We start from the raw sequence: 72,089 nt of genomic DNA, 5'->3' as shown, positions 1-72,089 counted from the left end.
TCTGTCGTGACGCCGGTGCGTGGCGCGCCCCTGTGACGTCATCGCGACTCCCCGCCGGGTGCAGCGTGCAGGAGCATCATGTGGGATAATTGGTAAGCTGTTTATATGTTGTCTTTTATTGTTATTATTGTTGTCCTGACGAAAGAGGTATATTAAAACCTCAGAAACGTTGACATAACACTGCTGTGTTGACTGTTGATTTCCTTGAAGAGTCTCCGTGAGTGCCGGCCATCGCTCCGTTGTGAGCACCCCTCTGTATATATATATATATATATATATATATATATATCAGGGCCGTAACTAGGGGGGGCTGGGGGGTCACGCGCACCGGGCGCTGGAGGTGAGGGGCGCTGTGAGGTCCGGTGACAGGTGTGTGGACGCTGTAGCGGCATGTTACTTTGACTCCGTCCATCTCCTACTAGCGCGGCTGCAGGAAGCGCTGATGACTTCGAAAAGACTTGCCGGACGCTGATTGGCTGAATTCAGCCAATCAGACGGACGAAGTCAAAGTAAGATGCGGCTACCTGCAAGGCGGTGGGCCTGCCCAGGGCTCCCACTCTGTGAGCAATCATCCAGGATGGCCCCAGCCAGCTTCAGAGAACTCTTCATACAGCAGCAACAGTCCGCACACATCCAACCGGTACCACTACTCCCCCAGCCCGCCCATGGCCAATGGAGGCAGCAGGGATGGTGGCTACAACAACGGCATCAACGTAAATGGCAGAGATCAATATACACCCCTGGCCAGGTCTCCTAACGGATCCTATGCCAGTCCCTACACATCCTATATGGCACCGCCTCTGGCCTCGGCCTGGTCTGCAGGGCCCTTTGACAACTCCATGCTCCACAGCCTTCAGAGCAGACCTTCACCCATCCCAGTAAGAGGACATCCTGGAGGTAAGGACACCAGCTGTTATGTGCAGGTCACATCAGTCTATTCTGATGACTAACATTGGATTTTATATATTTGTATTACTTTAATGCTTTATAAGAGCCTTTTTCTCACTTATATAGTGACGTGTGTTCCACATAGCAATCATTGTACACAGCGAGTGCTTGGTGTCACTCTCAGGATGCTGGACATGGTTCCTATGCTAGGAGTCAAAGGCTGTTACTGTGTTTTCTATAGTAATCATTAACCACAGCTACCTTACATAACGTGTACCTACCTGCTGAGCAAATTGTCACTGCATGACGTCCTAACACAAGTTATGTTACACTGAATGCAATGTAGGGGGAGAGAGAGACCTGTGGTTATATCGATGACGCTATATATTTAATTTATTACGAGAGATCATGCTGATAATTACTGACTCTAGGATATTTCTAGCATGTATTTGTATTCATATGAGATATCTGGTAGGCCACAGATAATTGCTGGACCAATATCACATAGCACTTATAATAGGCGCAGCTGGTTTTGATGGCTGTGTAATAGATTATGTGCAGGGAACTGTTAAATCATCATCATCGTCGTCATCATCATAATAACCATCATTATTATTATTATTGTACTTGTATTGGGCCTTTGCCACGCCCCCAAATTAGGCCACGCCCCCCCGAAAATTTCGGCGCGCCTCTGGCGCGCAGCAGCATCCCTAGGGGGGGGGGGGCACCAAAAGACTGCCTTGCCCCGGGCGCCGGAAACCCTAGTTTCGGCCCTGTATATATAAAATATATATATAATATACGGTTTGAGGGGCACCAAAATGATATGGCCGGGATGATGCGCAGCCTGAGCCCTCCCCTACTCGCTAGTTACCTTCTTCCTGGCTGACCTCCAGTCTCCCTCCATTGCGTCTGCAAGTTCAAGGAGTCACTTCCTTCACCTGCTCTCACTGACACCGACAGCAGCAGCCACTAATCGTTTTAAACCTCAGTGCTCCGCTGAGCCTGCTGACGGCGCAGCTGCCAGTCATATATTTTGACAGGTGCTGGCTGCGGCTCCCGGCAGCAGTGTGAGATACTATATTTGGCGGGCGAGACTGTGAGCGCCTCTCAGGGCCGGCACCTACCTGCTTTGCAGGCTGTGCTGAGCGGGTAGCGCCGGCCCTGCATATATACATCTGCCACATAAGTCCAGCTATGCTGCCCTGTGCTGCAAAATAAGTCCAGTAGTGGTTTTCTGTGCTGCCATATAAGCCCAGTGGTGCTGCTGTATACGTTTTTCATATAAGTCTAGTGATGGTGTCCTGTGTTGCCATATAAGTCCAGCGGTGCTGCTCTGTGCTGCCATATAAGTTTACCGTATAAGTAAAGTGGTGCTGCCATATAAGTCCAGTAGTGCTGCCCTGTGCTGCCATATAAGTCTGCTGTATAAGCCCATTGGGTGGTGTTCCTCTGCCCTATCAGTCTAGGGGTGCTTCTGCCTGTCTGCTATGCTGTGTAAAAAACTACCTAGCTGGTGAAGAGAGACTGGAGTACTATCCAGACACATGTGGGAAAAGGGGAGACCGTTAACTGAAGATGCAGTCCATAATCCTGGAGCAAGACTAGGCATAAACACAGGCTATGGTCTCAGTCTTTCCTTGCCACTTCTTGTCATTGGCAACTAGTTATGTCACTGTTCTCTTTCACTTGTCTCTTCTCATAATGGGGCAGATGTATTATAGTAGCACATAGCGCACCGCTATAATACTTCCTGCTTCGCCTCACCGATGAGATGAAGCAGGAAGGGACATTGACAAGATGTACTAATATCTTGTCTACCAAAGCAAGGGAGCGCTAACTCCCCCCTCCTATGATTTCGTTCCTGGAGACAGTACATCTTTAGAAAAGGCTACAGCCTCCTTCCTCCATTAAAATCAGATCCTTAAAGTCTTCAAGAGTGACCATCTGGACCAGTTTTCATTCCATCATCGGATCCAACCATTCAATTGCCATCGCAGCTACCAGCCAGGTATATTATACCATAAAGATCTGCACCAAGTTTGTTTTCAAGTGGCATCGGATCCTTCACTGGGTAATCACGGGACTTTCCATTCTATCTCCAATCAGGAGACATCAATTAAACTCTCTGTTAACTATAAACTTGGTCATTTGGTCATGTGGATACAATTTTAACCATCTCCATGGAACACCCAGCTGGAACTCAGGGGTAGATTTATTATAGCGGTGCTAAACACGCCTCTATAACACTTCCTGCTTCGCCTCATTAGCGAGGCGAAGCAGGAGGGGAGACTGACAAGATGTATTAATCTCTTATATGCCGAAGCGGCGGAGCGCTAACTCCCCCCTCCGGCGATGTCCATCTCCTTCCCCCCGGCCGGCTCACTGCGCATGCACGAGATCTCGCTACTCACGCAAGATCACCAGCGCAGCTCAGAGCCAGCAGCATGGACAGCGCTGTCCCTGCTGTGGCATAGGGCATAGCTGCAGGCGGCGGACCGGTCAGCGATGCTGTGGGTTCATAAATTAGGCAGGAGGCAGGTGCGCAGTACAAAATATCGTCCCTGCACTATGCCTCCTGCCCCACACCGCCGCACGTTAGACACCCGCTCAGCGGGTGTCATAGATCAGGGGAAGAGCTATCCCTTGCCATAATGCACGGGGATAGCGCATATTCCCCTGATGAACGGCGGCCATGAAAAAATTCTGATACTTTAATGTGCCGTGATTCAAAAAAGATTGGGAACCCCTGTTTTATACAGTATATTCATTCAGTTGTGAGAATGCACCTTTTATTGTTGTTTGTTTATTTTATTCATTAAATATATATATTTAATATTCCAGTGGTATTGTTTATTCATTCAGTTAAACCCAAGCGCTGTATTATCTTTCTTTCTCTTGCTATAATTTTGGGAGCCTTACACCCTCCCTACACAGCAGCTGTAGCTACAACCAAGGTTCCTATTTTCTTTTGTTACCTTGATAACCTGCCTTTAAGTCCCCTGAAATAGTGACACCTAGATCCCTCTCTTCCTCAGTAGTTTCCATTATAGTGCCATTTATCCTATATTTAAGGCCCATACACACTTAAAGATTTTCATTTCAAAAGACTATGCCAAAATCTTTGATAGATATATCTTTCACCAAAGTAGTGCGTACACACTGAGCTATTGTCCCCAAAGAGCAAGAGATTTTCAGAAGGGCGAAAGACTTTGCTGAAAATCTTTCATTATAAATGGGCTGGGTTTGAATTCCAAGGGTTCCGACGTGGCAGCCCTCACCGCATCACCCGCCAGCCTCCCCCCCGTGGAGCCATGCAGCGCCGGCCGCATCACCCGCAGCCCCTTCCCTCCCTCGGAGCGATACCCCGTGGAGCAACGCGGCACCCGCATCACACCCCCTTCCCCAGTGGAGCGAGTAGTGCCGGAGCGCCCCCCCGCCTGGGGCGCTACCTGGCCATAATATATATATATATATATATATATTTATTTATTATAATATATATAATATATATTTATTATAATATATATATATATATATTATAATATAATATATATATATATATATTATATATTATAATATATATATATATTATAATATATATATATATATATATATTATAATATATATATATATATATATAATATATATATATATTATATATTATAATATATATATATATATTATATATTATAATATATATATATATATATATATATATAAATATATTATATATTATAATATATATATATATATATTATATATTTATAATATATATATATATATATATATATATATATATATATATATATATATATATATATATATATATACAGAACAGGAACAGAGTGCGCTTGAAGGTGAAAGTACACAACTTTTTTTTACACAATAAAAAATTTTTTTTAATAACAGCCAACAACACGGCTCATAGAAAATACAGTGATAATATAATCATATATAAGAATCAATTTGACAGAATCTGTGATAATTCAGTACAACGGCAGGCCCAACGCGTTTCGTCAACCACGTGACTTCATCAGGGGCATTAGACGACTTGATTATCAAAGCTGCAGTTGCTCTTCTTGCAGTGTCTCAAATTGACTGAGCACAAACAATTTAAGTGGATAATGATATTACACCAACTGACAGAGCTCTTGTCAGTTCTCTATGGTACACTTCTCAAAAAATCCCACTCTATTACAGATGTCAGCAATACAATTCATCCAAGAATCCAATAAACTTGGGTAACTGGAAGCTTGTTACACTGTATCCAAACAGCCAAGTGCTTGGCTGTTTGGATACAGTGTAACAAGCTTCCAGTTACCCAGGTTTATTGGATTCTTGGATGAATTGTATTGCTGACATCTGTAATAGAGTGGGATTTTTTGAGAAGTGTACCATAGAGAACTGACAAGAGCTCTGTCAGTTGGTGTAATATCATTATCCACTTAAATTGTATGTGCTCAGTCAATTTGAGACACTGCAAGAAGAGCAACTGCAGCTTTGATAATCAAGTCGTCTAATGCCCCTGATGAAGTCACGTGGTTGACGAAACGCGTTGGGCCTGCCGTTGTACTGAATTATCACATATTCTGTCAAATTGATTCTTATATATGATTATATTATCACTGTATTTTCTATGAGCCGTGTTGTTGGCTGTTATTAAAAAAAAAAATTTATTGTGTAAAAAAAAGTTGTGTACTTTCACCTTCAAGCGCACTCTGTTCCTGTTCTGTATTTCTATCTGTTTTGGGTCTCAGCTAACGGGGGACTCTCAGAGTTGCTGCTATTCTTTATTTGGGCGCGGACTTTTGGGTACCTTTGTTCTTTATATATATATATATATATATATATATATATATTATAATATATATATATATATATATATTATAATATATATATATATATATATAATATATATATATATATTATAATAATATATATACTATATATAATAATATATATATTATATATAATATTTGCTGCCTTTAAATAAATACATTGGTGGCAGTGGGCAGAAATATATAAACATTGGTGGTCAGTGTGTTTAGCTGGGCAGACAGCACTTCTGTGCTGTCTGCTCCGTGTTGTGCAGGGCGGGGGGCGGGGCCAGCCGGGTGTTTAACCTGGCCGGGGAGCAGCAGCAGCAGCGCCAGCCGGCCAGAGGGAGAGCTGACAGGCGTGAGTATGACAGGCGAGGGGGCGGGGGGGCGGGGATGCAGAGGGGCGGTCCGCCGGGCTGAAAGTGGTTAATCTTTCAGCCCGGCAGGCGTACACACATGGCGATGATGGATGAAAAACCATCCATCATCGCCTCATCTGCTGGTAAAACCAGCAGATGAACCACTTTCCTAGCGATGATGCGGGAGCGCGCATCATCGCTAGTCGGCAATCTCCGGGCATACACACTGGGCGATTTTGAGCCGAAAATCGCTCAAAACGGCTGTTTTGAGCGATTTTCAGCTGAAAATCGTCAAGTGTGTATGGGCCTTAAGTCTTTGGATTTTTGAGACCCAAGTGCATGATTTTGCATTTTTTGGCATTAAACTGTAGTTGCCATTCTCTTGACAATTCCTCTAATCTACCTACATGCATAACCCTCCGAGGCACTTATGTATTATATAGCTTCCTTTCTGGACTTGTAACTGCTATGCTATTACTGGTGCCTGTCCTTATGTTTCCCCCCTATATCCCTATAGATTGTAAGCTTGCAGCAGGGCTCTCCTACCTCCAAGTCTGTCTGTTGTTACCCAGTTTGTCTTATCACTGTCTACTATTGTAAAGCGCAACGGAATCTGCTGCGCTATATAAGAAACTGTAAATAAATAAATAAATAAATCTACCTAGATCATCAATCATTTGTTTTACCCCTCCTGGTGTGTCTACCCTGTTGCACTCCTTTGTGTCATCTGCAAAAAGGCACATTTTACCCTCAATTCCATTTGCAATATCACCAATAAAGATATTAAAAAGCTCTCAGCCAATCAGAGAACGGCTAGTCATTTGACAGGTATTTTAAAAATCGAATACCCGCGCCACTGCACGTCCCATCCCGCAGCACTGCTGAATGATATATTGACCGTCCGGCCAGGTCAGCACTCTCCGGCGCCACCATGCTAAGCGCTCAGCGATCCGCTGCTCGCCCCTTTGCTCCCCCGGTTAGTCTGCATGCATATGCCTGTCAGGTGGGCAGGCATATGCATACAGGGAGGTCGGACATGATTTTATGTGCTGGCCATCTGACCTCCATGATCCGGTCCGATGTGCACGGGAACCGCGCATCGGATCGGATCAGATATCACACACCTGCGATTTTGGGGCGATTTCACCCAGTTATCGGCCCAAAATGCCGACCCCTCAGAGAAGTCACAGTAGTGGATGGAGGCTTTTTGATGGATAAATCTCCACCTGGCATCTAAATATTCACCTTTTAGTATTACAGAATCCCATTAGTCATGTATAGATGTACATGTAAATTGCTCTCTATTGACCAATGCTGTCATTAAAGCTATATAGATGCGGGATGCGGTCATTCATCAGACTGCATTTAGGTCTACAGTCATTAGGTCGACCCCACTAGGTCGACTGGCAGGAAGGTCGACCTGACTTAAGGTCGACATGACTTAAGGTCGAATTTGCATAAAGGTCGACATGAGGAAGGTCGACTGGTCATAAGGTCGACATGGGTTTTTCACTGTTTTTTGAGCCGACATGTGCCGACAGGCGGTATTTCATGCCCTACCATCCACTAGGGCGTGGTGGGAGAATAAAATAGTGTGCCGAGCGCAGCGAGGCACCGTGCCCGAAGCATTGCGAGCGAAGCGAGCGATGCGAGGGTCCGATTCTCATTGCCAACTGTGTCCATGTCGACTGTGTCGACATTCGGATCAAAAAACAGTGAAAAACCCATGTCGACCTTATGACCAGTCGACCTTCCTCATGTCGACCTTTATGCAAATTCGACCTTAAGTCATGTCGACCTTGGCCCATGTCGACCTTAAGTCAGGTCGACCTTCCTGCCAGTCGACCTAGTGGGGTCGACCTAATGACTGTAGACCTAAGTGCAGTCTGACGAATGATCCCATTCCATAGATATGGACATATGCCAATTTTGCAAAGTCTCATGATAAGTAACACAGTTCAGGGTTTGAAGTTAATTCAGTTTAGCAGATGGGTGTGGATCATTTGGTCTACAACAACTAGGTTGACAAGCATTGGGTCGACACCACTAGGTCGACATGCAGCAAAGTCGACATGGGTTAATGTCGACATTTGGACAAGGTCGACATGGGTCTAGGTCGACATGATCATTAGGTCGACATGGGCTAGGTTGACAGTCAAAAGGTTGACATGGGGGTTTTCACTATTTTTTTTACCCAAATGTCGACACAGTCAACATGGACACAGTTTGAAGTGCACTGCATCACCTCACATTGCTCGATATGCTTCGGGCACACTATTTTATTCTCCCACCATGCCCTAGTGGATGGTAGGGCATGAAATGTTGGCACATGTCAGCTAAAAAAAAAAGCAAAAAACCCCATGTCGACCTTTTGTCTGTCGACCTAATGTCATGTTGACTTTAACCCATGTTGACCTTGTTGCATGTCGACCTAGTGGTGTCAACCCAATGCTTGTGTACCTAGTTGTTGTAGACCTTATGACCGTATCCCTAGCAGACTGAGGGGCCCATTTATGAAGGATTGCATTTACAATGCGATCTGAGTGGAATATTACCGCCCAGGATCGCATTGTAAAATGTGATCCGATCGGCAGGATGTATGACTGGCCAGGCGCAGGGACAGGGCTCCGAAAAGAGCCCATCCCTGCGTAGTCCAGAGCCGGAACCCGGGGGGTCTGCGCATGCGCGGTTAAGGCTGACCCCCCCGCCGACCACACTGTGGCCGGGGCAGTGCGATGACATAGGCTACAATGGGCTATCGCCATATCAAAATGGCGATAGCCAAGGGGTTTGAAGCAGGGCTGCCCAATGTTCATAAATCAGGCAGCTTTGCATCCCCCATAGAAACCTATGGGGGATGCGTCCAGCAGCGGTGCTGGAGGAATCGCAGCAGGGATCAGAGATTGCTGCTGCTGTCCCCCTTTGATACATTGGGGTGATACTTAATATTTGGAGCTAACCCCCAAAAACTGGTGTTTTCTGGGATTTAGCCGCAAATATTACTTGATAAATGCTCCCCTAACTCTTGCTGAAAAATTTGAGGTGAAAAAACATGGATGCCAATTCCTTTACTTGAAATTTACCAGCATTCTGAGTCACATGAAAGAATATACAACAAATTTCAATCCTGAGATCTTGACTGTGAAGTACACAATGCCCTATTTTGTTTTCTAGGTCTGCTATTTGGACATGAAAAGACTCAATGAAAAAACACACAGCATCAGATAAGCATGTAAATAATTCATTGGACCAAGCGATACTTGGTTCAGTAAATATACGGGCATGTATTAGTAATGCGCACAAAGGAACGATAGAGTGCCACAATAATAAAGTGCGTAAGAACAAATCAGAACTTTCCAAGATAATAAATTGTGCTAAATTATGCGGAATAAAAAGAGTTGGCATTAAGGGGGCAGATAAAGGGAAGGAATCTGAAAATGCTGTAACATTTCTGGCACTGGCGAACTACACAAGTGAAATTAATTCATTATTCAAAGACCATTTAGCAAGCTCTACCACCTGCAAATGGACATCAATGTCTATCTAGAATGATTTGTTACAATGCCTACTAAATGTGTACAGGGAATATATTTTGGAGGAAATTATGGAGAATTTATTTATTTATTGGTGTGATGGCTGATGAGACAACAGATATAACCGATATTTTCCAACTTGTGCTTGTTCTTCGTTACTGTGACAAAAATGGAAATCCTCTTTAAAGGTTAAACACAAGTTAATAGGACAGAACTACGATGGAGCAGCAGTGATAAGTGGTGCAATGAATGGAGTGCAGAGAAAAAGTGAGAGAAATATACAATAATGAAAACTTTGTACACTGTTTTGCACATCAACTAAATTTAACAATGGAGAGAGCAAATTGTCAAAACAAAAGCTCTAGAATATTTTTTGCAAATCTGTCTGCTATTCTGGCTTTTCTTTCTAGATCACCTCATAGAGCATCAGTTATTGACTCTTGTGTAGCAAAGAGAATACAAAGTACTGGTCCAACAAGATGGAATTTCAAATCACGGACAGTAAATGTAGTGCCTGCTAAGAAAGACACCTCTATGAAAGGTTTCAGAGACAATCAATGAAGCATCTGCACTATCTCACAATCTATTTGATGCAGAATTGCAATGTTGATATTCTGGGGGAAATTTACTAACAAAAATACGAATTTTTTTTGGGCGTATACGTATTTTTGGCATTTACTATGCCAAAAATAAGAATTTTCGTATTCATATTGATGGGACATTCGTATTTGTATTTACAAATACGAATGAATACACCATCGATAGAATACGCCAGGAATCACTATTCAAAAGAATGGTGGTTCCTGTATTACTAAGTGGCAGTATTGAAAATAATTGGCGTAAAACGGCCGTATATATACGGCAGGAAAATACACTTTATTTTCCTGTCGTATTTGGCAGAAACCTGCACGGATCAGTCAGATTCGTGCAGGCTTCAGTGTAAAAAAATAGAGAAATAAATAAATAAATAAACAGCGTGGGGTCCCCACCCCCGTAAAAAAAATCAGGAAACCCGACAAATAGGGGTTCCCAGATTTTTTTAAACCAGCCCCAGGCTCCAGGTACAGGGCTGGTTCCCAAAATATGGGGGACAAAATGACTAGGGGTCCCCCGTAATTTAAGAACCAGCCCCAGGTTAAACCAGCCAGCAGGGAATTGTCACAGCCAGGGGACACTTATAATATAAGGTCCCGCGGCCAAAACATTTATCCCTACTGACCAGTCAGCCTAGCCAGGGGCACTGGGGGAGTGGGGACCCCCCTCCAGGACTTACCTGTCCAGGCTGAAGCATGGTGCTGTCCCCGGTGACCCTGTGCGGTGGTAACCGGGCTGATCTTTGTGTAAAAAATAGATAAAACTATTGTTTAATACTGTGGAACTATGAGTCCCAGCAAGCCTCCCCCGCAAGCTGGGACTTGGAGAACCACAAGTCCCAGCATGCGGGGCATTAAAGTGCCCGCTGGCACTTGTAGTTACACAGTAATAAAAATAGTCAAAAAAAAACCACACTGACACACAATAAAAATAAAACTTTAATACATCCAAAGCCCATACATACTGATACTTACCTATCTTGAGCCCATAGGTAGGTCCCTGGGTCTTGGTCCGGTGTCCTGGTCCATGTCGGCATTCGGCCCCATGTCGGCGGCGTCTGTGTCGGCGTCCGGGTCCAAAGAAATCCATGGGGGACCTGTGGATGGAAATCCAACTCACCCAGGTCCTCCTGCGAAGATCAGTCCTCTTGATCCAAGGAAGTCCTGGTCTTCTGGCACATGCCGGCGATTCCAGCAGCTCCCCGCATCGCAGGTGAGGCGCAGAGATCTTTCATCTTCCGCGCCTCTGCTCTGAATGATTCTATTGGCCGTCTAGCGGCCAATCAGGAGCCGAGAAAGTCGGAGAGAGAGTCGTATTTGACTGCTTTGTAAATTCCTCTCCAGAACACGACTTTGCATACGGCTGAAACAGCCGTATGCAGTCGTAGTCATTCGTATCAAGAATATGAATACAATTTTTTGTATTCGTATTCTTAGTAAATTTCCCCCTCTATATAACGAAATGCAAAAGCGAAGAACAGATTTAGAGAGGGTCGAAGACATGTCCTAGGTTTTGTAAATGCAGTGAATGGCATTGGAGCTGAAATTGGTGAAAGCACTGAAGAAGCTAAAACTGATCAACTGAATAAACGATGGTATTTGCAAGACAGCCAAACAAGAACCACTGCAGCAAAAGAAATTTGTGATGTCATCATCACTCAAGCTAACAAACGTTTCCAATCCACAAAGCATCGACAAGTATCAGTGCTTCTATGTGCAGAAAAGTTAGACAAATTTTTCCACAGAAAGAACTACAAGAATGTGTTGAAGTCTTCCCCATCTTTGACAAAGAAAAAAGAGCTGTCTGTACTACAGTATATATAAAGGAAAAGTTCAGAGGTCTTGACGGTGCAGTTTCATTACTGCAGTTTCTGCTAATAAACAATCTACAGTCTAAGGCAGGGGTCCTCAAACTATTTTGCTCTGGGACCCCATCAGACAATAAAATTAATGACAGGACCCCAGCAAGTTACTGCAGAAGGTCATCACATGACATGTGTAGTCAGCAGACAGCACATACATGGCAGCATTGTGGAGGCGCAAATGATGTGAGTCTAAGATAACAGACAATTCAACAGATCTATTAGACTCCTTGCAAAGTGATCACATGCGATTTTAGAGGTTGTGCGATGCCATTACATTACCTATACATTGATATCATTGTATGACATAAAATGATGTTTTACGCACCCCCCACTCCAACGTTTTCATACCACCACTATCCACGTTTGTGTGGAGTTGATTTTATATAGTGTGGCAAGCGCAGCGAGCCCCGCGAGGGGACGCGATAACTTTACATGTATTCCGCGTCCCCTCGCTGCGCTCGCCACACTATATAAAATCTACTCCATGCCGACGTGGATAGTGGGGGGTATGAAAAAGTCGTAGGACGCGTACCGCTGTGCTTGCCACGCTTCGGGGTAATGTGGATAGTGGAGGGGTGTATAAAACCTAATTTTATGACATAAAATGATATTATTGTATACCTAATATTAAATGAAAAAAATCACATCACATCGCACAGCACTAAAATGTCCCATGCGATGCGATGCAATTTCCCTACGCAGAATACCCACTAAGCAAATAGCTTAGTGGGCACCGTTCTAGGAAACAAGTACCCTAATTCTAAACCACAGGTTCTCAAACTTGGTCCTCAGGACCCCACACAGTGCATGTATTGCAGGTCTCCTGGCAAAAAAGGAGTGGTATAACCTCAAACTTGGAGGAGATACAATAAACCCCACGCCAAAAAATCTCCCTCTCTTCTCCCCCCCCCCCCCCTTTTTCTTGGATAACGGGAATATGCTGAACTAAACGCCAATATAATTAGGCATCAGTAGTAATCAGCATACATCCCCATTTGTAATACATCAGAGTAGGTAACCGGGCATAAGCCAAATATAGGCATAAGTGCATAGACACGATAAGACCCAGGGGAGACCTACAGTAACATTGTTAAAAAATATCAAATTAAGTGCAGCAGACCACGGGCTCTGACATTTTTTAACACTTTACTCCTTTACACTTTCTTATTTCATCTCTTTGTATGAGCACCATGTTTAAATGTGTATGATTTTAACCCCATATTTCACCTAGATAACCAAATCCTCTTTTGTTCCCAAGAATATAAAGGAATAAAAATAAAGAGGAAATCTTTTTAAAAATAAATTTATTAAAAGTTAAATTTTATATTGTATCCATCATTACAATACAGTATAAATTATCAAAATATATAGTGTGCACTCAAACAGCATAACTCTTTTCCAGCACGAACTCTTCTTGTGCTACCACAGTTTTCTCCTGGCAAAATCACAAGTATAATAATTAGCTCCACCTGTGGATCTTTTCAAATGTGTCAGTGAGTAATGAGTGCACCTGCCAGGTGACCTGGAAGACGTGAACTATGTGGGGTCCTGAGGACCGAGTTTGAGAACCCCTGCACTAAACAAACTAAAAGTGTATTCATCAGAGAAAATGACTTAACCCCAGTCCTTGGCAGTCCCTTTTGTAGAATATCAGTCTGTCCCTGAAGTTTTTCCTCTAGAAATGGCTTCTTTGCTGCCCTTCTTGACACCAAGCTATACTCCAAAAGTCTTCATCTCAATGTGCAAGAATATGCACTTGTATCTGCCTGCTGCCATTCCTGAGCAAGCTTTGCACTGTTGGTGCCCTGATCCTGTAGGTAAAATCAACTTTACGAGATGGTCTTGGCACTTGGTGGATGTTCTAGGGCACCCTGAACCATATTGAACCTCGACCTAGTGCTTGGTGGCTTTTTCACATGTTGACCTATTAACCTAGCCACTGTAGACTCTTTGATCCACACCCATTTTAAACCAGTCACTGTTTACCCAGAAGATGGACCAGCCTCCTTTGCAATGTACTTGTTGGAAATTTCTGTCTCTGTTATACCCCTTTCCAACTGCCAAATCAATCCGGGCTATTGCTGTGTTAACCCAGGTTGATCTGCAGTCTGAAAGCGCCACAGCCATGTTTCCTGGGTCAAGAAAACCGAGCATTTCAACCATGGTCACAACTAGAGTTGAACACTACTGTGACCCGGATTGCTGCGTACTGTGAATGCACCCTGGACGAGAGACCTGGGTCCCATTCACACTATAAAGGAGGCAGCACTTGGAGACAGCATCTGACAGACCGTAAATGCCGGGTTGCTCCCAGGAGGGATTGTGTCCCGATCCCAGGCATTTGCCGTCTGAAAGGGGTATTATTGTATTTGTACTTTAATTTTTCTTGTGCTTCCCGTACACTAGTGCAAGTTGGACACTTTTTATCTGATTCTGATGGATCGGGATGAGAAATCAGGAAAAAAAGTGGCCAAATCGCATGTGTTTTCCATTAGATTTGATGTGCAGGGAATGAGATTGTATGCAATGTATCTCGTGCAAAAGGGCTACAGGCTCTATAATGCTTGCAATCCTGGGACGGCTCAAAGGGGAAACGGCTGCAACTTCCCACACATCATTTTATATGAGGCTGAAGTTATCTTCTTATTGGGCTAACTTTTTATTCGAGCTCCAGCTTCTTATTAAATTTTGCAAGGGTTAATGAGTCTCAGGCCCCACATTTGACACCTGAAATCAACAGAGGGGTGTCATTTACAGATTAACCAATTGTATTTTGTCTGACCCAATGCTGGTTTGGGTATGAAAAGTGCAGGCAATGTGGGCACATACACATATTTAACCATTTTGAATAAGTAGCTGTAGTTTTGTAAAGGGTTAACGAGTCTTTGGTGACAAATTTGTCATCTGAAATCAACAGAGGGATGTCACTTACATATGACCTAATTGTATTTTGTTTGGCCATGAAAAAAGTGGGCATAATAATTTACCATTTTGAATAAGTTGCTGTAGCTTTGCAAGGGTTAATGAGTCTTAAGCCATACATTTGACACCTGAAATCAACAGAGGGGTGTCACTAACATATGAACCACTTGTATTTTATCTTGCCCAATGCTGGTTAGGGCATGAAATATGCTGGCAAAGTGGGCACATGCACCATATTTAGCCATTTTGAATAAGTCGCTGCAGTTTTGCAAGGTTTAGCGAGTCTAAGTGCACAAATTTGACATTTGAGTGTAATCTGCATTTATTTAGTCTCCTTTGGTAATAATCCTTTTGCATTAAAAAGATTTACAGGCCTTCAGAATCTTGACTAAAATGTAATGCTTCCGAGATCCATATTTAATGAAATTGTGGGAGAAATTTAATAGGATGAGAGATTCAGAAAGTGAGAGATTTGGTAAGAAATCTAAAAAAAAATTGTTTAAAGCGGCAATCATTTACATTGCAAAACCAGTTTGATTATGCAGTGTAATTGATTGCCGCTTTAAAAAAAAAAAAAAAAGGAGATTTCTTACTAAATCTCTCACTTTCTGATTCTCTCATCCTATTAAAGGCCCTTATTCTGATTGACGCGTACTTTACCGCATACTTTCGGATCGCGTCTTTACGGCGTCTGCGCATGCGTGGAGAACGCAACGCGCATGTGCCACGCATTGACTCCGTACCTGTTCGGGCAAATCCCGTACAAAACTGTGCACCGCAATCAGTCGGGAAATATGGGCGTATTATGGGCGTCATGCGGAATGACACATGGGCGTAGTTTCAAAGTGGGCAAAACGGGGCGGAAACATGGGCGGACACGGGGGAGTACACTTATGTTGGGGGGCGTACATTCGGATAGCACTCCGAATGCACGCGACCAAAAAGGGCAGAAATGTGCGGTGTCCACAAGTGTACTATTGCTTTGCGGACACCACTCGTTCATGCGGTAGGCGAACGTACCGCCTAATGACTACAAGCATTAACACCTGAACCCAATAGAATCTACTCCTTTACTCATTACTCACTAATAGGACGCTTGTCAGTGCTTTAATTGAAACCATTGCTGCTTCAATTGCTGTAAGGGTTAATGTGTGCAATGCATGTGTTAGGCATGCTTGTAAGGATATATTGGCATCTAATTGATTCCAATTCCAAATAAGAAGTTTTTTATGAGGATAGGTAATTGAATAAGTGGGTCATGTGATGTATTGCAGAAGATACATAATAGTGGGTTGTTTGGCGTAAATACTCCGCTTACGTGCGGTAGCACCGCTTGGCTCCCGTTCGGATGCGGTATTCCCGAGCATACTCTGTAATACTCTGTAATACCGTGCAGAATCGGAGTGTTTCTCCCGCACACGCATGGTTTGTATGTCGTCCGTAAACACGCCCTGTTCTTAAAGAGTGAGTCCGTCCGAATGCGGAGGACACGTGGGCGTTTCTACGGACGCTGGCCGCACGCGGCAAAACACCGTGGCGTACGGACCGCTCCGTAAGAATGCGGGAATATCCGCACCGATCAGAATAAGGGCCAAAGTTTACCCAGAGTTTCTGATAATTGTAAGGACTATACTTTTATATATTAATGGAGCTAAAAAAAAAAAATTGTATAACAGTTCTATCCAAAACATGAATATCTATTTATAAATAAACATAGATTGAAATGCGCAAAACCAGTCTTATGAAAGTGACAGTCTTTCCTCTCGTGGAACTACAAGTCCCAGAGTATGGGAAGGGAAACCTTTCAGCTCTTCCCTCGCACTAAAGTCCGTGATTAGGACTGGCTGCTTCTTGTTACCCACAGAGGGCTCCTGGATCCACAGGAATAAATGTGTCTAAAACGATAGAAAGAAGCGCTCCATAGTGCAGTTTATCCCAATATAAAATATTTATTCTTTAAAACGTTCCACGGTTTGGACAACAAAGGTCACGTACCACATAAGGCGGTCTCAATACCGCACATTGACAGCAAACAGTGAAATACTGTATCCTATGCTGTCAATGTGCGGTATTGAGACCGCCTTATGTGGTACGTGACCTTTGTTGTCCAAACCGTGGAACGTTTTAAAGAATAAATATTTTATATTGGGATAAACTGCACTATGGAGCGCTTCTTTCTATTGTTTTAGATCTATTTATAAATATCTAAAACAACAAAACAGAATATGAAAGGAATAATTTAATGCCATTTTATGGATCACCCTGGACTATTCAATTAGCCCCAAATGACACTCCAGATGTTTTAAACGACACATCCCAGGATGCTCTGCATCAGATTTAGCATGGCCAAAATAGCAAAACTGAAGCAGAGCATGCAGGGTTGTGTAGTTTAAAAACATCTGGAGTGTCAAGGTTAGCCATCAAGGGTCTAGACCAGGGCTGGGCAACACCGGCCCTCCAGATGTTAATGAACTACACATCCCAGCATGCCTTGCATCAGTTTCAGCATGGCCACATAGCAAAACTAATGCAAAGCATCATGGGATGTGTAGTTCATCAAACCTCTGGAGGGCCGGTGTTGCCCTGGTCTAGACTATGGAAACCACCCCAGATTATTTGTGTTAACTCTAGAGAAAAAAAAATTACAGTACGAAGTGAGAAGAGACATTCTAATTGAATAGCCCAAGGTGTTAAATTGCGAGGAAAATACCACTTTCACACCTGGTAAATTTCAAGGATAATTAAATTAACCACTTAATGTATGATCGAGCAGTTTTTGTTTGTATATTTGGTACTTATGTATTATCTGGGCTCCCGTGTTAAATGCACCCCATTTTTTCATACCCCTACTATCCAACTACGCATGGAGTTGATTTTATATAGTGTGGCGAGCGCAGCGAGCCACCGTGCCCGAAGCGTGGCGAGCGCAGCGAGCCCCGCGAGGGGAGGCGGTCTCATAAGAAAAATGGGAGCCCAGATATTACATAAGTACCGTATATTTTCTCTCTAGGAAGTTTTTCCTTGTCATCTTTCTCTGTAAAAGGGAATATAAAATGTCCGCGACAGTCATCCATGTCATTATCCAAATTCTGGTCATTCTGGTATATTTTTAGGCAAACTTCTGCATTGTTTGCTGTCATTGATAGTAGTGATGGTATAAAAACTTGATCTGCAAATGTATGTTTATGGTCTTCCACCCATTTCTGTGCAGAAATCTTGTCTTTTAGTATTGCAGGTTCCTAGAAAATAAAAATAAATAATTCAACATTAAATTAGAATTTACAATTTTGTTTTATCCTGGTGTACCAAAGCAATGTTTTGGTATGTACAAAACTTAACAATTTATGCTTTTTTTAATGTTAGTTTTGCAGATACAGATGGGGCAGGCCTCTTCCTTGCTGGCGTTTTGCCAGAATGTCAGCGCTGGCGATCCGCCAGCGGCCTGCCTCACCGTCTGACTGAGATGCGCGTGCGTCTCACGCGCGTCTCAATCTCCGTCGGCGGGGCGACGGGAACCCTGTCCGTCTACGCTTCATGGAGACGGACAGGGTTAGGGGGGGGGGGGTGCGGGCAGGCGGCGGTGACCCGGGGAGCGGCTGGAAGCGCCGTCGGAAGGGGACGCGTGCGCCTCTCGTGCGCGCGCGTCCCCTTCTCGTTATGCAGATGGCGCTGGCGGGGGATGGTGGCTGGCTTCGCCATCGCCATCCCCTGCCAAGATGGGACCTGCCCCATCTGTATGACCATGTTGTTCAAGTTATTAAATATTTATAGAATATATATGGTTTATTGATTTTTTAATGATTTATCAGGGAAATGTAAAACAAGGATAATTTTTAAGAATACAAATAATAACTTTCAAATGTACAATTATATTTATTTGTTAATAAGGCCACTGATCCAGACGTCCCCCTTTGTGACAGTTTCCAAAATTGTTCCTTGGAAACTGGCCTATGCGCTTGAGCAAACAGCATGCACTGCACAATCCAAATGTTCTCCAGGTCTGTGGCATCATTAGGAGGGTAGAGGATGCTCATGGGTGTTGGCCACCAATGGTTTATCATCAAAATGCAAGCTTCCCCTCAGTGACAGGAGCTGTGTGCTGCACTGTAACATTACATGGAGTACTGATCCTGTAACACTGAAGGAGCCGAAAGTGTAGTCACAGCTGTCTCCAGGGGCAGATAAGCATCTCTCGTACCTCAGGAGTTATGATAATGGTTGTTTGGGCTGCATGGCCACATCCCCTTGCCAAGAAGCCATCCTCCCTTTTCCCAGAGCCGTACCATGTGACACAAGGTTCAGGGAAGCCCCTGACCTGGGCATGCCTGCTAAGTCCGAACCCAACTGTGCTTAAATACTTCCAATTCTTAGGAGCTGAAGACTTAAGGCATTCTGAGTAAAGGTGGCATTCAGAGGGCCTAATTCATGTTTCTACACATTATATTATTATTCTCTAGGCTATGGAGTTGCTAATGTTAGCAAGTACTGCTTCCGCCCCAAAATTAAGTGATAAACCGAAGATATCTCAAGCTTATCCGCAATTGTGTACATATTCGCAGCCTAAATGCAAAAACAGGGAACATCTGCTCTAATGTTTTATGTCTATGGCTACACAGACTGTACTCAAACAAAATCACTTCCCATAAACTCCCTGTTTAAACCTCCAATTGGTCACTTCCTGTTAATCACTTTGCAATTGCATGCAGAATCACAGTGGCACCTGCACATTGCAATTGCAACACATGTGCATAATCTGCTGATAATTGCTCTGTTGCATGATAATTGTCCATTTCTTACAAACATGAATTAAACCCATAATGTAAGCTACTGTATAGGGTGCTAGTGGAGTTCCGATACTGCTAATAAATATGGGGAGGGGTGCATTAGAGTAAAAAATATAAAATCCTTCAATATAAATTTATCTGCACAATATTCAATGAAGAATTATTGAGACGAACCATGATTACCTGACTTACAGTGACGCCTGGCACAAGAACTTCTAATGTTAACTCCTGTGCTGGTTACCTGAATTCCCTTTCCAGGATCTTTAAATAATTGTATTCCATCATAGCAGTGCCAGGAATCATCATCTGTTAGGCTGAAGAAGCAAATAAAATGTCCTCCAACATTGTAGGTTACTGCTACTGCTGGATTATACCTAGGTAGGGAAAATATATAATAGTTTAAAAAAAAGTCTATCAATCTTCTCTAGAGTTTGTATGTTATAGACTCTGACATGTCACTTAAAAATCTTAAAGGGTATAGAATTGATAATGTTATTTGTAGCAATCTTCCAACGCGACCAGATAACAGTTGAGATACAAAGGAAAAAGGTGTTACCTTGGTAGTTACCAGGACCTTAGCAGGCGCTGCCAGGGGTGATCTATCAAAAGCAGCGACTTAGATTTGGGATGGTCAGTCCCACACTAAAGACAAGATAGATGAAAACAAAGAAGTGGTGCTTGGATGATGAAAAACAATCAATTTATTACACAATTTGAATGATTTTAGGATACTAATAAACACAAAAACAATTGTAATAAAATGGACTCGACCATAAAAGTTCAATGGATGTTGCAATTAATGTACCATTCCTAATATGCCGCCATGATAATTAAATTAAAGGCAAAAGAAGCACAATAAAACTTGCATAATATATGCCCACAGTGGGTCAATAGTTAGCCAGTACCGCTAGAGGTTTATGATCCAGTCGGATAGCATTGCAACAGTTGGGCACAATTGTAATCCAAGATGTTGTGGTTTTCAGTTCAGACCATGTGGCATATGGACTGATTAGAATAAACAGCAATGGAGAACCGGGTGAGAAAAGGGTGGCTGGATAGTTAGGGTAGATTGCGATCAATAGTAGTAGAGATAGGGGTCTGGCCCAGTGGCTTCTGACGTATTTTGCTGTCTAAGAGTACAGCTTTATCAAAGCTGTCCAATATGCAAATAATAAAATATCAGCATCTGTGCATAGTGATCATTCATTTTATAAATGCATATATCAAAAGAGAAATCAACAGAAGGCAGAACAATACATTTCTATAATTCACAAATATATGAATATTTCTAAAAAACGAGGTTAGGTAAGAAAACTACTGATCTTGTAAGAAGCAATCAAATTGATGGAGGCGGGCTACTAAATCAATGAATTCCGTATACCTAGCTTGGGATGCCATGAATACGGGCTAGAAGCCAATCAGTGTGATTGGAGCCAGATAACGTGATGGTCACGTGGTAATATGCGGGACTTGGGGTCTGCACCTCGATGCAAAGCACCTAGGCATGTGGATGGGGTGTGGTCCATTCATCACTCAACAGATCTTAGGTATGGTTGTTGTTGTTGTTGCCCAGGGGACCAGGCTGTTACTCCCTGGTGCATATCTGATGTCATCTTACAGCACACGTTGGAGTAATAAATTGTATGAATGGTCACCCAAGCAAACAGGACCCACGTCACAACAACCAAAACCAATGTAAACATACAAGAGGACATAATACAATATTTCAGGGGAACTATGAATATAAGAATATAGATGGGTTTTAGTTAGAGATGTGCAGGCTCTGATTTACTCTGATTTAAAAAGCAGGATCTTACTGGCTATCAACTCTCAACAACAATCATGTAATTTGGGATAGCCAATAAGATCCTGCTTTGAAATCAGAGTAAATCAGAGCCTGCACATCTCTAGTTTTAGTATATTTGGACATTAGTAGAAATATATAATATATAAGCAACTTGTGATATAGTGAGCTGGGAGTCGGTAATAGAAAATATAGATGACAGTGGTATAGGGTATAAGGAAAAACTAACAGCTAAACAACTGACTATCAGGAACACATTAATATAGATATACATGTATGAAGGAATATATATAAAAATAGGAATCAACAGAAGGCAGAAGAACAATACACTTTTCTAATTCACAAATATATGAATATTTCTAAAAAAACGAGGTTAGGAAAGGGCATATTTTTAATTTAGAAGAAAACTACTGATCTTGTAAGAACTAATCAAATTGATGGGAGCAGGCTACTGAGTCAATGAATTTCGTATACATAGTTTGGGATGCCATGGATACTGGCTAGTAGCCAATCAGTGTGGATATAAAAAGTGATAAAAAAATAATAATAATAATACATATGAAAAAAGATACCACTGCGCAAAACCCTTTAAATAATAAATATCAGGTGTTCCTCTGTAGTGTGCAGCTATCTCCAGGACTTAACCACGGTCCACCAGTGTTAAGTCGGAAGCCGCCAAAACCTGTCCTCGTTCACCCGGAGTAACATCTCCGGGTGAACGAGGACGGGTTTTGGCGGCTTCCGACTGCACAGCGTGAGAGGCTCTTTGTACGGAGGGAGATCCCACAAGTCGTGCTTTCATGTACCGCTGATCTTAAACCTACCTGTTTTCACCGTATGCTGGCAAGCTGAAACCTCTATGTATGTGAGCATTGTTATCAGTAAATGAACTGTTTGACATTCTGCTCATGGTGTGCGTCTCTTATTTTTCATATATAATATATATATATATATATATATATATATATCCTGAATGGGTGCACTCTGACACCTACTCACAATAAACTCAAGCAATCTGGTGTTTGAGTCCACATTCTCTTAATTTAAGTGATACACTTGTCCGATTTGTGGACCGCTGCTCCCTTGTTCAGTCTCAATTCCCACGAGACCACCAGAAGACAATCTACGACAACAGATGAGAAAGGGGCACCCAATAGTGCAGTATTGCCAGGCTTAATTTAATGAATTAAAATTGATAAATGTTCGACATGTTTACTGCATGGTGTTTTAACAATATCTACACTGGCAGTAAAAGAACGTGAGCTGGAGCCACTCAGTGCACTCACGGGTACCTACAGCAGGACTGTCTCCTGTTTGTGGCGCGTCTCTAGGTGTGCGACACAGATCTTGGTCCTCTGCACGTCTCCTGCTTCCAAATGGTGTCAAACAGGCCACCTCCCTACACATTTTGACATGGACTTCATCAGTGGGGTGGCCTGACTGACATGCGTACAGATATCTAATAACTAGCAGAGTACATTATGTGCTTGTACATATAATATGATGATCAGCTATAGGTATGGAGAAAGTAGAACATAATAGAGGATCTCACGTTCTAATTGACTTAAATATCCTATAAAGTAAAATTTAATTAAACAAGGAGAGAGAGATCTCAGTGGAGAATAAGCATTATATGATATAATTTTGGGTGGATATACGTGAAATGACGTTATTTAGCTCTACTGCTTCATTAAGGCCTTTGGGAAAAAGGGAGACCATTCGGTACATCCAATGTACCTCTTGTTTACATAGGGACTTAAAACGGTCCCCTCCACTTTTTGTAGCAGGGATAAATTCTACTCCTGTTAGGCGTAGAGTCCCAGGGTCACCATTATGGACAGTGGAAAACTGTCTTGACAATCTATATGTCGGCACTTTATTTATAATGTTTCTCCTAAATTAGAGAAATCTCTGCTTAAGTGGAGTCCTGCTGATGTAACAGAGATTGCAGGCACATTGGGGCAGATGTATCATAGCAGCGCTTATCGCGCCGCTATGATACTTCCTGCTTCGCCTCAATAGCGAGGCGAAGCAGGAAGGGACATCGACAAGATGTATTAACATCTTGTCTGCCGAAGCGGGGGAGCGTTAACTCCCCCCTTCGGCGATGTCCCTTTCTGGAGATAGCGCATCAGTTAATACTGATGCGCTATCTCCTGTCCCCCGGCCGGCCGCACTGGGCATGCGCGGGATCTCGCTGTTCACGCGAGATCCCAGCGCAGCCCAGACCTTACAGCAGGGACAGCGCTGTCCCTGCTGTTTAGATAGGGCTTCGCCAGCCTGATGCTAGCCTATCATTTTGATAACAGCGCCGATATGGACAGGGGCGCATAGCGCCCCTGTCCATTACCGCATCCCGGCCGCTTCATACATGGGGGAGAAGCGGTATCAGTGCACATAACGTGCGCTGATACCCCTTCTCCCCCATAACGACCCTTCATACATCTGCCCCATTGTAAGACATATATATCACAAAACAGGTATTACAATTTATGAAGTTTTTAATGTGATATATTTTGTCTTCACCATCTAAATATATTTTGGAAGTCTTAGATGGTACATATTGGCATGTGCAGAACCGGGTAGCTCCACATTTGAAAAAAACATTGGGTTTTGGTTGCAACCGGTTAAGTTTGTTGTCTTTATTTTTTTTTGTAGGGCACAAAGGGGGTAAGAGGCAAGTAGGTTTTTGAGTGTTTTTTTTCTTGAAAATGAATCTCGGTTTGTCTGAAATGGATTCACTAAGTAGGTGATCCTTTCTAAAAAAAAGCTATTTCTCTATCACTCATATTTAGTTTTTTGTTAATAGCTGGAGTTCTATTGAAGAGGAAAGAGCTTTCTACTCTCAAGGTTCTACTTAGAATATGGTCAGTGTAACTACATTCCCTAAAGATGTCAGTTAGCACAGTGGTTCCCAAACCCAAACGCTGTGACAGGGGTGCCGCGGTGCACGTGTTCCTACAGGCAGCTGCATGGGGAGTGAGAACTGAGCAAGCTCCGGGAGAGCCGAGCGGGTGCCATCACCCGTCAGTGAGTGACAGGCAGTTGCAGTTAGCGTGCGCCGGGCGGGTGCAGGAGTAAGCTCTGGGAGGTGGCGCGGCATGTGCCTGCAAGGCAGTCTCCCTCAAGATTGGCTCCTGCACACACTCAATCAATTATGCAGACTCACTGCGCGGTGTGCGACATGGGCGGACTGTATTTCCAGCTCCCTGGAGGTGTGTCTGTGGGACGATTCTGACTCTGAAGGGTGGTCAGTGGCAGCACATGTGAGATTCTGGGGGGGGGGGGGGGGGGAGAAAGGGGGTCTGGGTGTGTAAAAGCAACACTGGGTTAGGGGGCAGTTGAGTGCTATAGTGGGGGGGGGTGTCTGGGTGTGTAGAAGCAACACTGGGTTAGGGGGCAGTGGAGTGCTATAGTAGGGGGGAGGGGGGAGCAATCTGGGTTTGTAAAAGCCACACTTATTATTAGGGGGCAATTGAGGGCTATAGTAGGCACAGGGGGGTGTAGGGGGCTCACACTGGGTTAGGGTGAGTATAAGGGCTCCACCTGCAGTCTGTTGGCTTTTATTGAGCACTGGTTGAGGATCAGTGGTGATACTGGGGAGGAGGGTGTTAATGCCTTAAAGAAAGTGCTATGGCAGTCTCACTAAGTGTTGGGCTGTGTGCCAGGACCACAGCAGGGGTGTGATGTCCCTGTCCGTGTCTCTATTGTCCATCTGTGTCCCTGCTGTAACTCTCCATCTCTGTTGTCCCTGCCATCCCTCCGCTTTTCCCTGCCAGCACTCCGCCTGTCCCTGCCGTCACTTCGCCTGTCCCGACCACACCCTCCTCTGCACCGCTGCAGAACACAACCACAGCCTCCTCCACACCACCACTGACCACATTGCTGCTGACCACAGCCTCCTCCTCCATACTACTACCGCTGAACTCTGCAAGGTATTATACATGTGGGGCATAGCATGTAATGGGCATTACGGTGTGGTGTTGTGTAATATGTATTATGGTGTGTGGCGTCATGTGCAATGGACATTATGGTGTGTGGCATCATGTGTAATGGGCATTACAGTGTGTGGCATAACATGACCATGTAGCTACTCCTCTAACTTTGTGTCACCACACCCCCTCATGCCATGTGTCCACACCTACAGCGCAGTACCACCAAGAAAACAATACTACTTGCACCACTGGGCATTTGAGGTGCTGCATAGTAGGGAGCTACAGGGGGTGCTATAAATGACTTTTACAAGCTGGCAAAGGGGGAGTATCTAGGTGCATTCTATAATAAGTGCTTTATATGAGGAAAAAGTCTGGCTTGTAACTGGGGGGGAGGTCTTGGGGCCCGATTCATACCTGTACGCTGTGCTGCAAATTTGCATCAGATTATCAGATGATACTGGGTGAACTTATTTGTTCACTCGACTTCCACTATGCTGATAATACTAAAATCTACCCCTCGTTTCCTGATCGCTCTCCTTCCATCTTAACTCATATCTCCAACTGTCTCTCTGCTGTCTACTCTTGGATGACCCAGCGCTTTTTTAGTCTTAAAATATGAAAGACTAAGCTGACCTCTTCCGACCCTCCTGCATAAAACCCGACCATCTCTTATCCTAACCTGTTTATGCTCACTTCTCCCCCTGTCTGTCTAACCCTACCCTTTAGAATGTAAGCTCTCACGGGCAGGGCCCTCTCTCCTCATGTGCCTTTCTTAGAATATATGAACCTCTGCCACCCTGATGATTGTTTCAGTGTCCTGTCCCCTGATGCAACTATCTGTATTAACCATGTACTTGTCCTAAACTGTCTTGTAATGTAATTTGTTATGTGTGTTTGCTCATAACTATGCTTTGTAAAGATCTGCGGAATATGTATGCGCTATATAAGAAACTGTTAATAAATAAATAAATACTGACTTGCATGAGCAAGATGTCCATACGAACACTGCCAGCAAATTGATTGACACCCTGCTGCCGTAACCATGCATTTTCTGCCCTGACCTTCCCCACCCCCTTTCCAGATGCCAGAGATGCTTCTAACTAGGGCGGAGGTCTTGGGGCCCAATTCATACCGGTACGCTGTGCTGCAAATTTGCAGCATGAGCGATTATCAGATGACCGCATGACTTGCATGAGCAAGATGTCCATACGAACACAGCCAGCAAATTGATTGACACCCTGCTGCAGTAACCATGCATTTTCTGCTCTGACCTCCCCCAACCCCTTTCCAGATGCCAGAGATGCACGTCCTGCACCCCCCCCCCCCCCCCAATAGCTGGTGATGTGCCCTGTGCTGACCATCCCCCACTCTTTTTCCAGACGCCAGAGATGTGTGTCCTGTGCCACCCACTCCCCAGAGATATTGTGCCACCCTCTTCCCCGCCTAGCAGTCCTAGCACCCCCTCCTCCAGTAACTGCACCATGAGGGGGAAACTGTGCTGGGCCTACCTCCAGCATCAGCACAGTGATGACACTGCTGCTATGACCAGCCTGGATTGCCCTGCCACTGGTTTCCACTTGACCTTGTGCCTGGAGCTCACCACCCTGCTTGGTAAATGCCCTTGGAGCACTGTACCCTTTTATCTGTGCCCAGTGTGTGATCCCTTGTGTGTGTGCATGAAACCTTATGACCCACCTACCCTCTTCCTCTGCATGTGCTCCCCCCCCCCCATCACCCCTATTCATTGGAGAAACGGAGGTTGAGAGGTGATGTGATTACTATATTCAAATACAGAATTGGGAAATGATTTGTTCACTAGAAGGCCTATACAGTACTTCGGATGCGTGGGCATGTACTGAGGCTCAAGGAAAGAAATTCCATACTATATTAAGAGGATTCTTCACCATTAGAGCAGTAAAATTCTGGAACCCATTGCCGGTGGGGGTGGTTACAGCAACTACTGTTAATTAATTTAAATCAAAACTGGATACATTATTTGGCCAAACAGGAAAAGAGGGGGGGTGACTAGCACTGACACATTCAAATTATCACAATTAAGTTAACCAACATATTTATAATAGCTGGACCATTTGGTCCTATCAATGCCTCTCATTGGTGGTGCTCCCATGAGTCATAGGTAGTTACAATAGTACACAAAAAGGAAAAGGATGACTCTTTTTTTGGGGCACAACTTACAATGATCTATTATGATCTTTCAATTCTACATGAAAAAACCCTTACTCATATCACTACAAAAGTCACTGCTGCATGAGAGGAGTATTACAGGAATTACATTTTTTTATATGATTTTTTAAATGCATATAGGTGAAGGGGTGGGAACACCAAATAAAAGTGGTACAAAAAAATCCGTGCAAAAATTAATTGAGGCTGTAACACTCAATTAATTTTTGCACGGATTTTTTTGTACCACTTTTATTTGGTGTTCCCACCCCTTCACCTATATGCATTTAAAAAATCATATAAAAAAATGTAATTCCTGTAATACTCCTCTCATGCAGCAGTGACTTTTGTAGTGATATGAGTAAGGGTTTTTCATGTAGAATTGAAAGATCATAATAGATCATTGTAAGTTGTGCCCCAAAAAAAAGAGTCATCCTTTTCCTTTTTGTGTACTACATTATTTGGCCACTAAGGAAATTCTATAGATATGACTTAGTCAAGTCAGTAGTTACAAGTTAAAGAAGTTGAACTCATGGACTAACATCATTTTTCAGCCTTAATTACTATGTTACTATGTACAGTATGTTACCCCTGGTATTATCTCTCGATGCAGGAGATCTATCCACTAATCTGGGGGTAATCTCCAACACCTTCATGAGAGTGTTTGTAGCGAATATTTGCAATAATTTTGTTTAAAATCCAATACAAAAAAAGATTTTACCATTTTCTTTTGCAACTGCTTATATATCCATCTGCTCAAGTATTAGGTACAGTTTGGATGTTCCCAAGGTCTTCACAACTGAGGAAATAACATCATAATGTTAATGCTAAAAAACATTATCTGCATTTTAAAATGTATTTATTTATTGAACTAGCTACCAGACCATCAAATTGACCATACATTGTTGTACTTTGCAATGTGTTAAAAAGTCTCAGAGCATAAGGGGGTATTCAATGTTTAGGTCACAGCGGTTGAGTTTGCTGCCGTGACCCTGTCCCGTTCTGAGTCAGCTCGACCGAGAAGATGCTGGCAGGACATTCAATGTCCCGCCTGCCAGGGAGCGAGAAGGGGGCGTGGCCGCGAGCTGCGGCCGGGAAGAGGCGAGCTGCAGCCGGCAGCTCGTCCCTTCCCGACAGAACGAGCCTGGCAGCTAGAGAAGTCAGGCTCGTTCTGCCGAGAAGCCCTGCTCAATGCTGTTGGGGAAGACAGCATTGAATTGGGCCAGGCGACCATCTCCCCCGTGGGGAGATGGTCGCCGGTGATTGAATACCTCCCTTAGGGTTGGACTGCTGGACACACGCTATGGTTTATTCTGCAGGGTGAAATGTTAGTGTTTAGCTGCAGAGGGGGGTGTTAGGATTAGACTGCAAGGAATAGGGCAGTGATGGCTAACCTTGACACTCCAGCTGTTGTTAAATTACACATCCCAGCATGCCCTGCTAGTTTTACTATTTGCCCAAGAAGCAGGTACATCATCACTGGGCCAACAAAAATTATATGTTTACATTTTATTATATCAACATTTGGTACTCTTTACCTAGAACGGCGCCCGTCGCGGGCATCGCGGGTACATTTATGCCTGCCCGCGACACGACCGACGCGATGCCCGCGATTTTCCCATTGAAAACCATGTTAAACCTGAAAAATCGCGTCGGTCGCGTCGCGGCCGGCCATAAACGTACCCGCGATGCCCGCGACGCGATGCTCCCGATTTCCCATAGGAAGCAATGTTAAAAGCCGCGATGGACCCGATTTTAGTGTTAAATGCCTCAATCCACCCGATTTGGCCATAGGAATCAATGTTAAATGGGCTACAGAGCCCATTAACCCTTAAATGACCCCCCAAATTTTTAACGCCACCCCACGATCAACGCCAACCCGAAGCGTGGCGAGCGCAGCGAGCCCGCGAGGGGCGGCGGTACGCGTCCTCCGACCTTTTCATGCCCTACTATCCACGTCGGCGTGGTGTGAGAATAGAATAGTGTGGCGAGCGCAGCGAGCCACCGAGCCCGAAGCGTGGCGAGCGCAGCGAGCCCCGCGTGGGGACGCGGATACCTTCACAGGTAAGCGCGTCCCCTCGCGGGCTTCACAGGTGTCCGTGGCCACGCGGACACCTGTGAAGCCCGCGAGGGGACGCGTATAACTGTGAAGGTATCCGCGTCCCCTCGCGGGGCTCGCCACACTATTCTATTCTCAACTCCACGCCGACGTGGATAGTAGGGCATGAAAAGGTCGTAGGACGCGTACCGCCGCCCCTCGCGGGCTCGCTGCGCTCGCCACGCTTCGGGTTGGCGTGGATCGTGGGGTGGCGTACAAAAATTGGGGGGACATTTAAGGGTTAATTGGGGCTATTTGGGCTCTGTAGCCCATTTAACATTGATTCCTATGGGAAAATCGCGGGCATTGAGGCATTTAACGCTAAAATCGCGGTCAATCAGGCTTTTTAACATTGTTCTCTATGGGAAAATCGCGGTAATCGCGGGTACCCGATTTTGATGTACCCGCGATTTACCCGCGATTACCGCGATTTTACCCGCGATGCCCGCGATTTCAATCGTGGGCGCCGTTCTAGGTAAAGAGTACCCAACATTTCATAACATCGAATGTTTACATGGTCAATTTATGCACTATGACCATGTCGACATAATGAATGTCAATATTATGACTGTTGACACATACCACAACCTCTTATTTAATGAAAGAGAGAAAAAAAGAAAAGGAAATGTTCTTACCAAGTTTCAATAAGATTGGACGATCTAATGGTAACTGGGTCTGGGCAAAAAGGTCCACTGCAGATAGACTTAACTGTTGTAGGTAGATAATTTAAACAACATGCAACCAAATCCTCTTCACTTCCATGTGTGTCCCCACACAGTTCAGCCTTGAAATTTATTTAGGTGCTTTAACCACTAAACTTCTCCTTTAATCCAATCTTTCCTCAGAAAATACTGATGGACCATCAGTAATGTATTAGATGGTTGAATCCTATGCTTTTAGACCATCTAACCCATTTAAGATCATATTTTATTTTTTCCATATGAATTATAAAAAGCAAATTGTCAACAGTACATGAGTTGTATTGGATAATAGTCATTTTTTCCAAAATTTCCATTTCCCAGACCAAGCTGGACAGTTTGCTTGAACAACTTGTTTTGCAGATTTTGATGTGGATATTTTGTCTGTTTACTTTTATTTTTTCTTATTTTCTGCCACTATTCTAAATGGGTAGGATGTTCCTGTTCAGTTCTATCATTTTGATATTTTTTTAGTCTCAAATTTTTGTACAGATTTGAAAAACTTCAAACCAATTTCTTTCTTTCATTCATCCCTGCAAAAACTCATACATACACTGTAGAAAATGTCCTGGCCTTTCGATGAAGTCTATAATTTAAAATTACCTTCTTTGTAGTCCTGAACCAATTTTCAACTGTTGCATTAGCGTCATGAGTTTTGAGAAGACTCACATTTTTTAACAATATTCTGCTCCATAATGGCATTGTGGCAACATATGTCTAAAGCAGGGTTATTAATATATGCCAGTATAGCACATTATCTCTCCTGTTGCATCATCTGCTTTTGTTTTGTAATCATTTTCGAAAATGTCTTTCAAAATGGTGAATCCCTCTTAATATTCCATTCTTCATTTATCTCAGTCTCTGAAATGTTTTCAATCCCTTCGATTTTCTGAATGTTGATGGCCTCATGCAATTCTGCTTTGCATACATTGGTTTCCTTCTCCACTGAGAAGACATGTAATCCGTAATATTTGAATTTAAATTTCCCCAAGACTACCTGCATTCTGCAGTAATGCAAATGAGTAAGGAAAAACAGTTTTGCAGCTTTGCTTGCCTTCAATTTTGACAGCTTGATGTTCATAAGTTTTATCATAAGTGCAGCAGATATATGGAGAATTGTAAAAGTACATGAAATTTTTCCATTGCAAACAAGGAGACCTTTCTTTAAATAGTCCATTATGTTATTATGATTGAAAGTCTGTGCTGATACATGGATTAGAGCCCAGCTAAAATCAATTTCAACCGTTTGTGGACTAAGCTTTCTCTTGCATACTCTTAACAAATCATGACATAGGCCCTTATTCTGGTTGGTGCGGTCAGAGCCGCACACGGGGCTCCGACCGCACAAACCAAGGGCCGCCCACCGGACGGATCGCCACGGCCGTCCATACACGGACGGCTGGCGATCCGCACAAAAATGGTGGAGGCTACGCCTCCACCATGGTGGGAGCTGCCCCCTGCCTTCGATGGTCGACGACCATCGAAGGCAGGCCCGCACGCCGCGGCAGCTCCCGCAAGCTCAGACCACACGGACAATCGTCCGTGTGGGAGCTTGTAAGGGGGCTGAAAGCTGACATCCGGCGACGTCAGCTTTCCGCCCCCATGTCATGGTAATGAGGGCGTCATGCCCTCATTACCATGCATACGCCCCGCGTTTGCATGGGAACGCCCATGAAACGCGGGGCGTACACATAGGGAAATGAGGGGCTGAAGCCCCTCACGCCCCTATACGCCCCCTTTGCGGCGGACGAAATCCGTCTGCGGCGAAGGGGGCTGCACATGCGCAGAATGACCTCTGCGCATGTGCAGACAAAAAACATCGGCGGTACGGCCGCACGCGGGCCGTACCGTGCCGATCAAAATAAGGGCCATAAACAGGATCGCCAATGCAGAATAGTGGGTGTGCTTTGATCTGAAGACAACATTTCTGCCACGGAGATGGTGAATCCTGTTTCACTGGTCAAAGAACTACAGAGTGTGTAGTACAGAATTTTGCTTTTAATGTCTTTTTGGCTTTATTACTGAAGAGCCAGTTGAATCTAGGTACAGAAAACATTACCCTGCTGCTTGCAAATCTTTCAACATGGCCCATGCATGTCTATGTGCTTTATATCTATGCATGCTTTGTAGCAACTGTATTTTTCATCAAGTATTCATTTGTGTCGTGTCTATTTTCAAAGTTTTTTTCACTCTATATTTTCTGAAGAATATCAATTGATTTAATTTCATCCATGTTCCCTGCAATTAGCAGTTCTATGTTAGCATTAGCTTTTTCACGTGCAATAGCACTGGTCTCATTTCTCTTAGATGTGCTTTCGGTTTATCCCTCTCTTTCCCTCGTGTGTGCCTTTTGAATGTTTAGGTGCACTTATAATTTATTGACCCATTAACTTCTACTGATAAACATTTGACAATGCTCTTTACTTGGTTTTCAGGGTACTGTAATATATTGTACTTCATACATCCTGCAAACGTGCACTGTCCCTTAGAACACCAGAACACTCAATGTCTTTTTCTGGAACCAGTTTATCTCAATCAAATTGTATTTGAACGTTTCAACGCAGAGCTTATTTTTTATTCTATTGATATTGTCTCAGTCCATTCACTTTTAAGGACACGATAACCTGTCCTGTCTTCTCATTTTATTTGGTTCCATTCCTCAGTTGATAGAGACATTGTGAAATTAGATGGACATGTTTTAGTAATGAATTCCTTTATAAAAAGATGATCAGCTTTAATCATGGACTGAATTGTGTTTTATAAATATTAGGTAGCAGTATTTTTTATTGATAAATTAAATGTATATTACTGCATCCCTCTTGTAGCTGCAATTGCATCAATTTGATTGTGTTTTGCTCATTTTCTAAGGACACACATATGTTATATTTTATTACTGAAACATTCCCTTTCATCAGATAAATAATATCTTGTTACATCAAATGGAATGCATTTCGGTAACAAATTTAGTTTTGTTCTTTTTTCTGTTTCACCAGGAGCTGATTTAGTATCGTCATATATGTCCAGTATTTTTTATTTCTTTGGCTCACAGAGAGGACACAACCATGGTGAAATAACATGGATGTCAGTGATACTTTTGCAGCCAACACACCATGGGTGAAACCAGCCATTACATCGACTGCATTGAGCATAAGGTTCATCAGGGTTGTTTTTGTGTTTACATAAACAATACAGTTGGTCATCCTCTATGCCTGCATCTTTTATTAAGGATGATTCATTATGTTTTGATGGACCACTCTGATCACGATTCTCAACTTGGGGTATTTCATCACAAGAGGAAAAATCGAAGGTAAACTGGAAGGCTTTAGTACACAGATTCGATGGTCTTGTTTCCAAATTTGGTAAACCAATTTCGTGTTATATGATTTAAAACATTCAATTTCCCCCATATATAGTTTTTTCTGTGATAAATTTCCTCATTTAAATGCATTTGTTTTTAAAAAAATAGTTCAACAATCTTTTTTCTGTTGCTTTTGGATCAGGGAACTATCTCCAAGACATTGTGCAGTTTTAAAAATGCTAAGTGCAAAGGCATGGCCATTTACAGCAAATAAAACCACATGTATGTGTAAGAATTATGATTAAAATTGCACCAATCACCTTAAATACCATCCAGTCTTAAGACGGTGAACTCTGCAAAAGACAAAATTAGTTATACTTTTAAGATGAAGGCTGCACTGCTCCTGCAATGAGATACAACTGCTGTAAATTACTGATGCTGGGAAGGGTCAGTCAAGCCAGATGACCTCACCTTAAAGCAGTCAAGATTCAATGATGTATTTATTTATTAAGTTATTTATATAGCGCATACATATTACGCAGCGCTTTACAGAGTATAGTTGAACATTCACATCAGTCCCTGCCCTAGTGAGCTTACAATCTATATTCCCTTCCACATGGACATATACTGTAGGCTTATATCCCTTTAAAACCAGGACACTAATAAACTACACAGGCTCTCTGGCTGACTTCAAGCCTGAATTTCATAGAACCTGTATAATTCATGCATGTTTAAAGGTATGATGTGCACTAGGGGCCTTAATCGCGTTTAGTTGTAATGTTGCTAAATCACAGATTGTCCAATTATCGGATGTATGCACATGTGCTGTGAACCTATCGCTTGTGTGCAACCTATGATTTGCATTTCTTTCTGTCAGGATGGTATCGCAGATTGATTGACAGGTGGTGGGCGTTTATGAGCATTTGCAGGGAGTGGTTGAAAAAAATGCAGGAGTGTCATGGGGGTTTTCAGCGCATGCATCTGACATCCGCTGCAATTGCCTTAACACATTGGGGGAAATTTACGAAGATGTGTATTCTACTTCACATGAGATGTTGCTATGGGCAACCAATCAGAATCTACTTCTTATTTATTTAGCACCCTCTAGAGCAGGCATTCCCAACCACGGTCCTCAAGGCACACCAACAGTGCAGGTTTTGTAGATATCCAGGCTTGAGCACAGGTGACTTAATTAGTATCTGAGGGATTCTGATTAAACCATCTGTGCTGAAGCCTGGATATCACTAAAATCTGCACTGTTGGTGTGCCCTGAGGACCGTGGTTGGGAATGCCTGCTCGGGTCTGATTGGTTGCCCATAGAAACATCACATGTGAAGTAGAATACACATCTTCCCCCATACTCATCATTCTGATTAGCCCCGAGTCAACTAAAATGGTCCATTATACCCCGTTCTCACTGCAGCCAAATTCCCGGGTCTAGCATATAGACCCGGGAATTTTCCTTTTAATGCGGGATTTTTGGCAGTGTGAACAGGTCGCATACCCGGATCTCAGACACGGGTAAAACCCTTATTTTTACCCGTGTCAGAGATCCGGGTATGCAGACACGGGTTGACCCATTCACACTGCCGAAAAACCCGTGTTAAAAGGCAAATTCCCAGGTAGATCATCTTCATCTTGGAATTTGCCTTGCAGTGAGAACGGGGGTCCAGTGCGGCAGTCCCCGGCATTTCAATGCCGGGGAAAAGCTGTGTATTTCTCACTCGCAGTGAGAACACGGCATTACTTATTTCTTGTGATGTGATTACGAATGCTTCAGTGTGTGGATTATCCTGTGCTAGCAGCATTTTTACATGCTGGGCGGCTCTTGCATTGTGATTCTCTGCAGTTGCAGTTATGCTTCAATTGCAGAACTGCAACTAAAGCTGAGGTCACAAATCCGTTGCGCTTTCCAATTGGAAACTACACTTATAAAGCAAAACTGAATAAAAGTAGGTGGTGGCACCAAAAGTGGGTGGGGGTGCCAGTACTTTTTACCCAGGCCTAAGCCTGTTTAGGGGGGCTGGACGTCCTTCTACCCCTGCCATTCCATCAGCCAGCCTGTTCGTCTGCCTGTCCATTCAGGGAGAACACTGACTGCAGTCTGTCCTCTCCTCCTGCCTGATGTGTGCCGATTGTAGCAGTCACTGGTGCTGCCACCCCCCCATGTCATATATCTACCTTTTGCATCCTGTAGACCAGGGATAGCCAACTCCAGTCCTCGAGAGCTACCAACAGTTCATGTTTTCCAGACCGCCTAGCAGGTACACAGGCGCACTCTTTACTCTAGGCATTCCCAACCACAGTCCTCAAGGCACACCAACAGTGCAGGTTTTCTAAACATCCAGGATTGTGCACAGGTGACAATTAGTATCTGAGGGATTCTGATTAAACCATCTGTGCTGAAGCCTGGATATCACTAAAACCTGCACTGTTGGTGTGCCTTGAGGACCGTGGTTGGTAATGCCTGCTTTACTCACTGCCAAATTACAAAAGATCCACAGGTAGAGATAAAGACCTGGAAAATGTTAACTGTTGGTAGCTCTCGAGGACTGGAGTTGGCTACCCCTGCTGTAGACCTATTGGGGTAGACCAGGGCCTGTTCAAGGCTTCTCAGAATCCTAGGCAAATCATTAGCAACCCCCCCCCCCCTCCAAAAAAAACAACATTCCACAGCGACCACCTGATAAACGTGGCTTAGTGCCACGCCAAATAATATTACTAGGAATATGAAGGAGACATGCATGTCCAAACTCTGGCCCTCCAGCTGTTGTGAAACTACACATCCCAGCATGCCCTGCCATAGCTTTAGCTATGCCTGGTTTGCTGGATTGGGTTAGGATACTGGGAATACGATTAGAGTTTTTTTCAGCACAGAGATGGGGAACCTTTGGTGCACTAGCTGTTGCTGAACACATCTCAACATGCCTGGATACAGTTTTGCTATTTGGCCATGCTGGGATGTGTAGTTCAACAACAGCTGGAGGGCTAAAGGTTCTCCATCTCAGTTTGAACTATCAGTTTTGATAAGGGAAGAAGCGTTAATTTGTAGGATGGATTTAGGGTATTAGGGATATTATTGGTTTATCAGTTTGGGTTAAGGCAGTGGTTTCACCCTGGGGTGCATTTTGGTCAATGTAATAGGCAAAACCAGTGCTTGTTACTACCAATCATAACATATGTGGAAAAATAGACATAAATATGGTTCCTCACCACATAACTGAATCTAAAGATGAAAAATAAACTAAATAAATATTTCTTTTAGAACTTTTTCAATAAAAAACTTGGTAAAGTGGTGACATGAATAAAATTCTGATACTCTAGTACGCTGTGATTCTAAAAAGTTTGGGAACCACTGGGTCAGGGTATTAGGGAGAGAGTTTAGCAGATTGAGGGGGTTATTCGGGTTGATTCCCAAGGCTGCGAATTAGGGATGGCCATCGATGATTCTAAATCATCGATGGTTCATGGCCGATGTCGAATACTTTTGCCATCGATGGGGGAGAACCAGATGGTTTCCCTCCATCGATGGAACAGCAAAACGATGTTTTGCTTTTTTTTTTTTAAAGTGCTGGGACACTGAGCATAGCTCCGCCCCCTGACACCCGCGAAGCCCCGTCCCTGTGTTTTGATTGGCCCACAGGTCAATCAATCAAACACAATGGATGACCATCGATATGTAAAAATATCGATGGTCATCCATTGCATAGTTTAGCACTATCGATGGCCTGTTGCAGAATTGCCATCGATGGCAACCATCGATGGCAATGGCAACGATGGCCATCCCTACTGCGAATTCTCAGCCTAGCGAATCCACCAAACCCCACCTTGCGAATGGTGGGGTGGCCACCACCCATTCACAAGGGCTATTCCCTCCCAGGGCCTGCAAATGAATGTTACACAGTAGCATCCACCCACATCATTGGATGGTCAGCACGCATATAAAAGGGACTCAAGTCCCTTAAATATGTGCGGACTCTTGGTAGGAAGTGGGCAGACAGCTGACATCTGGTGATGTCAGCTGGCCACCCCTGCCTGTACCCATGTCATCAAGGCATTTTAATGAGAATGTCCAGCGGTCTTATGGGAACACCTATGAAACACTGGGCGTTCCCATATGAAAATATCCCGCCCCGCCGCCCCCAGGGGCGGATTTAGGGATGAGGGCGCCCCTAGGCACAACAATAATGTTTACTAAGTAGGACAGTTTATAGGGGCAGTATCTGCATGTCCTATCCATTTACACTCTATTTAAGATGGAATATAGTACAGTACAGTGTATATTTTGCAGTTATTGGTACATTTTGGCCTGACAGTACTATCACAGGCATCCAAGTGCCGCCCCCAAACATGTGCCGCCCCTAGGCCGGTGCCTTACGTGCCTAATGGGAAATTCGTCTCTGGCCGCCCCTCCACTCCCCTTGCCGGCACACTTGGGTGCGTGCATCCGTCGAACACCCTAAAATGACCCTGCGCATGCGCCCACCATCGGAGCCCCTGAGAATATTCTGGTTTGTGCGGTCCAAAGAGAACACCAGGTACGTGTGTCTATGCTGCAGAACCTCAGCTGAGGTGCGTGACACTGACCAAAGTTGTCCTGGTTGTTGCTGTGGCTCTGGATGAGGTTGGACAGCAGGCAGATGACAACCTTTAACGTGCAGGGCTGGCGCCATAAAAATAAACGATAATAATAATTACAGGTGACAAATCTGTGGCCTAAGAGACTCATTGAGCATTGCAAAATATAATGCTCTAAATAGCAAGCTTTAGCTCGAATAAGAAGCTAACTTCAACATCATTCATTTTAAAGAGAACCTAGATAGAAGATACTGTCCACTTGATAGTGGAGCACAAATACTATGGCCAAATGCTGTACACTTGTTTTTTAGGCGTGGACCATATTCTAAACATTTTCTGTTTAAACACAAATATATCAAGCACCCCAGACACTGCACATGTGTCTAAAAAAAACGCCCCACACACTGCATACTTGATGAAACCCGGGGAGACCAGCAACAAACAGCACGCGGCAGGGAAGCACAGAACAAGAGAAACATCCACCAGCGGCCGCTAGCGCTCTTCCTATTAAACAGGGGATTCGGGTCGGGATCTGCTCTGCTCTCTCCTCCAGCTGCCAGCGCCCGCCCAATAAGTGCCGCTGGTCTGACGTATGTCTACACAACAACGTCAGCGCAACGCGACTTTCCGTCGCTTCCCAGTGTCGAGTCCTGCCGGAACAACCGACACATTCTACGTGGGGTGAACATGATGAAATAGGGATGGAACCGGAGCCGGGGGTAGAGACGGAGCCTCCTCCGGAGAAGGAGAAGCCATTGCCTGCAGCTGTCAGGGCTAAGATAGAGCGGAACAGGCAAAGGGCGCTGATGCTCAGACAAGCCCGGCTTGCCAGCAGACCTTACCCCGTTAGTGACGGTAATTATAATGTGACATAACCCGTGTGAATGCCCATAATCTAAAACACGAGTTAGATGCCTTCTTTCGTTAAAGAAAGAAAATGTATTTTTTATTGGACAGTGCTGTTAATAAGACTACACTGTACTACTACAGGAAGACTCTTGCAGTAAGCACGTCCCTCTGCCCGGTACCTGATGTTGGTTATGCATTCCCGTGCCACAGCCCGTATCAGTCCCTGTATTGTGACATGGGTGGCCAGACAACCAGCTTGCTGCATAATGATGATCCTATCACATTTATGTTTGGGATACGGTCGTATTGTCAACCTGACTTAGGTCGACAGGGTAATAGGTGGACATGGATGAAGGTCGACAGGTGTCTAGATCAACATGGTTTTAGGTCGACGTGGGTTAGGTTGACATGACACATTCTCTTGGCACTCAAAGCGTTAAACCTTATCAATTCTATTTTAGAGCAAACCTAATTAAAACTAAAAAACTGCAAAAAGAAAAAAAGGTACATTTCAGAGAAATGCACAAACAAAAAAAGAGTTAAGCAATAGTACTGTTAAACACACTGTTTTGAATTGAAGTAAGCAATATTAAACAATGAGTTGTTTCTCTGTGTATTGCTTGTTTAATGTGTTGGTGTTTGCTCCTTAAGATTGTTCTAACCTTTTTTTTTCCCCCTGTATTATGGGAATGTTGGGGGAGAAGCTTGATGCTAAGCAGATTTACCACCTCTCATCTGTTTCACCTCCCTGTATATTTTTTTTTTTTTTGTGTGTGTGTAATATAGTGCATTGGTTCAGCTTACTGATACCCCTTTTACACCAAAAACCCTGGTCGGACCCTGGTCTTTGAATGCTGGAGTATCCAGGGTCTGACCCTGCTTTATACCCCATTTACACAGCACTTTGACCTGGGTCTGCACCATTTATACTGAACCTGGGTCAGCCCTGCCTTAAATAATATATAAAAAATATATATATATATATATATATTATTTAAGGCAGGGCTGACCCAGGTTTAGTGTTTTTTAGGGGGTAGATGGGGAGTGCTGTCCCCGGGTGCTGGGAGGAGGGGGGTCCCTGCGGCTGCTGAGGGGAGGGGGGTGCCTGTCAGCCTGAGGTCTGAGCTCACTCAGCGGAGGAGATGATGTGCGCCGCTGCTGTACCACTACCCGCAGCCGCAAAGTTCCTGCGGCGAATGTACAGTCAGTGGCGGGGGTCCCTCTGGCGCATGGGAACTAGTACTAGTTCCTATGTGCTGGAGGGACCGCCGACACTGACTGTCCATTCGCTGCAGGGACCGGCTGCCGGGGGATGGTACAGCAGCGGCGCACATCATCCCCTCCGCTGAGCTCCGACCGCAGGCTGACAGGACAGGTACCCCCCCTCCCCTCAGCAGCCGCAGGGACCCTCCCGCAGCAGCTGGGCACATCTTCCCCAGCGCTGCACGCTGTGGACCCGCTGCGGGTGCAGGCACCCGCAGCGGGACCATTTACACCGCCATTTACACGGGTCCTATCCGGGTTCTACCCAGGTCAGGACCTGGGTAGAGGACCTGTGTAAATGGACATGGATATACCCCATTTACACCGCCGATGATCCGGGTCTGACCCGCAGCTGATTCGGATTTTTCGGCGGTGTAAAAGGGGTATTAGATGAAAACCACAAGCAACAAAAATTTGGTATAATGACAGGGATTCCCTTACAATTGGCTTTTATTTAGAAGTCACAATGTTGTGCCTGTATTTACAGCATAAGAAAAATAAAAAACTTTGGTTTAAACCAGCCAACCCTGATTTAACACAACTCTCTTCCCTATTCTCCAGTCAATTCTTGACCCAAGTACAAATTTTGCTTTCTAGACCCAGCTTTCATATTTTGTATATCAACCTCATGTGAGGCATTGTATCAAAGGCCTTGGCAAAATCTAAAAAGACTACATCTACTGCTCTTCCCCCTAACTTCCAGATAGCAGTTTCCCATTAATTACCATCTGAAGCCATTAGTTCTCATACAGTGTTGCGATCTGGGTGGGGTGGAGAGTTGTGGCCTTAAAATTGTTGCAGCTCAAAGTCAGGCTCTTTAACTAGCAACTTGTGTTTTTTTTATTTAGGAAAATCTGCTGTGAAGGCTCTTCCAAGGGTTGTAGATTCAGGCGGAGGGTTTTTTATCGAAGAGGAAGAAAAAGAAGAGAAGACTGTGGAAAATGTTGTACATCAGCCAGGTAAGCCATCATGGACTGTTCCAGGTTTCTGTCCAGCAGCTAGCTATTTGTACTAATAATTTGAATTATTCTGCACCAGGAAAATTCTAAAAAACTTTTCATACCATGTTGATTTACTAGTAAGGGTATATTTTGTGGATATCATATAAAGCACTGGTTCGCACCCCTGAAGTACACATGATAGGTGATGTTTCGAGATGTTCTGTCCGTGGAAGCAGTAGGGATGATTATTGTCCCAGCAAAATAGATTAATTCACCTGTACATGATTAAAGAAGTCCACAAAACATGACCCCTTTTTGAAAGTGGAGTTGAGGACCACTGCTATATATAATAAAAAGATTACCTGTTTGGGCTTCACCGTTTATATGATGTGTTGCATACACCCAGTGCTGCTTAGTACGCTCTTGTGGAAAATTTACTAAAGGATGTTTTGTTCAATTTTAATCTATTTAAACTCCATAAAGATCAATATTGTATGGTAAATTTTCGCTCTGATCTCATCTGCCTTCAGTATGTTGCCCATGGTGAATTTTGTACCACTCAGAAAACAGCAGGAGTAAGTTGAGTACAGCAGTGGTTGGTCACCATCCTCTCTGCACACTGCTAAATATTCTGCTTAATAATCCCATAGCAAGTTTTGTGGAGCTGATTAACTTATCTTTCCTAATATGACCAGAATGGAATATCTCCAAGTGTCATGTGTAGTTTGGGGTAATGGTCAAAGGGTCGACAAGAGGAAGTTTGACATGCATTGGGCTGACCATTACAGGTCATACATGCCTACTTTTGAAAACTACAGATGTAACGCAGCTCATCCAGCGCCGGGGCTCACCAGACCACCCAGGCTGGTGAGCGGACACTACATCTGACTGGCTCCCACACGCATGCGCGTCCCAGTTTCCCGTCGGCAGGGGACGGGAACCCTGCCCGTCTTCGCTTCAGGGAGACTGGCAGGGTTAGGGTGGGGGAGTGGGGAGGTGGGGGAACATGGCGGGGGGAGCTCAGTTGTAAGGGAATGCAGGCACGTCTCGTGCGTCCCCTTCCGAAGGCTGGCAGGGGCTGGTGCGTGGCGAATCCACCGCCAGTCCCTGCAAAGACTACAGGCGCTCCATTTGTAGTTTCAGGGAAATTCAGGGAGCAGAATTTTGCAAAGTGTCCCATTGAGGGGGGGCTTGTCAGGCTCCACCCAAAGGGCATGTCTAGTTCCATATATGGATAGATTGTGAACGTGGCACCTAGAAGCGTGGGTGTGTACTGCTACATCTGAGACGAATCTTGTAAAATGACTTATATCCAAATGTAGATGAGCTCCAAAGCAGTTAGTAAGAGCTACTGTACTTGCTAATGTGCTGGGAAACGGTGCTGATGATTCAATGTAAATGTATCTGTCTCTCATTTCCTTTTTTTCCCCAAAAATGTAACAGTGTAATGTGGGCTAGGTGACATGAGGGAGATTGGTAGACTAATGAGGGAGAGCGGGAGATTGCTGCTATTTCATGGAGTCTCCTGCAGAATGCAGGAGGGTAGGCAGCTGTGCTGCAGGTCGATATGGGATTAGGTCGACATGGGCAAGGTCGGAAGCCAAAAGGTTGACATTGTACGGCATGAAATAACGCCTGTAGACACATATCGGCTCAAAAAAAGTGAAAAACCCCATGTCGACCTTCCCCTTGTCAACCTAGTGAATGTATCCCTTAGTTTTGTAAGTTTCTAAAATCACACAGAAAAATGCTGAAGCAGGATCACACAAGTAACACATTTATCCGCCTAGGTTGGTGGTAAATATAGATCTATCAATGGCCAAGTAACGTTATGGAAGAAAACCTCTTATAATAAAATACTGGCAGGAGATAAATGGGAAATATCTTAAAGTGAACATAATCTGTCTCTGCAGGTCCGGTACTGGAATCTGATTATCTATTTTGTGAGGAATGTGGCAAAGACTTCATGGATTCCTACTTAAGCAATAACTTTGATTTGGCTGTCTGTGACAGCTGCAGGTAAGTCACACTCTCCATTTCTTTCTTTACATTAACGTTGTTCTAGGATTTGGGTACTATGCGATGGGTATTGATGTGTACAAAGTTCTTTGTCTTATAGGAGTAGCTAACAAAACAAGCCCGACTGGATTTTTTTTTTTTATTATTTTTTTTTAGAGTTGCTGGATCTAATTTAGTGCAGTGGTGCAAACCAATGCTGTTTGCACCACTGCACTATAAAACACCCTGTGGTAGATGCATGAATCAGGGATTAGAGTGGAGAAGTGTGCCATTGCAACCAATCTGCTTCAAAGTAACATTTATTAAGTGCATTGTTTAAAATGATATGTAGTTGCTGATTGGTTTCCATAGCACACTTTTCCACACTTACACTGATTTATAAATCTACCCCCCTGTATAGTCCCATAGTGCACAATATTGCAATAGGAATAGTGCACAAAAACCATAGAATGGGCAAAACTGACACAAGAATCCTATCAGCAGTGTTTGTTATATCATCCAGACCATGACCTGATCTATCCTGATTTTATAGGATGTTCCTATGACTTTAAATGAATAAAACACCACATCCAGTTTCTCTCCATTTGTTGCTCTGTGCAGGAGTTGGAGTTTGGTAGGAGATTTCTTTAATTTTTTTTTTTTTAAACATATAAATGACTTGAGAATGTTTGGATATGTTAGGGACACAGAAGAAAAGCACAAGCTCATTACCCGGACTGAAGCCAAGAAGGAGTATTTGCTGAAAGACTGTGACATTGATAAACGGGAGCCTGTGCTGAAATACATTTTGAAGAAAAACCCTCACAATTCTCACTGGGGAGACATGAAACTTTACTTAAAAGTACAGGTATAAAAGCATCTTAATTTAAATATTTCTATTTTATAACCCTCCCATAGACATGTGCATTACCATTGCAGAGAATCTGCCCTACATCTTACACAATGTGTTGGCTTCATAGAGATGAGTACACACAAACACTTCTAGTTCATTTCTAGGTTCTGCATGTGTGACATCCAACTAGAGCAGAGTCTGCAAATAATGGGCCTTTCCAATAGGCGCAGAGGATTAAAAACCTAATACCCTGCTATAAACTGTTTGTACATTAAAGTTATGTTTCTATGTAGTATTGCTTTTCTCTACTACAATGGATTTTATTCTGTGCAGATAGTTAAACGTGCATTAGAAGTTTGGGGCACTGAGGAAGCTATTGAAGAAGCAAAAGAATCTCGACAGGAGAACAGGGATAAAATGAATCAGAAGAAATTTGACAAAAAAGTAAAAGGTAAGGTGAATAAATGTATGACGCTTACCACCTTCTGTTTGGGTAGAAGTGGCATTTGTACAGTGTGTTTTCCATTGGTGTACATATATTCTTCTGGAATGCAGTTTATACCACATGAATTCAATGCAATCGCTCTGATTTGTTTGGAGATCCAGCAATATGGCTGGCACAATTTCAGCTTCCCAACCACAGCATCCCTTACCTATGTTGCTGCAGGTATGGCTAAATGATTTTCCCATTGTTAAAGGGAGAAGTAGTATCTATATAGGTTATAGGTGCTCTATTGTAGTAGAACATTATTCAGACAATACTCCAGATTCTCTACTCCCCCAGCTCACCTGTAACTCACCAGTTGATATGACTAAATACTTATCTGACACTTTGATGTTACCACCACCATCTTACTCTTCATTTATGTAAATTTCTGCTGTTACGGTTATACTTTTTTTTTTATGAAGGAGCAACATATTATTTAGCGCTGTGCTTCATGTTATTTCATGCTTCTAATAACCCTAATTTTCCACCAACATTGGTAACACAATTTTGGATATAACTTTTTTCCACCCCCATAACTTGTTACCGACCAGTAATACCCTTTTCAGACACCATATCCCCAACCTCCCAGGTTTTACGTGGTGTTTCAGTTCATGGGTTATTTTGCAGGTCCCGACCTGACCCCCCCCCCACTCCCCATTTTCTCATAGTTTGGTTGCACTTAATTAACAAAATCGTGTTGCACTTAATTAACAAAATCGTGTTATCAGCTTTTTTTTGTGCAGAAATGGCTGGAAATTATTGATTTTTGTAGAATTGCACATAGGGAAATTTGGATTCTATTTCTGGGAATGTTTAATTTTAATGGGTGCTTTCAGTAACAAGTCTTAGTGGCTATATACATAAGCATATTGAATCTAGCATTAACGCAAAAACATTGTTTAAGCAAGTATTGAGACAGATGGTGTTACTGTACATACCTGTCCTATATGTTAAATACACAGCATGTATCCTACAGATGTTAATGTATTATCCCCTAAACTTTTGATAAACATATCTGGAACAGATATTGGAAATACGATATGATTTATCTTTGAATCAGGGAAAATAGAGCAGTTTATTCAGCCAAGTAAGGTAGGTAATTCTGCAATGTGCATTTATCATTGACCTCCCAGATTTTCTGATTTAAATGCATTTGTTTGCACTCAGGCACCCTCAAAACAGAAGGGCAAACGAATCACAAGTTGCCATATTTGTGGTTTCCTTTGACTACAGAAGTGTTGCTTCATGCACAAGCGCAAAAGCACCTGAATACATTAAAATGTACTGTTAGGGTGATGACCCATTTTATGACAGGCTATATTATGGGCAGTATTCAATGAGGATAATTCGTCCTGTTTCACTGCGAATTTGTGCTATTTTCGCGTTGGAAGGTGATTTTTTTGGGTCAGAAAGCGAATCACCCTATTCAACATGCACTTCTCTCCGTCTTTCTAAGTGATTTTCGCAGTGTGTCGCCGTGTAGCAAATCGCCACCTTTCATGGTGAAGAGGAAAGTGAACTTTTAAAATAAAGTTGTTGTTGTTTTACATTTGGTGTCAAAAAATCAGGAATTTTATTCTGAGAAGGGGCATGCTATTTGCACATGAATATATATTTAATTAAAATGTTTTTTTTTTTTTTTACACAGAGCAGCCAGCAGGGGGCCGGGAGCCGAGAGCCGCTCATTACATATTCATATATTCACTGCACCCGATCATTACATATGCACGATTGGGTGCATTGAATACCTGGTCCCGTTGGCTCTCACGGGGGGCCAGCCCACATACATTCTGGGGCAGGCAGGGAGACTTCCATCTCCCTGCCTGCCACCGTCCTCAGGCTCCCTGCGGTGTCCGCCACAGGGGGTTCACACTCGCCGTCAGGGGCAGCGAGCTCCTGCGACGTTGAATAGGGGGGACAGCGAGGCTCCGGAACACGGCGGGCAGTGGCGAGTGTGCAGCGAATCCTAAACAGGATTTGCTGCACGCCGTGAATATTCTCATTGAATATGGCCCTATATTTCTACATTGCATTTTAGTAGGCTGGATGATTATTCTCGTTGTTATCATTATTATGCCCTCCCAATGTGCTTACATGATGTTTGTGTTCTAGAACTGCGACGTGCTGTCAGGAGTAGCTTATGGAAAAAGGAAGCAAGTGGTCATCAACACGAGTTTGGTCCAGAGGAACATGTTGAAGAGGATATGTACAAAAAAGCCTGCATCACGTGTGGTTATGAATTAAATTATGAAAGGATGTAAATTTTTTATTGATTTTGTATATATTGTATAAGAGAAAAAAAAAAAAAGAAACAAAACCGAACTTTTATCTTGTGTATTCACTGAGCAAGTACTGGGGTTGAAATGCATTACTTATCTCTATGGTTAGCAGCAGTTGCTCACGTGATTTATTTCCTGCGTTGCACTCTCTCTATGCAAACTGTTTTAGATTTGCAATTTATTAGTCCTGTGGTAAACACTTAGGTGACGTTCTAGACCAGGGGTTCTCAAGCTATTTTGCTCTGAGATTCCATCAGACAATAAAAATAGTTTCTGACCCCTGTGAAAGTTAATGTAGAATGGCTGTCACATGTATGGTCAGCAGACTGCTCATGCACAGCAGCTTTGCAGAGGCACAAAACAAGTGAAGTGACTGCTAATGGGACAGGGGCACAGTGGGTAATGGCGGATGGAAAAGAGAGGTGGTGGTGTTTAAATAAGTCTGTCCTCAGTGCTTCCCTCCCTCGTTCTCCTGCACCCCTGCTGCTTTTTTCTGGAACTGCACATCTTGGTGCCTGCAGATGGCCTCCACCCCCAATATGCTGCGCTTACTTACAAGAAGTTCTTCATGGAGTGGTGCTAAGAGATCTACCTCCAAACATGCAGAGCCTAGCACGGCACCCATCGCATCGCAGACCATAAGGCATACGATGGTATGTGATGCGATGTTAGCCAATGTTATACAATTTTAAATTGTATACCATCGCATTGTATGCCATATACAATGGTATACAATTTGAAATTGTATAAGCACCCTAATGGGTGTTTTCAATGTTAAATGTGCCCCCTTATAAGATAATTAACATTAATGGGTGCTTAGTATGTTAAAAGCACCCCCACTATCAACGCCAACCCGAAGCGTGGCGAGCGCAGCGAGCCCACGAGGGGCGGCGGTGGTACGCGTCCTCCAACCTTTTCATACCCCCACTATCCACGTCGGTGTGGAGTTGATTTTATATAGTGCAGCGAGCCACCGAGCCCGAAGCGTGGCGAGCGGACGTGGAATACATGTAAAGTAATACGCGTCCCCTCACCACGCTTTGGGCTTGCTGCGCTCGCCACAATATATAAAGTCAACTCCACGCCGACGTGGATAGTGGGGGTATGAAAAGGTCGGAGGACGCATACCATCGCCCCTCGCAGGCTTGCCATGCTTCGGGTTGGCGTTGATAGTGGGGGTGCATTTAACATTGTAAGCACCCATTAGGGTGCTTATACAATTAAAAATCGTATAGGGGCTTATACAATTTAAAATCACATCAGGTACATGGCATGCGATGCGATTCGATGTCGTACGACTTAATATCGTGGGCGCCGTGGTAGGAAACAAGTACCCAATTAGATCTGGGGGGGTTTTGTGACAATATGTCACACAGGAGCGCTGATATTTTTAATGTTTTTAAACGTTTTAGACAGGAGGACCTTTCTCTAATCTGGGTTTAGGTTGCTGCCCCCTATATTCAGAGGTTTTTGTGATCCTCTGGTGGAAAACTTTTTTGGGGTAGAAATCGGTGAATATCACCAACTTCTGTTTATAGGAGGCGCAACTACACCCAGAACAATAAACACAATTTTTGTATAATCAAAATATAATATATTTTCCATATATATCATAAAAAACAATTTATCGAAGTGCACTTCTAACATAATAAAATAGACATACAAGACAGACTACATATAACATAAAATCAATCTAGAACCATTATGAGGCTATATTCAGTATAAAATGAGACTTTGGTAATTAAGGCTTTTTCAAATTGTATGAGGCAATGGATAATAGTTACCAGTCCCGCATTAAGAGAGTCAATCTCATCTGTGGCCATATATTGTAGTTTTAAGGATGTTCCTTCCTGGTGTGCTTTTAGGCAGTCTCTCTGTGTGGGGTAGAGGTGCCCCCTTTGCTTGTTTCCAACTGGACTCCACACTCCCAGGCTCAGATGTTACTCAGGTCCACAGTACAATCACAGTCTCTGTTAGCCTAATATGCAATGGGTTGTAGTTAACAGCGGTACTTGGCAACTTAATAGAGGCTCACATACGCGTTTCTCCACCTCTGGTGTGTCGGCGGCTTCCTCAGATACCTGAGGAACATTAGGTCAACACAAGCATTAGATCGACATGGGCAGGGTCAACATGGGGTTTTTCACTTTTTTTTCGAATGTCGACATGGACACAGTTTGAAGTGCACCGCATCACTCAGCACGCTATTTTAATCTCAAACCACGCCCTAGTGGATGGTAGGGCATGAAATACCACCTGTCGGCTCAAAAAACAGTGAAAACCCCCATGTGGACCTTGCCCATGTCGACCTAATGACCTGTAGACCTAGACATGTCGACCTAAACCCATGTTGACCTTGTTGCCTGTCGACTTAGTGATGTCGACCCACTGCTTGTCGACCTAGTTGCTGTAGACCTAATGACCGTATCCCCTAGGTGCAATAGATGTGGAAGGGGCAGTTTTGCTGTATGTTAGAAATTAATTCCACTAAAAAAAAGTCAGCTTGTGAAAAGGAGGGCTGCTGCGCATTCCCAGCAGCAGCCCTCCTTCCATGGTCATTTGCAGAGTCAGTCTGGAGTCCGCAAAGGACTATGGGAGGAGGGGCTGCTGCTGGATATACACAACAGCCCTCCTTTTCACAAGCGCCCATTTTTCTTAGGGGCATTCATTTCTAACATACAGTGCCACAGTTGCAGCACCAACCACCCACTCTGGCGCTACTGCTGTCGTGCAGAGTTCAATTCAGTTCAGCGGCGCTGACAGTTGGCTGCCCTGGCCCCCACTGATCACCGATGGTAAAGGAGACTGCCGTCCCTAGGCATAGGCAGATGCCCTAGGCCTGGCTTGTCCAAACTGTGTCCCTCCAGCTGTTGTGAATCTACACATCCCAGCATGCCTTGCCATAGTTTTAGCATTCCCAAATCGCAAAACTGCGGCAAGGCATGATGGGACTTGTAGTTACACAACAGCTGGAGGGCCACAGTTTGGACATGCCTGCCCTAGGCAATAACCTAGTATGCCTAGGGCCGGCTCTGCTAGTGAGGACTGAGTTTTGGAACCACTGCCCTATGTAATTGCATTATGCTGTATATAAGAGCTATATGTTTGTTTTTGTATTTTAAAGAACATAGGGGTAGATTTATTAAGCTCGGTGAAGTGATAAATTGTCTGTTTTTTATCACCGGCCAATCAGCTCCTACCTGTCATTTTTCAAAGTTAGAAGCTGATTGGCCGGTGATAAAAACCAGACAATTTATCACTTGACTGAGCTTAATAAATCTGCCCCATAAACCTAGACTACGCAGTGACTTGACAAACAGTGGGGCAGATTTATTAAGCTCGGTGAAGTGATACAGTGTCTGGTTTTTATCACCGGCCAATCAGCTCCTAACTGTGATGTTACAGGCTTGGTTTGAAAAATGACAGGTAGGAGCTGGTTGGCCGGTGATAAAAACCAGATAATTTATCACTTCAAGCTTAATAAATCTACCCCAGTGTTACATAAGTATATGCATTCTAAGTATACTGTAGGTAATCAACATTTTGGTCAGCTGTGTTTCACTCACCTCAATTTTCACTCATCTGTAATGCTAAAGTCATTCTAGACAAGGAATTTCATCTAGTATTTCTACATTTACATCATTAGTAGTGGTATCTTTATTTTATTTAAGGACTGGCATGGTATAATATCTGAAATAATAAAATGTGTTCTTCTATGTGGCATTTTTTTATAATATAACTGACAGCACTTAACCACAGAATTATTGTGTGGGTAATGTCACAAAACAGTGGATTACTCAGAATAGAAGATCCCATAATCCAATTTGATGGAAATTGACATGAGCAGAGAACAACAAATAATAAAATGTGATATTTCCAGATACCTGAATTAGTTCTTTCTTCCAGGTGCAAGATCACAACTTTTCCTGAGGGCACTTTCAGTAAACCACCTAAATATGTTCAGTAATCCAGCAAATAGCTCTTACATTCAGTGAGAAATGAGACAGGTGTCATATGTGTGCGCACAGCTTATACCACCAAACTTCTTTTGAGTTATAATTTCTGTGGTGTATGGTTTTACTCATTGTTGGTGCAGTATGACAGAGTTTTCTCTATTTCACACACTTTGAATTTCTTAAAGGCCCTTATTCTGATCGATGCGGATATTCCCGCTTGCGTACGGGCCGCCGATGTTTTTCTTCTGCGCATGTGCAGAGGTCACTCTGCGCATGTGCAGGCGATTTCGCCGCAAGGATTCTCTATACGCCGCACAGGGGGCGTAGAGGGGCGTGAGGGGCTACTTATCCTCATTACCCTATGCATACGCCCCGCGTTTCATGGGCGTTCCCATGCAAACGCGGGGCGTATGCATGGTAATGAGGCCGTGACGCGTGGGTACGGGGCGGGCATCTGACATCGCCGGATGTCAGCTGCCCGCCCCCATACAAGATTTCACACGGACAAGTGTCCGTGTGGTCTTGTGTTGCGGGACCTGGTGGAGCGTGCGGCCCTGCATTCGATGTTCGGCGACCATCGAATGCAGGGGCTGCTCCCACCATGGAGGAGGCGTATCCCCGTCCAATTTCATGCGGATCGCCACATATCCGCGTACGGACGGCAGGTGGCGATCCGTATGGAAGGCGGGGATTCGCCTGCACGGTCGGAGCCGCATATGCGGCTCCGGCCGCACCAAGCAGAATAAGGGCCAAAGTGTGTATGTGCATTAAGCATGTAATCCATCTGACCATCTTATACAGAAATAAAAAATGTTCTTATGACAGGCTCTAGTAATATAAAATCTGACTGCAAATTACTAGCAGAGATTCAGCAGGTTTATATATCAATAGCTTTTTGGAGGAGAAATGTAGTTTGCAATTGGTTTTGCAGAAATGATCTAACTACCACCAATTATCTGGTTTATTGCTGCTGTACAAAAACTATTGGTACTTGTGTATTAGCACAGCACCCATTACGCAGTTAGTGTAGCGGCGCTGTCAGAATCAGCGTAGTGTAGTGTTCCCGTCTGTTGACGCCTAGCCGGAGCTTACGTAGCTAGCGTAGTCAGTCAGGCGTCCCTGTTAGTATCAGCATTGTGTTTCCGCCAATTCACAGCCAGCCGGAGCTTACGTAGTTAGCGTAGTCAGTCAGCGCTTATTACATTGTGTGGGCACCATTGACCATTTAAACCTGGCTGACATGACAGGTGTGAATGTGTTCCTGAAACACCCCCACTGTCCACGCCAGCCCGAAGCGTGGCAAGCGCTGCGTTACGCGTCCTCCCGACCTTTTCATACCCCCACTATCCACATCAGCGTGGAGTTGATTTTATAAAGTGTGGTGAGGGGACGTGGATTACTTAACACAGAACACATGTAAAGTAATCTGCGGGGCACGCCACACTTTGTAATATCAACTCCACGCCGACATCGATAGTGGGGGTATGAACAGGTCAGGAGGACACGTAATGCATGCGCTCACCACGATTCAGGCTGGCATGGATAGTGGGGGTTTAAAATGGAGATATTTACCAGATTAATCCCAAACCGATGGACAATAAGTAGATTTCGCAGTTTAGGTACTGTGTCCGTAAAGCGGTATCCTTTCTCAGTACTAAGTACTTAAACACACTTAAATAAACCAGGTATAATCAGTACACGAGACTTGGTATAAATTTGCATGCCGCAGGGGGACGGCGGCAGGCAGGGAGATGGAAGCCTCCCTGCCTGCTTGGGAGTCTGAGGGGGGGGGGGGGGGGTAGGAGGGCTAGCGGGGACACAAGCAGCATAAGCTGCCCCCCCCCGACTACGCTAGGCAGCTGTTGGGCTACGCTGAAAACATAGCGTAGCCGGGCGCCGTGATATTACACAAGTACCAAACCATTTCTTATCCATTACTGCAGAAGTTTCCAAACAGGGCCTTATTCTAGTTCATTCTTTCTGACAAAATCCTTCTTAGATGGACAAAACCATGTGCACTGCAGGTGGGGCAGATGTTACTTGTGTAAGAGAATAAAATAACTCACCCAAATCTAATTCTCTCTGCACATGTTACATCTGCCCCCTGCAGTGCACATGGTTTTGTCCATCTAAGAAGGATTTTCTCAGAAAGAGTGAACTAGAATAACCCCCATAGTGCTCATGTCACCCTATTGGTCCAGGTCTTAAAGATATTAATGCCTCCACTCAGATGGTTAAATCAAATTGATTAAAGTACTAATTAAGACACCTGTGTCCAAGCATGGATATACTTAAATCCTGGACCATTCAGGTCCCTTGAGGACCACATTTGGAAACCTCTGCATAACTGGTTAAGTTTTGTCTGGTTAAGGGGCTTGGATTAATTCATGTAAAAAAAAAAAAACCCCAAGAGGAAATAGCATTACATAGATATGGTAGTAAAAGCGTGACAATATTACTGTTTTTCTATGGTTAGTAAACTTGATCACTGCTCAATCACTCTGGAGGTGAAGTGCATGGCTCAGATATCATTCATTGGACAGTTTAAACCAAAATAAATGACCAAATCCTATTTTTACCAAAGCACAATTGTCAGGTGTGGGGATAAAGTGTTCACCTCTTAGGGCAGTGGTAGCCAACAGTTCACATTTTCCAGACAACCTAGCTGCTGCACTCATTAATCACTGACACATTTTAAAAGATACACAGATGGAGCTAATTAGCTCACTTGTGATTCTGTGAGGAGACCTGCAAAACATGCACTGTTGGTAGCTCTCGAGGACTAGGGTTGGCTACCCCAGTCTTAGGGCATCTGTGTTCATTGCCCCTGGCCTGACCAATTCCATCACATGAATGGATAATTCACTGTATAGAGCAGGCTTTCCCAACCACGGTCCTCAAGGCACACCAAGCCTGCACTGTTTGTGTGCCTTGAGGACCGTGGTTGGGAAAGCCTGATATAGAGGAACAAAAGATGCACAACAATGGAGCAAACTTGAGAAGAAAATGCTGTAAATTGCATATCCCATTAATGTACTTCTAAAATAAGATTAAAAAACATATAAGCCACAAATACGGCATACTAAAATACTGATGCTTTTTATTTAATGGTATCTACTGTATCTTGTGTTGCCTAATGGTATTATAGGCTAATAAACAGACCAACAATTCTTATACCTGATTTATAATACTTGTTGTTATGTCTATATGATAACAAATCTTTTTAGTTTACCAGTTTTGTGGCTGATTTCTTTAGCGTCTGTTGTCAAAGTTGTATCTTGAAAAATATGCTAATGCTATTATAAGCCTTCCCCTGGTGTACTTACATGGGTCTGAATGTGCATGGACTGAGACACACACTTTGTATGTCTTTTAAGGTGCACACACACAGGCATAAAATCGCTGGCAATATGGTCGCTGAGCGACCATATTGCCAGCAATTGGAGTGTGCACCGGCAATAAATTGACGGGTGCGCGCTCCCGTTTTCAGTCCCCTAATTGTTGCTGGTCGGAGGAGCATATATTTATGTATATCAGGGATTTGGAAATGCAAGGTGTTATATATGTATACAGTGCAGACCTCCCCCAAACAGAATAGTCCCCTTCCTCTCATCACATCATCAATCCACCACCCCCATACACATATCCATACAGTACATATAGCCATATCTTCTTATCAACCAGTGCAGCTCAGTCAGTCTTAAATAAAATGTGATGAAAGCAAAGCTTTTTTTTTTTTAATAGTGACAGACTGACTGTAGCTGCAGCTGCTGAACTTGCCTTTGTAGAAGGACACGGGACACGGCTCCGTGGCTGTGGCTCTACTTCAATTGCCCCGTCAGGCAAGGAAACTATGGCCGGGTGATGGGCTGAGGGGGCGGGCCACATGTGATCAAATAGCTCTGTCCAGGGGCCTGCTGAGATCGTCTCTGTTGACTGCCCACCTATTTCAAATGCGGCGCTGATTCGTTAGCCAATCAGAGCTCACAGCCTGGGAGCCAATCAGAGCAGCTGCTGGGCAGTGAGCTCTGATTGAGCTCATGAGCCAGTGCTGCATTTGAAAGGGTCCTGCTGCTGCCGGAGGCACGCCATAGCTGCTAAACGCAGCAGCAGTGGAAGGAAATCCTGTGTGTGTGTGTGTATACCAGTGGAGCTCCCAGCTGCCGAGCACATTGTGCACCGCCAACCTGGGGCTCCTGCTCCTTGCTGCAGCAGCTTAGCCTGTGCACCCGGCGCCCCACAGACCCCTTCAGCGATGGCTCCTCCAAGCCGCCATGGGGGCTGCGGCCCCATAGCTACGCCACTGAGTACATATCAGTCTGTGCAGCCTCACAAAAATATGAATATAATTGCTATTGTATTCTGCATGCTATAACTTAAATACAAAAAGACTGTATATTACAAAAATATGCTTATTTGTAACATTGATTCAATAAGAAGTTAATAATAAATGTGAGACCACATTCAGTACACATTAATGTTATATTGCCTGCATGCTAATGTGTAATCATTCACAACACATGGTTTTCAGCACCCCAGGAATCACCTTAATTACCAATCTTTCATTCTGCCCTACAAACAATGGACTGTATGATAAATGAAGAAGAAAAACAGGCTTTTAGTGGAAAAGTGAGACATATGACACATTCCTATACAGGTGCAACATGTTTCACTCTCCATGTATTACTAAAATAAGTCAGTGGTACAAAACGAGTAGTAATACTACTAGACTGAAGCATTATCTGAATGCTAGCATATTCTTTTTAGATTTTTAGTACCCTACAATGTAACATATTTCCTTCAAAAGATTTTATATATTGAAGCAAAAGCACTGTATGGAAATGGATGGGGGGAATGACACCAAATACGGGGAGAATCGCTGGTGGCATCCCACCCCCACATCTAATTTTTTGGTGCATATGGAGTCCCTATTTGCACTTGGTGACACCAACCATAGTGACACCACTAGAATGTGTAATACTGTCTATTGCTCATGTAGGTCTAGGGAGACACCCTTGTAGTTTAAAGGCTTACAGTCCCCAAGTAATCTATAAAAAGGTGACAGAAATGACAGCTCCTTCAGGACACATTACAGGCATTGGCATATCTATATTAAGTGTACCCTGCACCCATATAATTATACTTATTCCACCCAAGTCTCATGACGACTAGAGCTGCAGATAGAAATCACTATGAAAATGATATTTTGGACATTTTCCCTATGATTTGCACTGGCGTAGTAGATATATAGGGTGACATTCTATGATCTGCGCTAAATGCGCATGTTTTATTTGCGCACCATATCGCTGCAAATCGCCTTTTTTGAAATCGCATTTTTCTGCCTAAATGCGCATATTTAATGTGATGCGCATTGGAGGCTGAAAAGTGCGAATAGGGGCGATTTGCGGCGATGTGGTGCGCTGTTTTTAGTCCTGAAAATGTGCGATTTTCATGTCTGAAAATCGCACATTTGCAGGACAGCGCAAGGTTGTAAAAAAAAGAACCGAGCGCGGGGTCCCCCGCCCGAGTGTAACCAGCCCCGGGCTCACAGAGCCGGTGCTGGTGACATAAAATCAGGGTCCCCGACAAATAGGGGTCCCCTTGATTTTATGAAACCAGCACCAGACTCAAGGTCCGGCGCTGGTTCCCAAAATACGGGGGACAAAGTGACTAGGGGTCCCCCGTATTTTATGAACCAGCACCGGACACAACCAGCCAGCAGGGTAATGCCACAGCCGGGGGGAGACTTTTTATACAAGTCCCCCCGGCCAAAGCATTAACCCCCTGGCTGGTCAGCATGGGCAGGGGTCCTGGGGAAGTGGGGACCCCCCCAATGAAGGGGTCCCCCCCTCCAGGACTTACCAGCCCATGCTGATAGTCCGGGGCTGTCCTCCATGCCCCTGGGCTGTGGGCATGGAGCTGATGCTTTGTGTAAAAAAAAGAATGATAACTATTGTTTTACACTGGCGAACTATGAGTCCCAGCAAGCCTTCCCCGCATGCTGGGACTTGGGGAACCACAAGTCCCAGCATGCGGGGCATTAAAGGGCCCGCTGGCACTTGTAGTTCTGCAGTGTAAAAAATAGTGCACAAAATCACACTGACACCCTGTAAAATAAAACTTTAATACACACAAAACACACACACACTGATACTTACCTACCTTGAGCCCGTAGGTCGGTCCCTGGATCCTGGATTCTTCCTCCGGGGCTCCAGGGCAGAAGAGTCCGGTTCCGGGGCCTTGGTCCTGGTTCCGGGGCTGGTCCTGGGGTTCCGGGGCTCCTGGCGTGAAGAATCCGGGGTCCGGGATCCGTGGTAGTCCAGAGGGGTACCTAAGGAGGGAAATCCAACTCACCTGCTCCCCGGCGGCGACCTCCGGTGACAGCGCTGCTCCCGACTGGTACCCGGCTTGAAGGACTTTGCCCGGCGCTGAGATGTTTCCTCTTCGCCGTCTCTGAACAGAATGATTTCTCGGCCAATCAGGAGCCGAGAAAGTCGGCTCCTGATTGGCCAGAAATCATTCTGAATATAGACGCCGAGGGAGTAACATCTCAGCTCTGGATGCGCTAAGATGTTACTCCCTCGGCGTCTATATTCAGAATGATTTCTGGCCAATCAGGAGCCGACTTTCTCGGCTCCTGATTGGCCGAGAAATCATTCTGTTCAGAGACGGCGAAGAGGAAACATCTCAGCGCCGGGCAAAGTCCTTCAAGCCGGGTACCAGTCGGGAGCAGCGCTGTCACCGGAGGTCGCCGCCGGGGAGCAGGTGAGTTGGATTTCCCTCCTTAGGTACCCCTCTGGACTACCACGGATCCCGGACCCCGGATTCTTCACGCCAGGAGCCCCGGAACCCCAGGACCAGCCCCGGAACCAGGACCAAGGCCCCGGAACCGGACTCTTCTGCCCTGGAGCCCCGGAGGAAGAATCCAGGATCCAGGGACCGACCTACGGGCTCAAGGTAGGTAAGTATCTGTGTGTGTGTTTTGTGTGTATTAAAGTTTTATTTTACAGGGTGTCAGTGTGATTTTGTGCACTATTTTTTACACTGCAGAACTACAAGTGCCAGCGGGCCCTTTAATGCCCCGCATGCTGGGACTTGTGGTTCCCCAAGTCCCAGCATGCGGGGTAGGCTTGCTGGGACTCATAGTTTGCCAGTGTAAAACAATAGTTATCATTCTTTTTTTTACACAAAGCATCAGCTCCATGTCCACAGCCCAGGGGCATGGAGGACAGCCCCGGACTATCAGCATGGGCTGGTAAGTCCTGGAGGGGGGGGACCCCTTCATTGGGGGGGGGGCCCACTTCCCCAGGACCCCTGCCCATGCTGACCAGCCAGGGGGTTAATGCTTTGGCCGGGGGGACTTGTATAAAAAGTCTCCCCCCGGCTGTGGCATTACCCTGCTGGCTGGTTGTGTCCGGTGCTGGTTCTTAAAATACGGGGGACCCCTAGTCACTTTGTCCCCCGTATTTTGGGAACCAGCGCCGGACCTTGAGTCTGGTGCTGGTTTCATAAAATCAAGGGGACCCCTATTTGTCGGGGACCCTGATTTTATGTCACCAGCACCGGCTCTGTGAGCCCGGGGCTGGTTACACTCGGGCGGGGGACCCCGCGCTCGGTTCTTTTTTAATTTAACTATTTGTTTTATTTTTTACAGCAGAACCCTGCACGGAACATTGCGATCTGTGCAGGGTTCTGGCTAATTCGCCTAACAGACCCAGGTCTGAAATTAGTGCGAAAATTAGTCACTTAAAAAATGCGATGTGCAAATGCGCATTGCATTAAATAAGCGATTTGTATACTTTCCTATACGAAAACATCTGGATGCGATATAAATGCGAAATAATCTCGCACTTTGGGTCCGCATACCTTAACGCACATATTATGCGATTTCAGCCCCTTAGCGCATACCATTAAATTGGCGATTTCAGGGAAAAATGCGATATCGCCATTTTGTGGTCTAATTAACGCCAAAAAAAGCAGATCTCATCCCATAGAATGTCACCCATACTGTGATCAAAACATGGGCTCCATGTTTCCAGAGATCTACCCATTTGCCAGAGGCTACAGCACTGTAGCCAGTTCCACTGCCAGAAAGAAGGAGGCTCCCACAGTGCACTGCACACAGTCCCTTTTGTTTCTTTTTACATCCGATTACAGAAAAACATTTGAATCCAAAGAGAGTGGGACAGCTGTTGCATGTGTCTATCAGCTCCTGAAGCCTGGAGTAGATGACATCTGATGCAGTGTACCAGCATACTGTAGGTTGCAGAGTAACTGGTCATCTGTGCAGACAGTTCATTGCTGTGGAATTTTTGGAACTTTATACAATAAAAAATATGCTTTTGCCATTGATTGGGAGAAACAATGGTTTCCCACCATCGATAGTATAAAAGCATGAAAAGTTTTTCCTACAAGCGTCTGGACAAGGATCATAGCTCCGCATCTGACACCTGATAAGCCCCACCCCCACTGTGATTGACCTGCAGGCCAATCAGTGAAAATACAGGGATGATCGTAAGTGAATGAAACCATTTATGGTCTTCCATAGAATAGTTTGTTTCCATAATTGGATAGTCATAGCTTCGTCAACGATGTTAACTATAAATTGCAAGCACACCAATAGCCATCCCTATATTCCACCACCCGATTGTTCAAGTGTCCTGCCCCTGTTCTGCTGTGGGATGGCCCACAGCAGAACACGATGTCACAGGGATGGGCAGGGAGCATGGAAGCTAGATGGGACATCAGGGATAGCCATGCCCATAGGAGTCATGGTGGGGCAGGGAAGTAGCCAAATCATCATTTATAATGCAGAGTGTAACCAACAGCATCACAGTTTTGGGAAATCCCTGTCACTAGTCCGGCACCCTGACATCCCCAGCTGCACCTCTGTGTGTGTGTGTGTGTGGGGGGGGGGGGGGGGGGGGGGGGGGGGAATGTCACAAAAGTGACGCAGATGATAAGAGTCTTGCTAGGAAGATCAGCCTAGCAGCAGCATTTAAACTGAATTGCAGTGGCGAGAGTCTGTTCTTGGGAAGACCAGTTAGGGCCAGTTAGACAGTGGCAGTCACTCACTTATGTAGACATGACGCATATCATTTAAATTAGCAGACATTAATTGTTAATTCCTATTTTGTATATTTTGCAAATAAGGCACTATTTAATGAAAAAAGTAAAAATAAAATGCCCAGTGCTACAGTCACACAGAATTCACGCGCTGTGTATAGATATATGTGGAGTTATCTGTAGCTGTAAACTCTGCAGTGCAGAGCAAATAAATGATTTGACTGTCCTAGTATGTCACTGACTCAGCCATGCTGGATCGTGGCTAATAAGAGCAGAAGGGTTTATTTACAGGTTGAGTATCCCTTATCCGAAATGCTCGGGACCACAAGCATTTTGGAAAAGGGATTTTTACGATTTTTGTATAATGTAAGTTGCAAATCCCCCACTGTACCTCCTGGGTGCCCTATTATTTCTGGTGCTATTATCTAAGGTTATATGAGCCTGAGAGCATTTTGTACAATGTTTCTGAACCCCTACAGAGAATATTCAGACTATAAGAGGCACCCTTCTTCTATCCTTCTCTTATAGACATAAAAATGTGGGTATGATCAGGGCTGCCGACAGGGGGGTGCTGTGGGAACAGCTGTCCTGGGCCCCGGCCTCTGGAAGGGCCCGGGCAGCTAATTTTACCCACAGCAAACCTCTGCTGTGTGCTGCCTGTGCTGCGCTCGGTCCTCAGCAGGTCCCGAAGCACAGCCTGACTTCTTCATTACAGGAAAGCAGTGGCCAATTAAATTGCTGCCTCTGCTTTTGAGCCAATCAGAGCTTGTGTACCATTGGCCAATCAGAGCAGCTGCCGGTACACGAGCTCTGATTGGCTCACCCGCCGGTGCTTCATTTTAATTGGCCGCTGGCGTCCTGTATTGAAGAAGCCATGCTGTGCTTTGGGAGGTGCTGAGTCGGGCAGTAAGTGAAGGATGATGGGGGTCCATGGCGGGGGGCCCGTGGGGCCTGGACTGTAAATCAGTCCCAGGCCCCAAAATTCCTGGTGGCAGCCCTGGTTAAGATGTTATGACAAACTTCTGTAGATCTATTCATGTATGCAGATTTACACACAGAAAAAACGAATGAGTGTACCCTGAATATTTTAACACTATGACAGGGTTGCCGACTTTGAAATGCTCCTCTCCGGGAGAAGCCCGGAGAGGAGACTTTCATTACCCGTTCGGGGGGGCGGGGCTTGGCTGTGACGTCATTAAGCCCCACCACCATTACAGAAATAGGCAAACTCACTGATCTCCATTGAGGGGGCGGGGCTAAAATGACACGAGTGTGTCGTTTTAGCTCCGCCCACCTCTTTTGAGACCCGCGGATTGCGGCATTTAAATGCCGCGATCGGGGGGCTCAGTGGGGGTCCCCCTGATTCCGGGAGGGTTGCCCACCCTTCCGGGGGACCGGGAGGGGGACCCGATTTTCGGGAGACTCCCAGTAATTCCGGGAGGGTCGGCAACCCTGCACTATGACTGTAAAGGGTTTAAAATATATAAAAAAATAGAAAATCTTACCTATGAAATTCAAATATCTGTTTCTCTCTCTGTTTATTAGCTGAATACACAAAATAATAATGTAATGTGTATAGAATGATAATGTAATGTATATCTCTTTTCCCTTTTCCTCTTTAGACTATCATGACCACGATAATTGATCAAATTCTAGAACCGATCAAAATTAGGATAGTTATAACAATTTATGTGAATAGCAATATTATTATTATTGTGTGCTCTTTCCCCCTTTTTCCTATTAATATCTCTCTTTACTTTTCTATATTGTCCATATATACATTAAAACTTGTGTCAAAAACTTTATCTGACCAATATGCAGGGGCGGATTGGCCCACCGTGAAACCGGGCCATTTCCTCATTAAAAAAGGGCCCCCCTGCGCTGGCTGGGCTGCGCAGCACTTTGCCCAAATCCAAAATGGCCACGGGAGGGCTGCTGCCCATGCGCGCACAGCACCTCCCAGATTCCCAGCTCCCGTTCCCCCTCCCCCTGCCAGCAGAAAAAAAAAGCAGCAGCAGGTGAGCCGCACCCCCAGGCACGCATTACATACCACCACTGCCACCCCCCCAACGCATATTACATACCGCCCCCCCCCCCCCCCAGCGCAATATGTATATAATATGGGCTGAGACATAAGCCCATCAGCAGACTTTGGCAAAATATTATGAAACTAATTCATTCAATGTTAACCACCTGTCATTTTGATGGAAAAAGATTAAAAAAAATGTAGAAAATGCCTATTTTTCCCACATTTATCACTCTTATTTACACATATCTGTATATATTTATTTATCTCTATATTAATGTGGCAGTAAAGCTGTGTACACATGGGGCGATAGAGGCTGAAATCGCTGAAAATATGGTCACTGGCGACCATATTGCCAGTGATGGGAGTGTGCCCCGGCGATAAATCGGCGGGTGCGTGCTCCCGTTTTCAGCCCCGTTCTAATCACTGGTTGCAGGAGCTTGCTCCTGCGACCAGCTGATTACCTCTGCGGCACTGCCGGCAGAGGTTCCCTTTCATCAGCGACCATCTCCGGTCGCTGATGAAAAGGAGAAACTGAGCAATACTGTGTGTACGGGGCTTTAAAGATGCCTAAACTCAGGTATTCCCATTAACAAAATTGCTGCCCCCCACTTACACTGTGTCACTTCCGGCAATCGGCTAACAGAATATGCGGCACTCCTAAGCTGAGGCATAGCGTAATAGCTTTGTGACTTCCGCTCCAAAGAGCCCTGGAGCTTGCCTTCTGCAGCTGGGTGCCGGACGGCTCCCCGACAGTCGAGATTCGGACAGTCATTCCTCCGACGTCGGAATCCCGACTGCTCCCTCGTGGCGAGCGCAAGGGGCTTCATTGCGCTCCCCACGCTGTGCAGTCGGGATTCCGACGTCTGACTAATGACTGTCGGAATCCCAACTGTCGGGCTACTATACCACACCCCTGCAGCTATGGATACCAGAAGTGCATTATTTCTGGATGTCCGGAAATGCAAAATTAGAACATCTAAAAGAAATGTCTAAATAACTCAATTTCTAGGAATCAGTTGAGTGTAACAAGTCTTTAGCGGTCTCCTGCTCATGTCTGATTATTTTAGAAGTTTTGAAATGTTTTGAAAAGTTTTATACTCATTGATTAAATCAGGGGTGGGCAACTATTTTGGCTGGGGGGCCGCTTAACAAAACCAGTAAATATTTGAGGGCCGCACACAATATCTTGTGTGTATATATATATATATATATATATATATATGTGTGAAGAAAGGAAAGGAAGAAAGTTCATAAAAGCTCACGTACACATGGGTTAAAAGAAAACAGCATATTTGTCACCAGCGTCCAAAGGATTTCGGTACACTTGGATTCCCCAAAGACGGTAACAGAAGCTTGTGAGACAGCGTGGATATCTGCTTGGCTTCACCGCGGGATCAGACCACCGGTTCACGTAAGACAGGAACACCCTCAACGCGTTTCGTCACGCTGGACTTCGTCAGGAGTCCAGTGTGACGAAACGCGTTGAGGGTGTTCCTGTCTTACGTGAACCGGTGGTCTGATCCCGCGGTAAGGCCAAGCAGATATCCACGCTGTCTCACAAGCTTCTGTTACCGTCTTTGGGGAATCCGAGTGTACCGAAATCCTTTGGACGCTGGTGACAAATATGCTGTTTTCTTTTAACCCATGTGTACGTGAGCTTTTATGAACTAGTAAAAATTGTCATATTTTATACTCACTTGCGCGCCTCCTCCCATTCCTTTCTTCACATGTACCAAAATCTTTGAGGTTGGAGATAGCCTCTATCGTGGAGGAAAGGCTGCGCCACATGAAGGAGTCTTTATAAAAGTGACCACTCACTACAAAATAGTGACCGAGCGCTCTTCAGATTATTGGTTGTATATATATATATATATATATATATATATATATATATAGTGGTCGAAGTGGAAATTTAGAAGTGGGGGTATGGAAAATCTAATAGAATAGCCAGGGACTTGGGGTACACCTAGAACCTCAGAAGCGTCAGGGACATATAAAATCTATTTTCAATACTTTTTATACTATAAAATAAACCATATCATATTATATGGAATCCAACCTGGGTTATCTACCTCCACTGTGTCCATCATTCTCTTCCCCCATACAGTATATGTTCTTGTTAAGCTTTCCTTAATGTCTTACATGTCACCATTGCCCCTCTCACTTTATCCTTTCTGTAATTTACCCCTACACCTCTCATGCCCTCTTCCCTTCTTTAGCCCTGCACCTATCACTCCTCCACTTGTCTCACCCAGGACCCACCTTCCATCTCTCACCCCTTATCCTAGCACCCACCCTTCATCTTTCACCACTCTGACTGAACCTCCACACCTGCACCTAGCACCCACCCTCCATATCTCACCCCTTATCCTAGCACCCACCCTCCATCTTTTACCCCTGCATCTAGCACCCACCTTCAATCTCTCACCCATGCACCTAGCACCCATCTTCCATCTCTCCCCTCACTGCATCCATCTCTCACCCCTGCACCTAGCACCCACCTTCCATCTCTCCCATCACTGCCTCCATCTCTCACCCCTGCACATAGCACCCACTTTCCATCCCACAGCACACTGACTGAATCTAGTAATGTGCGGGGCAAGAAGCAGAGGCTGGGGAGTGTAACAAAAATAAGTGGACACTACCTGGAGGACCAGCACATATAAAGTCAGACCAGATGTTCACAGCATCTGCCACTCCTCTTCCTGTGATAGGGGTGTGCTGGCCTGGCTTTCTGTTTTGGGCAACAGGGAGACTGTCTGTGTCTAGCACCGCATGTCAGTCATTGTCAGGGGCGGATCCAGAAAAAAATAACTGAGGGAGCACCATAGGGAAAAGAGCAAGGAGTTATTTTGCATGTGCTGGAAAAATGGGGATGGCCTTGAAATAGGAAATGGGTGAGGGGGAGACATTAGATGACATACAAAATGATGAGGAGACAGGGGCATAATTAATGCTTTGTGGGCCACATAGTAAAATCATGAAAGGTCCCCCCTCTCTCCAATTACAATGCCTTTCAGGTTGGGGGGGGGGGAGAGTGAGACAAAGAGGATGTTGGGGAAGAGAGAGACAAAGCGAGAGTGTCAGGGAAAGACAGTAATGAGAGAGAGGGTGTCAGGGAGAGAGAATTAGAGTGAGAGAGGGTATCGGATGGATGGAGGGGTAAGCAGAGGAGAGGATTCAGGGAGAGAAGGTGCGGTAGAGTGGAGGAGAGGATAAAGATAAGTGGAGGAGAAGAGGAACAGAAAGGGAAGCAGAGGAAAGAGGGAGAGGAGGAAGGAGACTGGTGGAGGAGGAGCAGAGGATAAAGAGCAGAGACGAGGGGGAGAAAAGGAGAGGATGCAGGAGCGAGAAGGTGAGGTGGAGTGGAAGGGGGAGATGTGGAAGGAGAGTGAAAAAGGAGGAGCAGAGGAGAGGGGGACCAGAGGAGAAAAGGCAGTGAAGAGGAGGAAGGGGAGCAGAGTAGAGGAGGGGTATCAGAGGAGAGGAGGAAGGGGAGCACAGGAGAGGAGAGGGGGAGAGAAGGGGGGCTGGAGGAGTGGGTGTGGGGGAGAGGTGAGGTGGAGGAGGAGAGGAAGGTGAGCAAAGGAACAGAGGAGAGGGGGAGCGGAGGTGACTGAGGAGAGGAGGAGGTGCATAGGAGAGGGGGAAGCAGAATGAAGGAGGAGGAGCAGACAAGAGGAGGAAGGAGAGTGGAGTAGGAGCAGAGGAGAGGAGGAAGAGCAGAGAGGAGATGGAGAGGATGAGGAGGGGCAGAGGTGGAGCGCAGGAAGGAGAATCGAGGAGCAGAGGAGAGGGGGACCAGTGGAGAGAAGGGAGAGCAGGGGTGTTAAATAGTTGTTACAGCAGATGTCCCTTCTAATCTGCTCTGTGTTTCCCCCCTCTGTACCTCCTCTTATGGGCGCTGCACTCTCCCTAGGATGGATCTCCTCCGCTCTGTCTGCGCCGTGAATCTCCCAGCAGCAGCGCAGGGTCTCCACTCTCCAGCTCCCACTTCCCAGCGCCGGGTCTGCTCCCCTGTCTCTGCAGGTGCCTGGTCTCTTCCTCCTGCTCCTGGAGGATCTCTGCAGAGCACAGCAGCAGTGCAGCATCCCCAGCTCCCACTCTCCAGCACTGGGTCCGCTTCTCTCTCTCTCTCCATGGTGCCTGGTCTCTTCCTCCAGCTCATTTTGCTCGATCTCTGCAGCAGCCTGCAGACAGTAACAGCGAAGGGTCCCCAGCTCCGGCTCTCCAGCACCGGGTCTGCTCCTTGATCTCCCTGCGCGCCGGGACTGCTTCTGCTGTGGCTTTTTTTTTTTCAATTAAAAAAATATAAAATGACAGGAGGGACATGTGCCTTGGTGCACTTGCCCCCCTTACCCCCACAAAATCCGCCACTGGTCACTGAACCAAGGCAGGACCCATCGGCGGCTGGTCTTTGAAGTGGCGGTATTACTTTTTTTACTGCTGCCCGCCGCCGTTCGTGCATGCCGCGCACAGCATTTCTGGGAGCGTGGGAGGGGACGCAGTGATGTGGCCGCACCAACCAATGGCGGGAGGCGACTGCCACATCATCGTGTCCCCTCCCACGCTCCCAGTAATGCTGTGCGCGGCAGGCACAGACGGGCATTAACGATGGCGGCAGCAGTAAAAAAGTAATCATAATGCAAAACTTATGTTATGTCTGTCCTGGCGCTGACAAGCGGCTATAGTCGGGCCGCTTGTCATAGTAACATATGTCTGTGCAGCGGGCCAGCCCTAAGCGTCTCGCGGGCCGCATCCGGCCCACGGGCCGCCTGTTGCCCACCTCTGGATTAAATAGTAGTAGTCAGGGCTATTTTTCAGTAGGCTCCAGCAGGAACTGAGGCCCTTAATCTAGTTCACTCTTTCTGACAAAATATTTCTTAGATGGACAAAACCATGTGCACTGCAGGTGAGGCAGGTGTAAAACCCCACCCAAATCTAATTATCTCTGCACAAGTAACACCTGCCTCACCTGCAGTGCACATGGTTTTATCCATCTAAGAAATATTTTGTCAGAAAGAGTGAACTAGAATAAGGGCCTCAGTTCCTGCTGGAGCCTGCTGAAAAATAGCCCTGGTAGTAGTAGTACGTTTATTTATAAGGGGCCACAAAGTGTCCGCAGCACCGTACATAGCAAACAAAAAACAAATTACAAGGTAACGTACAGGGTGTGTTGACAAAATACAGCATAAATAGGGGTATAGCTGGTAGAACTAAAATCAGCATCAGTTCAGAAGTAGGTGTCGAAATTGTCGAGGAGACTGAAGATGAAGGAGGAAGGGAAGAACAGGGCAGGAGCACAGGTGAGGTAGAGAGGTAGGGTGAGTATGTGAGGAAGGAGGGCCCTACTCATAAGATAAGATAAGAATTTATTGTCATTGCAACACAATAAAAAAATTGTAAAACAATGAAATTATAATCTTGGTCACAGAAACAAGAACAAATTAACAATTTTGGTTAAAATCAGTAACTGCAGCTGGGAAAAAGCTATTTTTCAAACATGAGGTTCTAGATCGAATACACCTTAACTGTTTTATTAGATGGTACCATGTATTAGATGGTAAGAAAGAGAAAGCATGATTATAAGGGTGGTGGCTATCCTGCATTATACTATTCCTTTTACGCCTAATATTATTTATATAAATGTCTTCCATGGAAGACAAATCTTGGCCAATAATAGCCTCTGCAGTGTGTATCACTCGATTCAGTTTTTTTATATCTTTGTTTGTGCTATTTCCGAACCACACTACAATGCAATATGACAGGATGCTTTCAATGACACATTTATAAAACCTAATCAAATTCTCCTGGGAGAAATTGGCTGCTCTAAGCTTCCTCAAAAAAAAAAATAGGCGTTGCTGAGCCTTCTTAGCCATCACTAAAATATTGGAGGACCAAGTTAAGTCTTGGTAAATAATAACCCCTAACAACTTAAACTCCGTCACCCTCTCCACCTCCAAGTTATCAATAAATAGAGGCTCTAACTCAGATTTCCTACCTCTAAAGTCGATAATAATTTCCTTTGTTTTGGTAAAGTTTAAGAATAGATTATTTTCACTACCCCAGTTTACTAAGTAATTGACTTCATCTCTATAAGCGATCTCCTCCCCATTCGTAATAAGTCCTACCACCGTAGTATCGTCGGCAAACTTAATTAAAAGATTTGTGTCCGCCTGCGGACAACAATCGTAAGTAAATAAAGAAAATGATAATGGGCTCACAGCCTTGGGGAGTGCCTGTGCTAATCTTCAGGATTGTGGACACACCATCTCCGAGTTTAATTTGTTGAGGCCTATTTATCAAAAAATCTAAGATCCGGTTGCATAGCATAACTGAAAAGCCTAAGCTCCGCAGTTTACTTATTAAAATATTAGGGAGAATCATATTAAACGCAGAGCTATAGTCAATAAAAAGCAACCTAACATAGGTATTAGGCTTTTTTAAATGCGAAAGAGAGGAGTGGATAACGGACAACAGCGCATCTTCAGTGGATCTTTTGGGCTTATAGGCGTATTGGCCGTTATCAAAACCAGCAGGTAGATGTCTTTTAATGTGTACCAAAACTAATATTTCAAAACACTTCATAACGAGGGGGGTCAAAGCTATTGGGCGAAAGTCATTAAGACTTTCTATTTTCTATTTTTTTTTGGAATAGGGACGATAGTGGTGGATTTGAAAATTTCGGGAACAATACCGGTTAGTAATGACATTAAAAATGTACGTGAAAATAGTGGCTAATTCGCCAGCACAACCCTTCAGGACCCTGCCCGGAATTCCATCTGGGCCGGCAGCTTTCCTGGCATTTACACCTAACAAACCTTTTCTCACCTCGTGTTCCCCAAGAGAAAATATAGATTTGTCTCCTAACAGGGGGAATTTACCTGCGATCGTCCTATTGTCCCTGTCAAATCTAGCATAAAATTGGCTTAGATCATCTACCAACGATGTCTTAGCCATATCGGACAAGGGGCTGTTCTCCTTATAGTTAGTCAAAATATGAATACCCTTCCACATACTTCTAGAGTCTTGATCATTTCTAAACTGCTGTTCAATTTTTACAGAGTATTCCTTTTTGGCTTTACAGATTCCCTTCCTTAAGAGAGTTCTAGCTTTCCGGTACACAACCAAATCCCCTCCTCTAAAAGCCTGGTCCCTACTGCGTAGTAAAGAACGCACTTCACCATTCATCCACGGCTTATTATTAGAAAATTGTTAACATACAAAAAGGAGGTGGGTGGACGAACAAAAAACAATAGGATAAGTAGGAATGGATGGGAACGGAGGCAGGATAGGAGGATCAAAAGAGGTCAGGAGGAGGGATAGGCTAGTCGAAAAAAGTGGGTTTTGAGGGAGCGCTTGAAGGAGGTAAGGGAATCAGAAAGCCTGATGGGTGGCGGGAGCTTGCTCCAGTGCAGCGGGGCAGTGTGAGAGAAGTCTTGGACACGGGAGTGAGAGGAGGTGATGAATGGAGGAGGTGATGAATTAAATGAATGCTTAGTACCCTCCCACTAACTAGATTGATAAGGGTATATAAACCCATCAGCACCAGAACTGTTTACACCTTGAGAAAGCTCCCTGGAGGAGCAAAACGTGTTGGTGGACTCTCTGAAGTGACTGATCTCTCCCAACCCTGCCACACCAATTCTTCCTATTGAGAAATCAGACCAGCCTCTGAAAACCTCTGTGATGCTTCATCCTGGGACATCTTCCCCTAAAGTCTGTAATTCCATCTTCTGGCTACACAACAGCAGGAGGTTCTGCATCCCCCATTCAGCTGGATTGTTTTGGAAAAGACCACAATGACAATGCAGCAGATGTACCAATGAGGCCAAATAGGAATGGACTCATAAAACCCAGCTGGGCTCTTTTTCACCAGATACGGTACTGTATGGACTTAAGACATCAGTCATTACTTTTTTAATGGCAAATTGTTGCACCAACTATATACTTTTTTGAACAGTTAATCATTAATCGTTTATATTAATTTTATTCCTTATTTACATGTTATTTAATTATATTAAAAAATCAAATTTTTCTTTTTCCTTTGTTGGGGACTGACATCCCCTGATTTACGTACTGCAGCTTCACAAAACGGTTCTACATCCTGCGTCTCTATCTGATAACTAGATCAGTCCCCTTCCTTCCTCCACGCAGAGAGAGTTAGATTTGGGTGAGTTATTTTGTTTCTGTGCAGGGTAAATACTGGCTGCTGTATTTGTACACTGCAATATAGATATCAGTTTGAAGTACACACCCCACCCAAATCTAACTCTCTGCACATGATAGATCATCCCCACCTGCAGTCCATTAGCAAACCAAGGGGGTGGTTCAGGTTGGTCTGCAAAGCACATTTGGTCAGGGGAAGCCTGAGGGGAACCCTTTATTGGGGGGGGGGGGGGGGGGCGGACTCCTCAGGGACCCTGCCCAAGGCTATCTGGCCAGAGTGATAATGCTTTTTATACAAGGTCCCCTGGCTGTGGCATTACACCACTGTATTCTTTTTGTCCCCCGCATTTTTGCAATCAGGACCAGTCCAAGAGCCCACTGCTAGTTTCCTTAATATGGGGGGACCCCAACACTTCGGTCCCCGGCATTTGTGAAACCACAACCCGTGGCTGGTTATACTAGGGAGGGGGATGGGGGGGGGGGGGGACACATCTGGATGCAATTTTGAATGTGCGATTTTTTTGGTAATGGCCAAACATGCAATTATTACCACAAATCGCACACTATTACAGGTACGACTTGCAGTAAACATGCAATTTTATCAGTTTTTGACCAAAAAAAAAAATCACACATTCTAAAAAAATTGCACTCTATTACATGTCACCCTAAGTCTTTTGCTGTTTACCCAAGTTAATATCTGAGTGGCACACAGCTGATACATGTAAATACCAGCACCAATGTCCTGCTTTCTCATGTATTTTATTTCTGTTGTATTAAAGATGCAAATATGGCACATACTTGGTACAAAAATGTGTAGCAGGACGTATGTGCAAAATCCACCAATCTGGGTTATTTGGCACGTTTTACATCTGTTGGAATTTGAACCCAGATCGAACCTGGGTTGGACCTTTTCACTAAACCCGGGGCACCCATTATACACAGTGCAACATGAATTTAACCCGGGGGATTACCTTGCCAGGTTGATCGACGTAGGATATTGACTTTGGTGCTTTCACACTGTACCTTGACCTGGGTCGAACCAGCAATAGCCCGGGTTACTTTTGTGATGTGAGAGGAGTATAATAAGACATGTGAATTGAAACTGCAGGTTTTCTACAGAAGTATGAGTGTTTATCTAGCTGTTACAGTTTGTCTTTCTAAAATCTAAATACCAATTTAAACATCTAATTTACCTTTACACAGGCATTTTTGGATATGCATGATTGAAAGACAAAGATCCAGCCATAACTATACCATGTATTTTCTATAGAACTTGGAATCCAGCAGAATGTTGAATGTTGCTACTAAACAGAGGGTTCAGTGAAGTGTATTGGCAGGTATGTGCTAGGTCTGCACCAAAGGCCAGCCCTATTTCTGATGGGCCCACACTCTGGAATGCTAAGAGTATGCTATGGACTATGTGGGAGGCAGAATGTCTCTGGTATATTTGGAGGCCATGCGAAAAAGTGTCATGGAACATTAGCACAGGGGAGTTATTAGAGAATTGCAATAGTCTCTTTAAAGCTGTAAAAAATGATTGATGGAAGCATCTTAAGTCAGTGAACGGTTGAGCTGAGACTTCATGCATTCAAAGTAATGAAGCTTTTGTATTCCCAACATAATGTATAGGTTGCGGAATAAATGCTACTTATACCACCTGCTTTCCTATTAAGCTTGCAGCTGTACCAAACTGAAAAGAAAAACCTGATGTATTCCTGATTCATGTTCTTTCAAAGTAAATTGTCCAATGACATTTTTCTCATCACTAGCTGAACCTTTTCATGGCAATTAACTAGGAAATATTTGCCAATTACTACAAATACAAAGAGAAATGTAAAAA

At 44.5% G+C, this 72,089-nt stretch overlaps 2 protein-coding genes across 7 annotated transcripts; one reads left to right on the top strand and one right to left on the bottom strand.

Moving 5' to 3' along the window:
• Positions 1-17,147: 17,147 nt before the first annotated feature.
• LOC146072398 (uncharacterized) lies at positions 17,148-38,944 on the bottom strand. 6 transcript variants are annotated; one of them, XM_083179661.1, is made up of 6 exons: positions 38,772-38,944; positions 34,102-34,134; positions 28,409-28,486; positions 22,571-22,694; positions 20,009-20,141; positions 17,148-18,222 (listed from the first exon to the last, which is right to left on the bottom strand). In XM_083179661.1, the coding sequence occupies exons 4-6, from the start codon at positions 22,603-22,605 to the stop codon at positions 17,938-17,940; spliced, it is 453 nt and encodes a 150-aa protein (XP_083035787.1). In that variant the 5' UTR covers positions 22,606-22,694; positions 28,409-28,486; positions 34,102-34,134; positions 38,772-38,944; the 3' UTR covers positions 17,148-17,937. The 6 variants fall into 6 exon arrangements, 3 of the variants coding, with proteins under 3 accessions (XP_083035787.1, XP_083035780.1, XP_083035793.1); XR_014473117.1 differs by lacking the exons at positions 34,102-34,134; positions 38,772-38,944 and adding exons at positions 20,324-20,409; positions 30,421-31,940 and having other exon boundaries at positions 17,977-18,222; XM_083179654.1 differs by lacking the exons at positions 34,102-34,134; positions 38,772-38,944 and adding an exon at positions 30,421-31,926.
• Positions 38,945-38,948: 4 nt separating this feature from the next.
• Positions 38,949-47,078, top strand: XPA (XPA, DNA damage recognition and repair factor). The gene is made up of 6 exons (XM_083179639.1): positions 38,949-39,214; positions 41,320-41,430; positions 43,326-43,431; positions 44,113-44,278; positions 44,597-44,714; positions 46,863-47,078. The coding sequence occupies exons 1-6, from the start codon at positions 39,061-39,063 to the stop codon at positions 47,009-47,011; spliced, it is 804 nt and encodes a 267-aa protein (XP_083035765.1). The 5' UTR covers positions 38,949-39,060; the 3' UTR covers positions 47,012-47,078.
• Positions 47,079-72,089: the final 25,011 nt, after the last annotated feature.

Source organism: Crinia signifera, chromosome 1 (genome assembly GCF_055691185.1).
Source record: "Crinia signifera chromosome 1, ASM5569118v1, whole genome shotgun sequence".
NCBI lineage: Eukaryota > Metazoa > Chordata > Amphibia > Anura > Myobatrachidae > Crinia > Crinia signifera.
Note: the sequence above shows the minus strand (reverse complement) of the source record. Positions and strands in the feature narration are given on the sequence as shown.

Excerpts from the sequence above, each read along its gene's own strand:
- XPA (XM_083179639.1), top strand. The coding sequence starts at position 39,061 with ATGGAACCGGAGCCGGGGGTAGAGACGGAGCCTCCTCCGGAGAAGGAG. Across the intron at positions 44,279-44,596 it reads AACTTTACTTAAAAGTACAG|ATAGTTAAACGTGCATTAGA; the intron begins GTATAAAAGCAT and ends TATTCTGTGCAG. Across the intron at positions 44,715-46,862 it reads ATTTGACAAAAAAGTAAAAG|AACTGCGACGTGCTGTCAGG; the intron begins GTAAGGTGAATA and ends TTTGTGTTCTAG.
- LOC146072398 (XM_083179661.1), bottom strand. The coding sequence starts at position 22,605 with ATGTGGACTCAAACACCAGATTGCTTGAGTTTATT. Across the intron at positions 20,142-22,570 it reads CCAGATTGCTTGAGTTTATT|GTATAATCCAGCAGTAGCAG; the intron begins GTGAGTAGGTGT and ends TTCCCTACCTAG. Across the intron at positions 18,223-20,008 it reads ATCCTGGAAAGGGAATTCAG|GAACCTGCAATACTAAAAGA; the intron begins GTAACCAGCACA and ends TTTATTTTCTAG.